At 41.7% G+C, this 72,089-nt stretch overlaps 4 protein-coding genes across 5 annotated transcripts in view; 3 read left to right on the forward strand and 1 right to left on the reverse strand.

Moving 5' to 3' along the window:
- The window catches only part of LOC127757404 (uncharacterized), a 3,713-nt gene extending 1,909 nt beyond the window's left edge, over window positions 1-1,804 (forward strand). The window contains exon 4 of the mRNA XM_052282903.1: window positions 1-1,804. This exon is cut by the window's left edge and continues 126 nt beyond it. The gene's annotated coding sequence lies outside the window, so the exon portion shown is untranslated.
- Window positions 1,805-4,737: 2,933 nt separating this feature from the next.
- On the forward strand, window positions 4,738-8,264 carry LOC127756864 (receptor like protein 23-like). The gene has a single exon (XM_052282248.1). It carries the CDS (start codon window positions 4,977-4,979, stop codon window positions 8,031-8,033), a length of 3,057 nt encoding a protein of 1,018 aa, XP_052138208.1. The 5' UTR covers window positions 4,738-4,976; the 3' UTR covers window positions 8,034-8,264.
- A 6,975-nt stretch (window positions 8,265-15,239) lies between these two features.
- Window positions 15,240-17,391, forward strand: LOC127756513 (uncharacterized). The gene is made up of 3 exons (XM_052281855.1): window positions 15,240-15,583; window positions 15,743-15,809; window positions 16,829-17,391. Exons 1-3 carry the CDS (start codon window positions 15,482-15,484, stop codon window positions 17,110-17,112), a joined length of 453 nt encoding a protein of 150 aa, XP_052137815.1. The 5' UTR covers window positions 15,240-15,481; the 3' UTR covers window positions 17,113-17,391.
- Window positions 17,392-70,144: 52,753 nt separating this feature from the next.
- The window catches only part of LOC127757626 (diacylglycerol kinase 2), a 4,716-nt gene continuing 2,771 nt past the window's right edge, over window positions 70,145-72,089 (reverse strand). For both annotated transcript variants that reach the window (XM_052283186.1, XM_052283187.1), the window contains exons 4-8: window positions 72,019-72,089; window positions 71,696-71,815; window positions 71,439-71,603; window positions 71,142-71,279; window positions 70,145-70,750 (exon numbers count right to left, since the gene is read on the reverse strand). The exon at window positions 72,019-72,089 is cut by the window's right edge and continues 6 nt beyond it. In XM_052283186.1, the coding sequence (XP_052139146.1) occupies window positions 70,598-70,750; window positions 71,142-71,279; window positions 71,439-71,603; window positions 71,696-71,815; window positions 72,019-72,089 (647 nt within the window). In that variant the 3' untranslated portion in view covers window positions 70,145-70,597. The remainder of the gene's footprint in view (window positions 70,751-71,141; window positions 71,280-71,438; window positions 71,604-71,695; window positions 71,816-72,018) is intronic.

Here is a 72,089-nt window from a genome sequence, read left to right on the forward strand (position 1 = left end):
GATCTCATAGTACCTTCCCATTTTTTTTCGTGTCAGCTGTAGTGTGTACATCTGTTGTTTATGCTCGCACCATCATCTCCTCTCACGCATCTAGAGGGTTGGCATGCCAAAAATAATTCAAACTGCTTGAGTTCATATAATTCAGTGCGCCTTCTAAAATTGAAGAATAACCTTTAGATTTAGCTTTTGAGATAGCCAACTAGCTAGGTAGCACCTAGGTCTGCGGGTGGTTTGAAATACATTCCCAAAGAAAAAGCATTTTTAGCACTACAATTTAGCTGCCTTCATGAAAAAGGTCTCATCTGATAGGTACAATTTACAGGCCTAGACTTTTAGAAAGCATTAATGATTTACAATTACTGCTGTCACACATGACAATCCATTGTTTCTACCTTCAGTTTTGCGTATTTTTATCTATGTGAGGTTCAGCAGCATGTAAGGAGCCTTGGCACTGCTATTACTGGTGTGTTGAGTCGGATTGTATTATATCTGAATCTCACAAAAAAACATTGCAGACCATCATATTTTAAGACATATTAGAATGTATGCAAGTATATATCATCCTATGCTCCTATGAAATATGTATCTATAAAATGTGGGACACTATACTTTTTGTTGCAGGGGCGGATCCAGGAACAAAAAAAAATTGGGGGGCCTCAATTACAGTTTCTTCAACCCCTAGCCATCTAGAAACCTTTAGTTTATCATTTATGGTGAAAAAAATCGAAGGGGGTGCTCCGGGGGTATCCATGAGTCTTGTGGGTGTAGGGGGGACTCGAGTCCCCCCTGCATCCACGTTGGATCCGCCCCTGTTTTGTTGGATATAGGATAGTTTACTTACCAAATGGAAGTCAACTATATTCTAATTTAAAATTCACTGTTAATTTCATTTTTTATGAATATCACGTGGTGCCGCGTATATGTATTGGTTCCCAATGTGTAATAATTATATTGGCAAAAGGTGATATCTGTAGAATTGTAGATATACAAAAAGTTAAGCTTAGTTAGGTGATTTCATTGTTTCAATAGATAGCTTTTCTTTCCATTTTCTGAATTGAGGTCATGAGGGACATGAATCTATAGATGTCTTGCCAACAGTTTACTCTTGCTGTTATCAGGGCATTCAGTCCTACTATGAGTTCTTCTTTTATCGGACTGCTGGCTACAAGCCATAACATTTGGGTTTAGCATGTCCATTACCTTATAAGCTATAACAGGATGGATATATCATATATGTAGTGTATCATATACATATATATAGGCAACAGCTTGCCCAAATTGTTGTCTAGCATGGTAAAGGTACATTCTTAGAAATGTGCAAATGCCTGATAATATTTGGTCATATATGTTTTCTACTGAAGGTGATAATCCACATCCTTTTTATATATGTATATGTCAGTAAAATAAATAGTAATACTCATACCACACCTAATGTATCTATTATTTCTTATTTTGCAACTATCTGCCTTTAGCCTTTGCAATTTGTAGATGGACGAGCTCATGAACACAAATGCAAGTATGAACAGTTGGGGAGCCTCATATGTGAGATAAACGACTAATCCGGATATGTTTTTTTTTCTTAGTTTTTATTCTTAATGTCCACATTTTGTAAGAGTTCTCCACTAACATGCTCTGTTGTATGATTCTCAGTTCTATAGTGCGGTCACAACACTAGCTGTCAACTACCCACTGCTCTCTTGGCTCCCATATTAGGACCAACACTATTTGTTGACACTTTAACATTTGGTGAAATTTATCATGTGCACTGAATGATTTGTGAAATTTGCAAGACAGTTCTATTTCATCAATTACTGTTTCTCCTTGCTCATTTCTAATATGCAAATGATCCAAATACGTGCTATATAAAAAAATATACTGTTAAATTTATTTCTCTTCTGATATTGGACGGGCGCAGCGAAGCGCGCAGTTATTTCTAGTCCTTTTCAAGTCAAAGTCAAACACTGATATAATACAAAGACCCTATTTAGCACAGCTTCAAATCCAGGATATATATCTTAAAATTTGATACTCCTAGCTTTCACAAATAATATTTAATTGCATCGTTTTGCTTTTATTTTAAATGAGATATAAAATTTCAAGCAATCAATGACAATTGATACCGATGACCGACTGAGACCGTAAGACACGGCTCGTACGTATGTCCCACAATATCCTATGAATCCCCTAAAGTTAAGATAGGGTAGACAAATATATGTACATTTCGATCTCCAAGCTGCCACCATTAATTTTTAAGAATTACATTAACAAGCCCAATTAAATTACGATATTTTACAAGTTTATTGTCAACACAAATATACATATTTTCATTAGGCTCCAAAACTTTGATATAGAGTTTATCTCCCACAAAAGTCGTTTCAAAATTTTTAAAAATTTTGCATGTAAACTTCTAACACATATTTGGGAATGTAAATGGTTCCAAATAAAAAATGTTATCAACCAAAATCCCATCAAGATATATAATTTTGATATAGAGCTAGTTTTAGGTCATTTGGAAAGTTCAAAATATTTAAATATCATAGAACTTCTGTCGCATATTCGGACAGCATACGATATAAAATGAAACCGTTGTCAACTAAGATATCATATATATCGTCAAGATCGTTAACTTTGATATATAGCTTGTTTTTCATCCGATGTACGCTAAGGGATGTACAGTATGCTAATTAAGCTGAGCTCTGCAACTTTAATATAGGACCTACTTTGTATTTATGATGTTAGAGTTTGTGTCGAATATGTGTATAAAGTCGATTATAGTTTAGGATTTAGAGTTGTACTAGGTACAAGAATAGAGTAAGAGTCAGATTCTATCTAAGGATCTCTCTTAAACAGAGGGGCGGAACTGTTGTAACCGTGCATGGCGACTTAGCATAGCGAGGGAGAGCGGCTGCAGCAGCGTCCGACCAAGGATTGTTGTAACTCTGATACACTCTAATATGCTGGATCGGGGAGGAACGCCCATAATCAATACCCCGGGATTTAGGTTTCGGTTGAACCTCATTAACTAATATCATGCCTCAATATCGTCATCGTGTTTGGTTCTCGTATGGCATTTCTTTCGCGTTTGGTTTCCGTTATGATTTCGATGCCTGTTTTATAACATATGACCTTTTTATTTCAAATTATTTGAAGTGCAAAATAAACATTAGAATTTTTCGTAAAGGTGAAATAAAATGAATAACATCTCCAATTTAGAAAACAAGAGCTTCATTGGTGATATGTTAAGTAAGAAAAGGGTTATGGGTGGTCTCTTATGGGACTATGAAAATTGATTTTCACAAACGGTTGTCTAATCACCTAAAAATTTCCAAAATGTTGACCTATTATTTTAGAAAAATAACAAGTGATATCTCTTGATTGATTTAGGAAGCCCAATTTAAGGGGTTTTTATTTTCGGGAAATATTCCTTGCGTACTCGCTCCGTATCTGTATTCGGAATATTCGATTTCATTTTTTATCTAGTTTTTTTATTCCGATACCTATTAAAAAAAAATACTTCCTGGCCGCCTCAACCTATTTCCCAGTCAGTCAGTCTTCCTCTGTTGCCTGCACCTTCAATGGGCCGGACATTAATTCATTTGATTGCACTAACTATAGGCAAAACCATCTTACGTATGCTAAGGGATGTACAGTAAAAACTAGGATGGCCAATTTGGCCTGAAGTTCAAGATGTAAAATGTACTTTCTCCCGTATCTTATAAACATAATGCGCGGCTAGGATGCCCTATGATTGTCTTAAGAATAATTCCCGCAAAACCAAGGAAAAGAGAAATCCAGGCATTTCCGCGTAACATCCTTTCAGAAAGGAATAGTCTGCAGTCACGGCCCACATGGATACCAGATACGGGTAGGCACTCTACCACTCAAATTGTTCTTTGTACCCTTTTCAAGTCAAGTCAAACACTGATATAATATAAAACCCTGTTTAACCCAGCTTCGAATCCAAAATTTTAAAAAATTGATATTCCTAGCTCCACAAATAATGTTTGCATGCATCATTTTACTTCTACTTTAAATAAAATATAAAATTTCAAGTAACAATAATTTAACCGAGCCCAATCAACAACTATTGATACCGACGACCGACTGAGACAGTAAGACACAGCTCATGCCATATATATCTCCCACAGTATCCTATGCATCCCCTAAAGTTAAGATAGGGTAGACAAATAGATGGACATTTCGATCTCCAAGCTGCCACCACTAATTTTTAAGAATTACATTAACAAGAGCCCAATAAAAATACGATATTTTACAAGTTCATTGTCAACACAAATATAGACATATTTTCGTATTTGTTTCAAGTCTTTCAAAAAAGAAAAAGGTCCAATTTACTCTCCGAACTATTTCATTATATCACTTAACCCCTAAACTATTTTTTTCTCATATTACCCTCTAGAGTATTTAAAATGGTTGTAATGTTACTTACATTTCTCTTTGTTGTTTCTCTTTATGCGAGTCATATTTTAAGCTTAAATTTTGTAGACCCATAGATGATACTATTATCAAAGTTCTAAAACATTTTCAAAAAATTTCATGGCCATTTGCTTGAAATTTTAAACCTCTCTGTTTAAATTTGTCTAACAACTGCTTCCAACCTATGTAAAGAGTTATTAAAAAATACCAAAAAAAAATGTTGAGAGATAAGTTATAATGCATATATCAGTCCCACCAAATTTCATTGCAAAATGTAACCTATATATAGAGAGAAACGTAAAAGACAAACACCGTTAAGGATTAAGGTGAATCATTTTCAATAATTCGGGATGTAAAATGAGCCGAGAAACTGTTCAGCGGTTAAGTGCTCCGGCAAAAAAGTTTGAAGGGCGTAAAATGGACTTATTTTTCTTAAAATAATGTTGAGGTTTCAAAAGTTAGACTAAAGCGGATGTATTCGAAACAACTATATTTTAAACTAGACATAGTAAATAAAAACATGAGAGATACCTGTGTTTTGTATGCACGTAATCGAAAACAAACCCAGCAAATCTCCAGCCATGAGAGCTGCTTACCGTCTCACGGCTATGCTAGCCATGCTACCCATCCTCCTCCTGGATACCCAGCCCATGGCGGCGGCGGTTCCGTGCCTTCCAGGCCAGGCCTCGGCGCTGCTCCAGCTGCAGCGATCCTTTGACGCCACGGTCGGTGACTACTCCGCCGCGTTCCGGTCATGGGCGGCGGCCGGCACAGACTGTTGCAGCTGGGAGGGCGTCCGCTGCGGCGGCGGCGGCGACGGCCGTGTCACCTCCCTCGACTTGCGCGGCCGGGAGCTGCAAGCCGCGAGCCTCGACGCCGCGCTGTTCGGCCTCACCTCGCTGGAGTACCTTGACATCTCCAGGAACAACTTCAGCATGTCCATGCTCCCATCCACCGGGTTTGAGAAGCTCACCGAGCTCACCCACCTTGACCTCTCCGACACCAACTTCGCCGGCCGGGTACCCGCCGGCATCGGCCGCCTCACCAGACTCTCCTACCTTGACCTGTCGACGGCATTCGGTGAAGACGAGATGGACGAAGACGAAGAGAACGGTGTCATGTACTATTCCTCGGACGAAATTTCACAACTCTGGGTGCCAAGCTTGGAGACCTTGCTCACCAATCTCACCCGGCTAGAAGTGCTTCGGCTGGGCATGGTGAACTTGTCCAGCAATGGCGAACGGTGGTGCGACGCCATGGCCAGGTTCTCTCCAAATCTTCAGGTCATTAGCATGCCATACTGCTCACTGTCCGGTCCCATTTGCCGGTCACTCTCGTCCTTGCGATCACTTTCAGTGATAGAACTCCACTTCAATCAGTTGTCTGGTCCAGTTCCTGAGTTCTTGGCTGTACTCTCTAACCTTACTGTTCTTCAGCTTTCAAATAACATGTTTGAAGGGGTGTTCCCTCCAATCATCTTGCAGCATGAGAAACTAACAACTATTAACCTCACCAAAAATCTTGGGATCTCCGGAAATTTGCCTAATTTCTCTGCTGACAGTAACTTACAGAGTTTGTCTGTCAGCAAAACCAACTTCTCAGGCACAATTCCAAGTTCTATCAGCAACCTCAAATCTCTGAAGGAGCTGGATATTGGAGTTAGTGGTCTCTCTGGAGTGCTTCCATCCTCCATTGGTAAGCTGAAATCCTTATCTTTACTAGAGGTTTCTGGGTTAGAGCTAGTAGGATCCATGCCGTCATGGATCTCAAACCTGACTTCTCTTACTGTTCTCAAGTTCTTCAGTTGTGGCTTGTCCGGACCCATACCAGCTTCCATAGGGAACTTAACAAAACTGACAAAATTGGCACTGTACAATTGCCACTTTTCAGGGGAGATACCTCCACAGATCTTAACTTTGACTCATTTGCAATCCCTCCTGCTCCATTCAAACAATTTTGTCGGCACAGTGGAACTAGCCTCATACTCGAAAATGCAAAATCTTTCTGTGCTGAATCTCTCAAATAATAAACTAGTTGTGATGGATGGTGAAAATAGTTCTTCAGTAGTGTCCTACCCCAGTATTAGCTTTTTACGACTAGCATCATGCAGTATATCTAGCTTCCCTAACATCTTGCGGCATCTCCATGAGATTGCTTTTCTTGATCTTTCATATAACCAAATCCAAGGAGCAATACCTCAGTGGGCATGGAAGACCTCGACCCAAGGCTTTGCCTTGTTCAACCTATCACATAATAAGTTTACGAGTATTGGATCTCACCCTTTACTTCCTGTTTACATTGAATTCTTCGATCTCAGTTTCAACAATATTGAAGGGGCAATACCTATACCAAAAGAAGGAAGTGTCACCCTTGATTACTCCAACAACCGGTTCTCATCTCTGCCTCTCAATTTCTCTACTTACCTAACAAAAACTGTCTTTTTCAAGGCCTCCAATAATAGCATATCTGGAAACATTCCACCATCGATCTGTGACGGGATTAAGAGTTTACAACTCATTGATCTCTCTAACAACAATTTGACTGGCTTAATACCATCGTGTCTGATGGAGGATGCAGACGCACTGCAGGTGCTAAGTCTAAAGGAAAATCATCTTACCGGCGAGTTACCTGATAATATCAAGGAAGGTTGTGCATTAAGCGCATTAGATTTCAGCGGCAATTCGATTCAAGGACAGCTACCAAGATCTTTGGTTGCTTGCAGGAATCTGGAGATCCTTGACATTGGAAACAATAAAATTAGTGACTCTTTCCCATGTTGGATGAGTAAACTTCCTCAACTCCAAGTCCTGGTCCTCAAGTCTAACAGGTTCATTGGGCAGATATTGGATCCTTCTTATAGTGGTGATACTAACAACTGTCAATTTACAAAGTTGAGGATTGCAGATATAGCATCAAACAACTTCAGTGGCATGTTGCCAGAAGAGTGGTTTAAGATGCTGAAGTCCATGATGAACAGTTCTGATAACGGAACTTCGGTCATGGAAAATCAGTATTACCATGGACAGACATACCAGTTTACTGCTGCAGTCACGTACAAAGGCAATAACATGACAATTTCCAAGATCTTAACATCACTTGTGCTCATTGATGTCTCAAATAATGAATTCCAAGGTAGCATCCCTTCAAACATTGGGGAACTTACATTGCTTCACGGACTCAACATGTCTCATAACATGCTTACAGGGCCAATTCCAACTCAGTTTGGCAACTTGAACAACCTTGAGTCGTTGGACCTCTCCTCAAATAAGCTTTCTGGTGAGATCCCACAGGAGCTACCATCATTGAACTTCCTAGCAACGTTGAATTTGTCCTATAATATGTTGGCTGGAAGAATACCACAATCGTCACACTTCTCGACATTTTCCAATGCCTCTTTTGAGGGAAATATTGGGCTCTGCGGACCTCCATTGTCTAAACAATGTAGTTATCCAACTGAACCAAACATCATGACACATGCTTCCGAGAAGGAACCCATAGATGTTCTACTTTTTCTCTTCGCTGGGTTGGGATTTGGTGTCTGCTTTGGAATTACAATTTTAGTCATATGGGGAAGCAACAACAGCAAGCAGCAAACTTGAGAGGGAACCATGTTATAGAATGGCAGAATATTTTGTTAGTGACTCTTTGAGTCTTGATCACTCCAGTAACACTCAGAAGGACAAATATTAATAGTGATGCATGTATGAATGAAATAAAGAAGGACTACGATATCAGGGAATATAGTATGAGGGCTGTGGGCATTGTAATTTAGGCAACAAAGCAGACAACACCATATGCATGAAAAGATATATTTATGTTTGAGAGCTATCTGGTCTTGTTGTCTTACTGTTACATGTGCTGAAAATTTCTGCCACGTATTTTTATAAGGAATATAGTTTTCCCCAACTTGTATCAAAATAAAGCATGCAAGTGAAGTTATTAATTCATTTCCTTGTTTGCATAGTTTCTCAACTAGCCGCTCTCCTGCATTTATCAGAAACATCAGCATGACCATCCTCTTTCCCGTTTCGAAGGTATTAAGTATGGATGACATGGTCATTTTAAGTTTTTAAATCTTTTTTCTTAGTTCCATGTTCTCCTTAGTCGTTGTGACCTCCCAAAACTAATATGCCCCACATTTTTTTAATGAAGAGAGTACTACAACGAATAAAACATTTAATAGGCCAAGTAAAAAGATTTGATAAACCTTAAATCATATCCATTTGAGTTTCAAAACTAAGCATGTAAATACGTAATGTTTGTTCAAAAAACTATGCGATACTGGCATGGAAGTTAAGTGACATGTGCCCTTTATATTCTCACCTGTTTAGTTGATTATTGTTGAGAAATTTGATTTAGTGACATCCAAAGATAGTAACTTGAAATATACCAGCCAACATCTCAAGTATAGTTTAGCATAATTCAAAGAATTCAACGTCTAGTATCAACTATGTCTGTCAAGTAGAGGGCCAGATGCTATCTTACACCAGTCTACACCTGTGTCGACTGACTATACTGCATCTCGCTCCCAGGCAATTTCCCCCCGCACACACGCAGTGAATGCTAGCTTCCACCACTGCAGGCTATTCCCACTGTCTGTCCTGATTCACAATGATTTATGTGGCTAGCTAGCGCCCCATGCCTCCCTGATCCCCTGAAACTGTCATGCAGCATGTCCCACACCTGATTTATCTGTTGCAGAAGAATCGATCTGTAACAGAACATGCTGCAGTGTTCTCTGCTTTGTAAGCTCGAAGCAGAGAACATCAACAAGCTGTAAGTGCCGAGGTCCCTTATTTTGCTTTGCTGTTGCAATTTTAGATTTACATGTATATAAGTGATGCCTAAAATGTTACTTTTCTGCTAGCTTCTGGGTGTTGTAAGATGAAAAGTTGAAAAAAGAAAGGGGAAAAGATTTACAGTTCTGGAGAGGGATGTCGTAGCAGCAGAACAACTTGGATAAAAACATGAACAAGCATCTTGGCGAACTTTCATGGCATCCTCTGTGCACGTCATCTGGTGGTGTGTGGAAGAGGTGACAGACATGCGCATTGCGTCTTGAGAGGATGTGCACCACAACAAGGGCAAATCCAATTTTACCCATCAACCGCTTTTTCCAGTAAAGTGAAAAAGAAAAACCATGAAAACTAGAAGCAGGAGGAGATTGGAATTGTAAATTTCTGAATGTTAGAATTTTAGATGGTATTTTTTTGTAAACATGGGATATTTGGATATCAGTAAACAAAATTTTCCTTTATTATTCTAAAAGATCAAATACTACAGTGATATTCTACCGGGATTTGTAAAAAATACCAGCCAAGACCTCTATAAGCTCATTTTCTACAGTGAAGCTTATGAACGTCTACAAAATTATGTTGTACCCCATCCAAACAATCCATATGCGGTGTGGTGTCAATATCCGATATCATTTTGGTGGAAGATCTAGGCTCAGATATTGGGTATGTGCTCAAATGTTTGATGCAGAAGGCTCGATCCATTTCCTTGCCATACAGGCTACTGTCTCAGTTCATAGTACACCAAACCCATCAGATCACACCGCGACGCAATCATCATATTGATCTTCTGAGGTAACGAACCAACTATACATTCATCTACAGTGTTACAAATGTATGACAATTCCAGCCTTTCGGCTTAGCCATTTCGTCGAACAGTTGGTGGGCGAGATGAATCAGCACCACAAACTAGCTTTACGCTCGCTTAACTGGTCACAGGATCTGGATTTTGGATGAATTAGAGTTGAGTACTTACTGGAAGCTAACTGATTCGCATACGAAGAAGATGAAAAAGAAAAAAAAAATCTCACGGCAGCAAGCAAAGGATGGAAGGAACAGGACAATGAATTGATTATTACCTGGATGAACACAAGGTGGCCGGGTTAGTGATGGCGCACGGGAGGCGATTCGTCGACGAGGAGAAGAGGAAATAGGCGAGCCTCCGGCCACCGCGGCGGGGCGGCGGCGGCCGCATCTCGCCACAGCCTATTTTTAGATCCGACGGCTCACGTTTGCATTAGATGGGTTACTAGCGATGAGAATGGTATTTTTGGGGTTACGAGTAGAGTAAATTATATCGTTAGTTCCGTGTCACTCAGGTTCTCGAACTCTGAATTTATCAAAATTTATCATTTCAATTTTAAATTTTCGAAACCTCTCCGAAATCCTACGTGACACTCATGTGCTATACTACATGAACATTGAATTACTTCTTTTTTTTTTCTCTCCTCCTCCTTATCTTCTTCCTTTCCGTTCGTGTGGAAAAAACAAGAGAAGGGAAACATTTAAGGGAAGGACAAAAGAAAAATAAATTTTTAGGACCGCAATATCCATGTAGCATGCCTTATAAGTACCACGTATGATTCTAAAGGATTGTGGCAACTTAGAACCGGAATGACACATCATTTTAACAAGTTTGAGGATTAGATCAACCGGAAATGCACTTTACTCTTAAAATTATGTTTGCTACTTCCGCTGTATTCCAAAATATAATATAAAGGCTTCTAGCATTTAAATCTTATACTAAAATACAAATATTTTTAACACTGTTCATAATATTATTTATCACATCCATCATCTCCCATTTAAAATTTTTTACATCTTACCCGCATCTACCTTTTACTCCATCCATCATTTATTTATTGAAGGATACTAGACTCTTTTCTATTCGCAATCCTATTCCCTATTTTTAAAAATAAACCAAGAAAGAGTGAAGGGAATTTTGAGCCGGGCATTTCTAGCTTGCGGCCAAACCTCGTTGTCTTACATCGTTAATACGTATCTGTTTCAAAATATAATAACTTTTAGCCTTTAGAATTTATCTAAAAAATAACAATTTTTACATCCATATTTTTTCCAACTAATCACAACCCTCCACCATTCAACTCTCTTATCTTTTTCTTAACTAGGGCTGGGAAGCCCCCATTTCCATTATCAGAAATGAAGAAGTTACATTCAATTTTCTTATCTACCTCCACTTCTCATCTAATCATAACCTTCTTCCATTTAATTGTAGCTACTTCCTTAATAAACATATCTAACTCAAAAAATTCTTATATTCTATAACATAGATAATATATGCCTTAATTATTAGATCATATTTTAATTTAATGTATAAAGAAGAAATTGACAGATTTAATATAAATATTTTCATATAGTTATATTTTATATTTTTGATAGTTGAATAAAATATGTTACAGAATGTTGGTGGGGAAAGTTGAAACCAAGCGGAGAAAACCAGTGTGAGATGCAAATGTACGATGCTTTGGATAATATCACGATGTCTAAAATATATTTTTAACTATGTGTTTTATATTATAATATATATAATATAATAAATATATATATTTGTACTTTATTATAACTAGGAAGATAGCCCGCGTATTCACGCGGGCATGCATCGTGAGCAGCGTTTGAGAATGGATCATATTAATCGAATAGCCTATGCAATGTTTTGAGAGTATGTTTTCTTGACAAATATTCATCGTCTGATAATTTCTCTAACCTATATTATATATAATATTTAATTTAACTGTATAAGCAATTATATATAATCTTCATCATCATTTAAGACTTAGTTTGTTTATAAAACATGTTAAATAAATTAAGTATAAATTCAAAGAAAGTCATTTTTTTCTTTTGTTAGTTGAATGTTTTGAGTCCATTGGTGAAAACGTAAGACCTAGCTAAACTCGTTGTTTACGGGTTTTCTTTAAGGAATTGGATTTTCTTTGGACTATTCATATTTTATAGTTAGTTCTATTTTCTTAGATAGTGTATATCTAATTTAGCTACACGTGTTTGCAAAAACAACATATGATGATGCAACCTGTGTTGTTAGATCATTTCAAAATTCTTTTATGGCAATTCAAATGACATGTAAAAGGGCAGGGGTATTCCACCTCAATAATAAAATGTACGACAGTTCACTTGTAATTTTTATTTGGATACTATTGGTTTAATTTAGCTATGCATGTTTACGGAATGATGTAAAATGACATAATATATGCAGTCAATTTGTTTGAGGTATTTCGATTATATTTGGATGGTATGCAAAGCGCATGGGTTGAATGTGGCTAAATGCGATATTTTGTATATAGGAAATAAGATGTGTAACTTAAAAGTTATGGTTGTTTTAATATCTAAAATTATTGATTATTTCTCTTATATTTTAATAGCTAAATATAGGAAGGGGACATGCAATGATGTGCGCATGTGATTGGGGTGAAGAGGTGGATGGGATTTATTTTTCTAACCTTTTCTAAATAATGTAACTTAAAACCAATAATGATAGGTTTCATTATTTTCCTCATAATTTCTAAGATTATTTATGATTTTTAGGACATAATACGTGGCAGCGTAAGATTTTTTTAAAATTAGATCTAATAGTTAAAAATAATTGGTCATCGATTTAATTGAAATATTTTATAATTTTAAGACGTGACATATGGTGACTTAAGTGTGATCTAAAGGCTGTTTAATTGGTTTTATTATGTAGAATGATTTAATATGACATAATACATATTTTGATCTTTTAAATTATAATGTTCCATTGTCATTTAGTTTCCATGCAGAGTATTTTAATTTTTGTATAGTAAAATACAGCTATAATGGATCTTTAATTATTTAATTAATTGTAAATAAAAAATAGTTCAAACAAATTAAAAATCAAATATAATTTTAGATACTATAAATCGTTTAGGTACGTTGTTTTATGTTATGTTGTTAGTTAAAAAAATAGAAGAGGAGAGGAGGGGAGTAAGAAGGGAGAGAACCATAGGTAAAGCGGGAATAGGGCTAGAGATTTTTTTTCTGTAAGAGATATTCCAACAGGTCTCAATTTTGAGTTATCTATTTCTTATTTTTTAGTGATAAATATAATTTTAGATCTCTGAGAAAATATGTCAGGTGTTGTATTTTCTAATATAAGCTAAATCATGCTAATCACATGGTTTAAAAATCTATGTGAGTTTTTCTAAAAATGTATGGAGTGACCAATAGCTAGTCTCTTGCCATATAGGATCCAAAGTAATACATTTATTGTACTTGTTAAATATAGTTAATTTGGAAATTGAATTCTAAACTTTTTATTGTAAATAATCCCATGACATGCACGAATAAAAAAAATCAGCTCTATGATTTAGACAATACAGTTGTTTTAAAACTTTTATCAGAAAATATGTTTTCTATATATATAATAATTGCTTGAAAACAGGAGGGGAGGTCTCCCTCTGCATCACGTGAGGCCAGGGTGTGGTATATGGTACGTAACTACATACGTATACATAATGAGCCTTTTCTTTTGATGGCTGGAGGTGGGGTGTGGGCCTTTTCTTCTTTCCTCTTTAGATCAATCTGATTGTATATTAGTGAAAATCAACTATTAGATGTTTTGCTTTTTTCTCTAATTTGCTAGAGTAACACGTGACAAGTTAAGAGCGTTTCTAGAATGACACATGGCGGCTTGAGAGCTACTGGCCTTGAGCCAACAAATCCGACATGACGATGCAACAAATCGCCCCACGCGTGGCGGGGGAGTTTTTTTTCACGTACGGATAGGATGAAAGACACCCCGATCGAATGATGAGGAGAAAAACGGCTGAAAATGCAAAAAAAATTCAGCTGTTTGCCACGTAGATAATCCCTTAATATTATGGATCTACCGATTTAAATGGACATTAATGATTAACTTTTTTTCTAAATTTAAATTATTAGCTAGAAAAAATAGGAAGATGCACGGAGTAAGTGTACGTACGTGCCTTTGTGCGTGCATGGGTGTTAGGAGGGATTAGTCAGCGTACGTTTGTTGTGCACGGGGTGTTCGGAGGGATTAGTCATCTTTTCATCTAATCTAAATAGGAAAGAGAAAAAAAAATGGATGTGCAACTGGGAGTACGTACGTGCGTACGTTTGTTTTTTTGGCAGGAATACCTATCCACATAATTTATGTGAAGTTTTTAAATAGATCTAATGGTTGAAAATAGTGGGTCCACCAGATTAAATGAAAATCGATGGTTAGATGTTTTATTTTTCTTAGAATTTTTACAATTTATTAGAGTGCCACATGGCGGTATAAGAGTGTTTTTAGGGGTGCACGTGGCGGTTTAGGAGCGTTTGTAGGAAGTTTAATGGACTTTTAATATATAATAGATAATAGATATATACTATATTATATATATATATATATATTATTCTATTATCTTTTGACTAAATATTTTTATTAATAAAGTTATTGCTAGTTTGACATAACGATTTTGCTATATATTTGTCGACAAATTTTTCCTCAAAAATTTGACAGATGTAATTACAGTACAATCGTAGTGTAATTACACTGTAACTTGCATGTAATTACACTATAACTATAGTATAACTTGTATGTAACTTTCAAAAATCTCTCCGTAACATGTTATTTCGGTAAAATTGAGGTCATGGGAACAAATTCTTTCACATATGTGTGTGCTATGATTTGTTTTTTCCTCACCAAAACAAATCTTGTAATAGATCTAACGATTTAAAATTATGTGAAACTTACATATAAGTTACAGTGTAGTTACATGCAAGTTACAGTATAATTACACTATAATTATACTATAATTACATCTGTCAAATTTTTAAGAAAAAATTTATCGACAAATGTATAGGTAGTCCTTGACATAAATCTATCCAAAACGAAAACTAGAGGAAGTAGCGCTGAAAGCGTAATTGGACTTTCAGGCCCATGTTGGAGGCTCAATACGGGCCCGGCCCATTTGTTCGACGGCCGGACGTGTCGTCGTCTCCGACCACCACCACCACCAACCAGCGACCAACCACACCACCACACACCTGACCTGAGCTTCAGCTGCAGCAGCGGCTCTCTTGGCGTGCTCCTGCTCAGCTGAGCTCGGGTGAGCTCTTTCTACCTCCAAGATTTCCTCCTCCTACCTCCACTCCATTCGCCTCATCTCAGCTCAGCTCAGCGTCGTCTTCTTCCTTCCGCAACAACTCACGCTGAACCGGGGAGCGGGAGGAGTGAGTGAGTGGTGGTGGAGGCCATGGCGGAGGATGAGGCGGCCAGCGGCAAGAAGCTCATCTCCGCCTCCGATGTCGTAGGGCACGCGTCCAGGAAGGATTGCTGGGTCGTCATCCATGGCAAGGTCGGGCAGGGGGGCAAGAATCGAGTCGATTCGATCTCTGCTTCTTCTTTTTTTTTTTCTAGATGGAGATCTGATTTGGCTTGATTTCTTGATGAGTGGTGTATACTGGTTCTTGATTATTGAGTCTGAATTTGTAAATATTTTTTGCTTTTGTTTCAGGTGTATGATGTGACCAAGTTCTTGGAAGACCACCCTGGTGGAGAGGATGTTCTCCTGCATGCATCTGGTCAGATGAGATTCAGATTCCTCCATTCCTATCAACTGTAATGATAATGTTTGATGCTAAAACTGTGATGCTATTGAAACTATTTACGACCTTATCTGCTCATCAATTTAATTGTGATGATAAATGCTCGGATTCGTTGCTGTCAGTTAATTTTCTTCATTTTTGGTGGTCAGTTCAAGCCTGCAGTAGTAGAATTAGATTGGTTCATGTTGTTTAGTTAAGAGAAACCAATTGTATCATGCTGCTCTGATCTGAATAGATGGTTGTGTTCAACACCTAGTCAACTACCATTAGCAATTTATCATAAATCAGCCCATACAGTATTTGCTTTTGTAATGCAGCCAGTGGGCATCGATGCTGATTCATGATTTGTACCACCAGCTTCTGTTAACCTTGTATTGTGCCACGTGGAAGCCTCATAACCATAGGCATATTCAACTCCTGTTGTTCTAATTGTCTAAGAGAATTAACAAAATTAAAATAATGATAGAGCCGCTTGTTGCTTAATTCTTGCAAATATCTTGCCTTCTAAGTCATGGAATAACATGCATTTTACATCATGAAAAATCTCAGTTATTCATTACCAAACCAATATAATGATGGCTTGCTACTGTTTTCTTGGGAGACAAAACAATGCCAGGGTAATTTTAGTTTCAATATTTCTAAATACCGTACGGTCTGATTAATTTATGATAAATATGTTGTCCCAGCAGAGACCAATGCATAGAAGTTAACGCTTTTTTTACTTTTCGAATGCTGCTTTCCTCTGGACTAAATTTCTGAGCCTCACTAATCACACTAAATTTGCTATTGCAAATGTTCCCCTTGTATTGTACTGATTCCATTGTACTTGTTCCGTTTAATTGCACATACTATGTTGATATATTACTTTAACTAGATGACAAAAATAAAATGTTAACATATGGTGCGGTTCTGAAAGAAAGACATTTGGAATAGATGCAAGGTTTATTGACAAGTTTCTATTTTCTGTTGCCTCTGTATTTAATCAATTCTTGAAGCCTCTGGGGATGCCACGGAGGCATTTGAAGATGTGGGGCACAGCACATCAGCCATCAGCATGATGAACAACTACTTGATTGGAAGCATCAAGGACTATGTGCCTCCTAGCGCATCAGAGGCTACAACCGTTGGCGGCAATGATGTGCCGCCAAACTTCAGAAGGATGCCACAGAAGAAAGGACCTCCTGCTCCCAACACCTTTCTGGACTTCCTGCTCCCTCTGTTTGTGCTCGGTCTTGCCTTTGCCGCTTGGTACTACCTGACCTTCATAGCCAAGGCCTAGTAAATTTGGTGAAGGTTTGAAGTATTGAACATTTTACTGTGCCACGTCTGCTGCAGCGACACATGGAGATATATTCTGGTCAGTTCTAAGTTTTATTATGAGGTTTCTGGCTGTGAATTAGAAATGTCATCGTATTATTATTTGTTACCAAATTGTTGGCTTTGCTTCGAAGTTGGTACCACTCTTACATGTAAATTGCAATGGCTGCATCAGTAAAATGTATGGATGGGGCATTTTCCCTTACTTTCGCTATCAATGTCTCTACGTATTTGCAATGCTGTTCTCAAAGTCCCCAGTGATCCAGTTACTTTTGCCTGTACACTGAAATCACAAATTCTCAAGGATGTACTGACTACTGAGTGGCTATCTGGATAATCATGTCTAACATGGAAAGAAGCACTAATGCAAGTGAAAATAAGCAACTTTTGATGAATTTTGTGCTGTAGGATGGTATTACTGTTTTTCTATATTTCAATGCATGGATGGTTATTTGAACATATTATATATCCAAAATTTTTTGCTAGACAATATGTGAAAGAGCATCTAGCAATCTATAATACTTGATTTAAATTTTACAAAGTCTTGTAAGGGAGATTTGAAAAGAAGGTGAGACTCATTTCTCTTTCACCTATAACCAGATTGGCCATAGCTATATCAAACCAAGACATGGATTCTTCCTTAGTACACAACCATCAAAAAATTCATAATTTAAGTAGATATTAAGTTTTTTTTAACCTATCTATCATGTTTTCCTTTGTTAGTTGGAACAGTAGTAACTGCATTCAGAAACAAAGAAACTTATTATAAAATTCCCCTTGCCATTTTATTTCATAGTGACCGGCTGATGACTGATTGTTACTTGATGTACCAACGTTAGAGAACAAAACGTTAGTCTCCTGAACAAACTAAATGTCCAAACTCCAAACTAACAAACCAATCATCTCATTTCAACACAAAATCGCAATGCAATGAAATTTTCCCCAGCTGACCTTGACACGGTCATGTAAGCTTCTTTTGGTTTATAGTACATCAAGTGGCAGGGTTAGCTCAAAATATAACACCAATGCTTCCATTGCCTATTTTCTGTTCTTTTCCTAAGTAGCTGGATCCTGAACGACAGGAAAATCATATTTTATAAGTGAACCAGATTCTCCATGAATTTCATAATACCATAAGCAATCTATTATAATTCCTTCCATATCATTATCTATTATAATTCCTTCCATATCATTCAGGTCAACAGTATAAATTAGGGAGAAACATAACATATAAGAGATAGACATCTTATAGAACATTTGTTGTTCTTTTCATTAATTGCAAACTTTCAATGAAAGTATTTTCAGTACCTTATTAAATAACCTGCACATAATTAAACAACAAACTTTACATGGGGATGACACTATTAAACAAAATCTTCTTTTACATAATGATTACAAAATCATGTAGTATATATGTTTCAAATAATTTGCTTGCTTAATCTTCTAAACTGGGCATTAGCCAATGATACCTTCATGTACCACACAATGTATACCTGAAGTCCTTAACCACACCCAAAATTTCAAGAAACCACATTGATATCAAAAATGGATGGGCTCATCCCCTTGATCTACAAGGTGCTCAAGAAGAAGAAGGGCATGAGGTACTACCGCTCCCTCTCCTCCTCCTCCTCCTCCTTCTCCGGCACCGGCGGCCCACCGCGCATCGACGATGTCGTCGCCGCCGCCACGATGGCGCCACGCGATCAGAAGCTTAAGGTGGTGACCAAGGCTGGCGTCGGCGTGCAGCGCGTTGCAGCCATGGAGACGCTGCCGCGGGAGACGTTCTCGCCGCGCTTCCGTTGCGGCGGCGGCGGCGCCGTGGCGCCGGCCATTGTTGGTAGAAGCTACCTTGGTGGTAAATGAGCTGTTGGCCATTGCATCAATGCTAGCTAGACTAATTGTTAAATTCATGGCGATAGATGTTTGTGCAGTTCTAAGCAGGTAATCTTGGCTATGTGATATGCATGGTTTTTGTCTGTGAACCTTCAGGGTAATTGCATTTTTCCTTTGTAACATCAGATAATATTCTGAGTTCTGAAGGATTCCAATTAGAAGATTTATTAATTATCTGCTCGATGCTTCCATTGCTCATTTGCTTCTGCATACCTCCAAAACCTGATTAAAAACAATGTCGCTTTACGCCATATGTTTGAAACACATACACGATTATTTTCTTCAAAATGATGGGATAGTTCATACTTTAACTGCTCCAACTGGATCCTTAAATAGTTATATTAGTAAAATTACTTTGACACCAGCGGACCAGAATTATTTTAACAGAGTTTATGCTGCTATGCTTAGAGCAAGTACTATAAAAGCTCATGTGCTGCCCCTAAAAGAACCATATAGGATTAGATGATAAGGTGGAAAAGATAAGTGAGCAGAGAGAATATGAGCACCTCTTATGCAAGAGATAACCTCTTCACAATCTTAAAAAAAAAGGTGAAAAGAGAAAGTGAAATAGTGTGAGAGTGAGTCAATTAAAGAAGATTTTAGAGTTTGTGTGCTAGAGGTAACATATTGTACTCTAAAGAGCATCGGGTTACTACGCCGTAGAACACAAGATCATCGAAAGAAGTTCAGATCAAGCCACAGGAGAGAGAGAGGAAGAAGCTAGATCTAGACTAGTACATATTGTGATTTTTTTTATCTTTCAACCCATTTTTTTTGTTTCTTTGTATTAGATCAAAATGCTTTAGTAGAGATTCATGTGGTGTCTCGTATTTTTGACTTCGATTCCTAGGGATATGTTGATGTTTCAAAAGTTGAAACTCGATGTATGGATGAGTGTGATGTTTCAGTCATTATTCAACCATGTTTCACCACCTTAATCGTTTGTAATATTTTTGGTCTAGTGGTGAAACCTAGTAGCGATAACACAGTGGGGAAAAATCGGGCATCAAATTTGTAGTCTTGCGTGAATATGTGCTAGATTGGCCGGCTACATCGTGAGAGTTTCTAGTGTGAACTACTAATATACACATTTTTCCTTCGAACTTCTCATATCCGTAATTCGGCATTCGGATTCGAATTCCGAATTGCACTAGACTGCTACTGCCTCAGTAGACAAAGCAGCTGCAAAATTAATTAGTTGCAAAATTTCCTAATTTATATGGCTACTAGCACGGGAAGATCCATTTTTGGTAAAATTGGTTTTATAGCGTTGAAAGTTTCTGTTTTTGGAATCATAGCACTGAAAGTTCACCAATAGCACCTAAAATCAATCACCGTTCCTGTCCAAAGCAATTCCGTCGATCCTCTCCAGTTCCCGTTTTGTTTGACCACGATTGACCAAATTGCGCACATGAAGTGACGCTCCTGTGGTCCTGCCCTTTTTTAATAATAGATTTAAACCGGCCTCTACACCCAAAAAGGATGTACACAGCCCTAGCGAAACTTACAAGAGTACATAGACTCACACCCTTACAAAAGGTTTAACACCATCTCAAGCAACTAGACCCGAGCAGAGCAACCTCGTGTGGATTAATTGATTGATTCCCGGCCCGTTCACCCCTCATCTGACCGAGAAGAGCAACGAGATATAAGGCAAGATGAGAAATGAACCTAAACACCTGTCACGAACCCACTCCATTCCACCCCAAATCAGCAACAAACACACAAGAGATAACCAGCAATTCTCAGCAGTAACTCAGTTACTCAAGATACAATGTAGCAGAATAGGGGCAGGGATTGAGAAGAAGCAATCTAGACTTGGATTTGAGAGAAGAAAGGTTGAGAAATTAGAGAATAGAATCAGGGGTAGGGGAAGAGAGCTCGGGGAGGAGGAAGATGTAAAATCAAAGGTGTTTTTGATTATTATTCTGTGATGAATAATTGGGCATTGGAGATTATTGGTTTTGTTATTTGGAATTTATTCACGAAGTGGTTTTGGAGATGATTGGATTTACAGGTGAATATACAGGTACTGCTGTGATTTTATGTGGACCGGTCAGACCGGGCTCTGGTAGCCGGTCAGACCGGCGTGTAATGCGCGGTCAGACCGGCGCAGCCTGCGGTCTGACCGGCCAACACTGTGTCGGTTTCGGTTTCGGGTTGTTTATTTGGATATCCGAGTTTATTCCATGATTATGACTTCTAGATGGATACTATACGTATGTAATACTATTGTTTGCTGCTAATGAGTCAAGTTGGAGATAGCTTGGTCTCGGAATATGGTTTCTTTGTTTGTTCCATGTGTAGGTGACTCGATGTCTTGGGAGAGTATTTGCGGTGATGGACCGGGAGTCGGCTTGGGGATAAGACGATGTCCGTGGTGGTCAGAGATCATGCGGGATACTAAGACTAGAGTTGATGCACGTGGTTGATGGAGTTTCCATATGGCATACGACGGAGTTATTGTGTGCGTATGGGATGCGGAGTCGAATTTGGAAGGAGTCCAAATTTGGTACGTTTGGTTATGTAAAGTTTCTTTCTTGTACTAGAGGGTTTCCTAAGGTGTTTAGGACTCCTAGTATGAGTTTGGTTCGTGGCTTTAGGCTGCCTACCTCATGTTTAAATAGAGGGGGAGCGTGAGGCTTCCCGGTATTGTTTTAGAGAGCAATTGAGTTGAGTTTTGAGTTAGGGTTTTGAGTTTAGTCGAAATTTTTGTAAGGAGTGCTGTTGGTGCACTTTGTAAACACAGAGAGAAGTAATAAAGTCGTCATCCATTTTAAGAGTTCTTCGATTTGTGTTTACCGGGTTTCGGCGGTCTAACCGGCGATCTACCGGCGGTCAGACTGGCGACAAAGCGGCGGTCAGACCGGCGGCGTACGGGCGATCAGACCGGCGGCATCTACTCGGTCAGACCGGCAGATCAATCTCGGTCAGACCGACTTCCGTCGATTTCGAGGGTAACTTTTATTTCCGCTAAAAGTTTTCGGTTTTTGGGTATACTAACCATTCACCCCCCTCTGGTTGGCTTAGTTCTTGTGATTCGATCCTACAAGTGGTATCAGAGCCTCGTTTTCTTCTTTGGATTTTTATCGATCTAAAGTTTTTGCCATGGCTACTCCTGCTAGGTTTTCAACTAAGCCTCATATTTTCGATGGAACTGATTTTCCTCATTGGTGTAGTAAGATACAATCTTACATTATGGCTGAAAATTATGATATTTGGAGGAAAGTTTCTCATCCTTATGTGATTCCTAAAGTTATTAATACTGATGCTTTAAAAACTGAATTTGAAAATAATTGCAAAGCTCGTAATATTCTTTTGAGTGGGATTTCTCGTTCTGACTATGATCGTGTTGCACATCTTGAAACTGCTCATGAGATTTGGAATACTTTGAAGAATTTTCATTAAGGAACAAATAACATTAAAGAGCTTCATCGAGATCTTTTTAAAAATGAGTACATAAAATTTGAGATGAAATCTGGAGAGGCTTTGGATGACTATCTTTCTAGATTTAATAAAATTTTGAGTGATCTTAGATATGTTGATTCTTCTTATGATGCTAATTATCCACAATCTAAGATTTCTCGTCACTTTTTGAATGGTCTCGACATGTCTATTTGGGAGATGAAAGTTACATCTATTCAGGAGTCTGTTAACATGTCTACTTTGACTTTGGATTCACTTTATACTAAATTGAAAACACATGAGATGAATATTCTTTCTCGGAAAGTTGATTCTAAATCGAGTGCTTTGGTTTCTTCTTCTTCCTCTTTGGTTGTTGATGCTTCTTCATCTATGCCTTCTTTTCTTGCTGCTTTTAATGCCACATCCGATGATCAACTCGAACAAATTGAGGAGGAGGATTTGGCTTTGGTTGCTAACAGAATTGCTCGAGCTATGAATAATGCCAGGAACAGGAAAAGAGGTGGTCCAAATCGTTGCTTTGAATGTAGTTCAATTGATCATCTTCGTTCGCACTGTCCTAAGCTTGGGAGAGGCAAAAGAGAAGACAAAGATGGTGAGAAGACCAACAACAACAAGCCCAACAACTACAAGTCGAAGGGTTCTAACCAAGGGAGGAAGATGGAGAATCTTAGGAAGGCTTTTCAACAAGTTTGCGCCCCTTTCGAGCCACTAAGTGATGTAGATGGTGAAAGTGGAGATGATGACAAGGGAAAGAACGTCTCCGATGTTTGCTTCATGGCACGTGGTGAATCTGATACAGAGTATGAAGGTAATGAGGTGAGTGCTTTTGAAGAAGCTATTAATATTTTAAGTGCAAAAAATAAAAAGTGTGAGAAGATGTATAAAAAAACAGGAATTTATCATTGAATCTCTTAAATCTGAAATTGATAGGTTAAAATCTCTTATTCCTAATGATGATGATTGTGAAAATTGTGAGGTTTTAATGAATGAGACTTCAAAAATTAGAGATGTTAATGCTGCACATGATTTAAAAAATAGATCTTCTCTTGCTTGTTGTTTTGCTTTGCACACACGCACTTTGGATGAGTTGTTTTTAACTAAAAAGTTGTTGCAAAAATATCAAATTGCGTTTCATGCTAGTTTGATGTTTAACATGATTTCTGCTAAAAAGTTAAAACAACCTCATGATGTTTTGGATTGCTCAACATGTAATTTGAATAAGATGAAACTAAAAGATGCTTTAGGTCGTGTTGAGTACATGGAAGATGTTGTGAAAAACAATGAAGTGCTTTCTTGCCCCAAATGTCGTAAAAGCAAAGGTGTCATGGTAGATTGTGAAAATTATGCTAATTTGGAAAAAGAGGTTTCTTATTTGAAAAATTCTTTGCTAAGATTTTCTGATGGTAAAAAGAACCTCAATATGATTTTGGATCAATCAAAGGTTAGCACAAATAAGCGTAGTTTAGGTTTTGATCCTTATGCTCATAATTCTAGACATCCTCCTGTTGTGTTACGTGTTGGTGCTAGAAGTGGTGAGATTTTGATTAAACATGATAGTAATAAAACTGTGTTTAAATTTGCTGGTATCATGTCTACCATGAATGCATCTTCTTCAAAATCCAATGTTGTGCATGCAAAACCTCCTGTTTCTGCTTGTGTTACTAAATCTTCTTGCTCTAACAATGTGTCTAAACAACGTGAAAAATATACTTGTTCTTTTTGTGGAAAAGATGGACATATTGTTGATTTTTGTTTCAGATTAGCTCATAAACAGAAAAAGGAGAGAGAGATTGCTTTTGCAAAATCAAAGTGGTAAAAGTCGGGTTTTCCCTCGAGGAAACCGGTCAGACCGCAGTGGGTCCCGCGGTCAGACCGGCGACCGGTCAGACCGGCTGCAGAGCCTTGGTCAGACCGGACACCGGTCAGACCGGCGGTACAGAGGCGGTCAGACCGGCCCCCGGTCAGACCGGCCACTGTACCTCGGTCAGACCAGCCTCGGAGGAATTTTTCTGAAAATTCTAAAATTGATTTTGCACGTGGATATATGCCTATTGGATCTCCTGGTCGTGTGTCTCAGTACTGGATTCCTAAAGTTTTATTATCTAACCCCAGTACTGAGGCTTCGACTTCTGCTTGTGTATAGGCTTTGGTGGCAAGGAAGGAGAACGTGTGGATCGTGGATTCCGGTTGTTCGCGGTACATGACCGGTGATAAAAATTGGTTCTCCTCCCTCAAAAAGGCATCCAAGACTGAATCAATTGTCTTTGCTGATGCTTCTACTAGTGCCGTTGTCGCTACAGGTATGGTTAAGGTAAATGAAAATTTTGAATTGAAGAATGTAGCTTTGGTTAAGGATTTAAAGTACAATTTGCTTTCGGTTTCACAAATTGTTGATGAAGAGTTTGAAGTTCACTTTAAGAAAACTGGAAGTAAAGTTTTTGATTCTCGTGTTGATTCTGTGTTGAATATTTCTCGCTATGGAAGAGTGTTTAAAGCTGATTTTGAAAATTCTGTTTCACCTGTGATAACATGTTTGGTTGCTAAGTTTGATAAAGATGTGATGTTTTGGCATCGTAGACTTGGACATGTTGGTTTTGATCATCTCACTAGGTTAAGTGGTTTGGATCTTGTTCGTGGTTTGCCTAAACTTAAGAAAGATCTTGATTTGGTTTGTGCACCGTGTCGTCATGCTAAGATGGTTTCTACTTCACATGCTCCTATTGTTTCTATGATGACGAATGCACCGGGACAGTTGTTACATATGGACACTGTTGGTCTAGCTAGAGTGCAATCTGTTGGAGGAAAGTGGTATGTGTTGGTTATTGCTGACAATTTTTCTCGATATTCTTGGGTTTTCTTTATGGCAACTAAGGACGAAGCTTTTCAACACTTTCGTGGTTTGTTTCTTCGATTGGAGCTTGAATTTTCTGGTTCTTTGAAAAGAATTCGAAGTGATAATGGTGAAGAGTTTAAAAATGCTTCATTTGAACAATTTTGCAACGAAAGAGGTCTTGAACATGAATTTTCTTCTCCTCGTGTTCCTCAACAAAATGGTGTTGTAGAAAGGAAAAATCGTGTTTTGGCTGAGATGGCTAGAACGATGTTGGATGAATACAAAACTCCTAGAAAATTTTGGGCTGAGGCTATTAACACTGCTTGCTATATTTCAAATTGAGTTTTCTTGCGATCTAAACTTGGAAAAACTTCTTATGAACTTCGATTTGGTCATCAACCCAAAGTTTCACATTTGCGTGTTTTTGGTTGCAAGTGCTTTGTCTTGTAATCTGGAAATTTGGATAAGTTTGAGGCACGCTCTACCGATGGATTGTTTCTTGGTTACCCCTCACACACTCGTGGCTATCGTGTACTTATTTTAGGGACTAACAAAATTGTTGAGACTTGCGTAGTTTCTTTTGATGAGGCTAGTCCTGGTACTAGACCTGATATTGCAGGTACACTGTCACAGGTTCAGGGGGAGGATGGTCGTATTTTTGAAGATGAGAGCGACTATGACGACGACGACGAGGTCGGCTCGGCCGGTCAGACCGGGCGCCAGGCCGGTCAGACCGCCGGCACACCTCCGGTCAGACCGACTCATGAGTAGCGGTCAGACCGACCAGGTTCGTCGGGTTCGGGTACTGTTGATGCTGATCGAGATGGTCCTCCAGAGAATTCAACTTCGACCAGTACTGAAACAGAACATGGATCAACTTCAGAAGTCGCTGCTCCTTTGCACATTCAACGACGACATCCGCCGGAACAAATTATTGGTAATATAGGTGAGCGGACTACAAAGTCTAAGGTAACGACTCATGATGTTTGTGCAAATTCTGCATTTGTTGCTTCTTTTGAACCCAAAGATGTGTCACATGCATTAACTGATGAATCGTGGATTAACGCCATGCATGAAGAACTTGAAAATTTTGAGAGAAACAAAGTTTGGACTTTAGTTGAACCACCTTCTGGACATAATGTTATTGGAACCAAGTGGGTTTTCAAAAATTAACAAAATGAGGATGGTTTGATTGTGAGAAATAAAGCTAGACTTGTTGCTCAAGGTTTTACTCAAGTTGAGGGTTTGGATTTTGATGAAACTTTTGCTCCTGTTGCTAGAATTGAGGCAATTAGACTTTTGTTGGCTTTTGCTGCTTCAAAAGGTTTTAAATTGTATCAAATGGATGTGAAAAGTGCTTTTCTAAATGGTTTTATACATGAGGAAGTTTATGTCAAACAACCACCAGGTTTTGAAAATCCTGATTTTCCCAACCATGTTTTTAAATTGTCTAAAGCTTTGTATGGTTTGAAACAAGCTCCTAGGGCATGGTATGATAGGCTTAAGAACTTTTTGCTTGCGAAAGGTTTTACAATGGGAAAGGTTGACAAAACGCTTTTTGTTCTTAAGCATGGTGATAATCAACTTTTCGTTCAGATTTATGTGGATGATATCATCTTTGGTTGTTCGACTCACGCTGTGGTTGTAGATTTTGCTGAGACTATGCGCAGGGAATTTGAGATGAGCATGATGGATGAGTTATCGTACTTTTTGGGATTGCAAATTAAGCAAACACCTCAAGGTACTTTTGTGCATCAAATGAAGTATACCAAGGATCTTTTGAGACGGTTCAAGATGGAGAATTGCAAGCCAATTTCAACACCAATTGGTTCTACAGCTGTGCTGGATCCTGATGAAGATGGTGAAGCTGTTGATCAAAAGGAGTATAGAAGTATGATTGGGTCTTTGTTGTATCTAACTGCTTCTAGGCCAGACATACAGTTTGCTGTGTGTTTGTGTGCACGCTTTCAAGCTTCTCCTCGTGCTTCACATCGTCAAGCGGTCAAGCGAATAATGAGGTATTTGAATCATACACTTGAGTTTGGAATTTGGTATTCTACTTCATCTTCTATATGCTTAAGTGGATATTCAGATGCTGATTTTGGAGGTTGTAGAATTGATAGGAAAAGTACTAGTGGGACATGTCATTTTCTTGGTACATCATTGATTGCATGGTCTTCTAGGAAACAATCTAGTGTTGCTCAATCAACTGCTGAATCTGAATATGTTGCTGCTACTAGTTGTTGTTCACAGATTCTTTGGCTTTTATCTACTTTGAAAGATTATGGTCTTACTTTTGAGAAAGTACCTCTCTTTTGTGATAATACTAGTGCTATCAATATTGCTAAGAATCCTGTTCAACACTCACGCACAAAGCACATTGATATTCGTTTTCACTTTTTGAGGGATCATGTTGAGAAAGGAGATGTTGAGTTGCAGTTTTTGGACACAAAGTTATAAATTGCTGATATTTTCACTAAGCCTTTGGATTCTAATCGCTTTGCTTTTCTTCGTGGTGAATTGAGCGTAATTCATCCTTTTGGCATGCTTTGAGGGGGAGTTTGTACCTCATGGTTTTATCAAGCAATAATATGACAATGAGAAAAATTGATAAAAGAGATCTTTGTTTATGCATATGGTATTTTCTTGTGCATGCTAGCAATACTTTGAAGGTTTATTTGTCTCTAGCATAGCTTGTATGTATTCTAGTCTTTTCATGAAATTTAGATTTTGCTTTTAAGGGAGATGATGCATGACACTTAAATTCTATACTTAAATTTAAAAAATATGCAATGTTGATGCTAGCATATGGTTTGATCTCTAAATGCTCTATATATATGCTTTATTGACTTGTTATTCCTCAAATAGCTTTAATTGCTCATTGTGAAAAAGAGAATAAAAAAATATAAAAAAATGAATACCGAATCCTTGGAAACAGTCTTGACGACAAGTACGTATTCGATGTGAGCAAAATAATGGGTGCCAAATCCCTAGAAACAGTCTTGACGACAGGGACGTACCCGGAATAAAAAGAGAAAAATATGAGCAAAAAGGCTCAAGAAAAGAAAAAGTTAAAAAATTCTCTTGGTTATCTTGTGCTAAAGGTTATTTGAGAAAGAGTGATAAATGCAATAGGTATATGTGTTTAGTGTTTATTCTTCAACCTATGTGCTTGTTAAGATGTTGCATTATAAATCGTATGAAATCATGAATTTTGATTGTTGATTCAAGCTTAATTGTAAAATCTTTGGTTCATGGTTATACTATAATGCATACTTGTTTTGTTATAGATGGGTTTATCTTCTTTTTATTGCAACACATGACTTGATATGCTATATGTATGCTAAGCTCTTGAACATTAATGAACATAATTCCTATGCTTGATGAAACATTGTCAAAAGGGGGAGAAGTAATGTGGTTTTTTGAGAAGCAAGGTGAATTTTTGGAGAGTTGTTGAGAAGAGCATGTTTTTGGTTCAATTGGGAATTTCTTTCTTTTCAAAAGGGGGCGAAGTTTTCTTTTGGATTTTTGAACACGATGTGTACTTTTGTACGAAATGTGCTTTTTACCACCAAATACCAAAACATTTTTGTGAGTTTGCCAATGTGTTCACTAAGGGGGAGATTGTAAAATCAAAGGTGTTTTTGATTATTATTCTGTGATGAACAATTGGGCATTGGAGATTATTGGTTTTGTTATTTGGAATTTATTCACGAAGTAGTTTTGGAGATGATTGGATTTACAGGTGAATATACAGGTACTGCTGTGATTTTATGTGGACCGGTCAGACCGGGCTCTGGTAGCCGGTCAGACCGGCGTGTAATGCGCGGTCAGACCGGCGCAGCCTGCGGTCTGACCGGCCGACACTGTGTCGGTTTCGGTTTCGGGTTGTTTATTTGGATATCCGAGTTTATTCCATAATTATGACTTCTAGATGGATACTATACGTATGTAATGCTATTGTTTGCTGCTAATGAGTCAAGTTGGAGATAGCTTGGTTTCGGAATATGGTTTCTTTGTTTGTTCCATATGTAGGTGACTCGATGTCTCGGGAGAGTATTTGCGGTGATGGACCGGGAGTCGGCTTGGGGATAAGACGACGTCCGTGGTGGTCAGAGATCATGCGGGATACTAAGACTAGAGTTGATGCCTTCGCGGAGGGAGGATCCTACCCGTTCAAGTGGTGCGGCCCTGTCCCCGCCCCCAGGCGGAGGGAGGCCGCGACACGTCGGGGCACGTCGCCGTCTCGACTACGAAGACGGAGGTTCGCCCCAAGGCGCGCTTCAGGCGGTGGGCGCCCTTCTGCGGCATCCCCCGGTGAACCCGGAGCCGGGAGACCCCGTATGGCGCTGGCTGGACGACGTGGCCAACTTGGTCACCGCTGCCCAACGGTAGTTGGCCACGGGTGGCCGATCCACCGCCACAGGTACATCGAGTGCCCTGGCTACCCTTTCCTCGTCGGCGAGGAGAAGGGCCCGTCGATCGGCCACGATCTCGAGGCGATCCACGGCTCCAACGTCATCAGAGGTCTCGGGAAGGCGGAGGCGTCACGATGACCTCTACGGGACGCAGGACGCTCGGGTCAACATCGAGCGACGCCGGGACGAGCGCCGGGCTACTCGCATGGGGGAAGGCGCCTCCTCATCTGGAGTGCCACGCTCCTCTTCGCGAGGCGGCCCTCCCCCCACGCTCACCCCTAGGGGGGCAGGTTGTAGGGCTTTCGTTGCGAGTCTCCGGAATGTCCGGTGACCCCCGAAGTTTCGCCCCAACCTCACGGAGAAGTATGATGGCAGCATCAACCCCTCCGAGTTCCTCCAGATCTACACCACGATCATCGTGGCGGCAGGGGACGACGACTGGGTTATGGCAAATTACTTTCCCATGGCCCTTAAAGGCCAGGCGCGTGGCTGGTTGATGACCCAGCCCCCCGACTCCATTCACTCCTAGGAGGATCTGTGCTAGCAGTTCGTCACGAACTTCTAGGGCACATATCCCCGCCCCGGGGAAGAGGCGGACGTGCATGCTGTGCGGCGAAAGGACGACGAGTCCCTCCGTTCGTACATACAGCGCTTCTGCCAGGTCCGCAACACCATTCCGTGCATTCCAGCCCACGCGGTAGTGTATGCATTCCGGAACGGCGTGCGGCATAACCGCATGCTGGAGAAGATAACCACCAAGGAGCCCAAGACCACCGCCGAGCTCTTCGAGCTGGCGGACAAGGTGGCCCGGTGTCACGTCCTGATAAATTCATCCCGAATTAAAAATCATTCTCTAAAAGGAATAATAGAATTTATTTAAAATTCGAAAAGAAATTGGCAAACACTAAAATACGTACAAGAAAAATTCGAATGTGGCCCAGAGAATTTTTGTTAAATTCTCCTTGGTCTAAAAGGAGCCCTCAAATTTTACTTGAATTTTCAGAGCACCGGAAATAATTATTAAGCAACAAAAACAATTAACAAAGTTTACTAAAAAGAAAAACTAAAAATAATCCCCCTCCTCCCTTTGGGCCAAGTCTGGCCCAAAGTCCTCCCTCTCTCTCTCTCGGCCCAGCCCAAAGTCTCCCTCTCCTCCCTCTCTTTCCCTCCTCTCCCGGGCCTCTCCTCCCCCCTCCCGGCCCAGCTACCTCCCCTCCCCTCCCCTCTCTCTCCCGGGCCTCCCCTCCCTCCTCTCCTCCTGGGCCGCCCGCCCGGCCCAAGCCGCGCCCCCTGCCCGAGCCAGCCGCGTGCGCACGCGCGCTGACGCCGCGCGCCCGACCGGTGGGTCCCACCCACCCGGTCGTCTCCTTCCTCCCGCCCGGCCTCCTTTCTCTCTCCCGTGAACCCTAGCTCGCTCCCTCCTCCAAATTCGCTTGATTCAATTGGCCAATTCCAAAATTGATTAGGGGGAATTAATCCCCTTTCCTTCCCTTTAATCGTGCACTATTTTGACCGGAACGGCTGCGCCATTCATGGCTGCCTTCCATGGCCGCCGGGCGCCTTTTCCGCCACCGTTCCCCGCTCCTCCCGTGGCCGGCTCGTTCCCTTCCGCTATAAAATGGAACCCCCTCTTTGCGTTCTATCGTTTTAGCCCCTTCCCGAGCTCCCCCGCGACCACACCACCTCTCTCCGCCTCCTCCTTCTCTTTCCTCGGTGCCGGCCACCCTCCAGCCGCCCCTACCGCCTCACCCACGCGCCGTCCGGCCGTGCCGTCGCCTTCCCCGGTGTCGCAGCCACCTCCTCTCCCCCGGCCTGCCCTCCGTTTCGCGCGGTGACTGCCGGAGGTGCGTTCCCGCCGTCGTCCAGTGGCGTTGCCGCCACTGTACTGCCTCCAGCTGCCCCTGCCGCGCCGCTCAGGTGCGGGCCGGCCGCGCCGTCTCCTCCCTCGGCGTCGCCGCGTCGACCTCCACCCCGGCCTGCCCTCTGATTCATCCGGAGACTGCCGTCGCCCGTGCCGGCCTCTCCATCCTTGTCGTCGCCGGCGTCCCTTCGGCCGCCCCTTCCTCCTCCCCGGCTCGTCGGCTCGCTGCGCCACCACCACCTCTGGCATCGTAGCGGCAAGGTCGCCCTCGGCCTCGCCTCCCCTCCACCCGAACACCGTGGGTGTTCGTCGTCGTCGTCATCATTCATCCTCGCCGGCTCGTCGTCTCGCGGCGCCGCCTCCGTCGTCGGATTCGCAGCGGCGCGTTCCACATCGTCCCCGTCTCCGTGCAGCTGCCGCCGGCTGCCCTCGTCGTCTCCTCGCCGGCCCCGGTCGTCGTCGTTGTCGTCCTCTCGTCGTTCCCGGTCGTCGTGGTGTTCCGTCCCTCCGTCAAGCCGTTCCCGTCCGTCGTCCGCGTCCGTCAAGTGTGCCGCTGCAGCCCCGTCGTCGTCTTCGTCCTCGCCTCCGCGTCGTCAAGCCTTGTGCCGGCCGCGTCTCGCCTTCGTCCAAGGATCGCCGCCGAAGTCGTTCCCTCGCCGTTCGCCTCCGTCGTCCCCGAGCTGTCTCCACCGCGCCCGTTCGTCGTTGTCGTTCCCACGCCTCGTCGCGTGGTGGTAAGGATCCCTCTCCCTCGCTGCCCCGTCTTCGTCCTTTCGGTGTCGCCTGTGCTCGTTGTGCGGTTGTCGGCCCCGGTACCCGTGTACCGGTGTCGGTAGTCGTTCGCTTGTGCGTGTGGTGACCGTGTTAGTGTGCCCGCTCGGTAGCCGCGTGGTTTCCACGTGTGCAGCCCGTGTGGTGTCTAGTGGAGTCCGTTTGTCGGCTACTCGCCTCAGTTGACACACGGGGTCCGCTTCCGTCGACCCGTGGACCGTCTCTGTGTACTCGGTCTACCGCGGTCCTTTAGGTTGACATGAGGGGTCCGCATGTCAACAGCGCAGCCTTCCTGTCTTTTTCAGGCTAGCGCTTCCACATGTTTTATAGTTGCAAAGCCTAATTACAATAATCCGTAAATCTCCATGTAACAGCATTAAACTTCGGATGATCATATCTTGGTCATACGAACTCGGAATCGACCCGTTCAAGTCTCCTAATGTTTGTTATAACCTAAAGAACCGTGTGCTTTCTTTTTATGTATTGTTATTGCTTCTTTATAGGCTTGTAGCTTTGCTTGTGTGCTTCGCGTAGCTTCTGTCGTTCCGGAGGTTCCCGAAGCGTGGTTCGCGGTCGTCGCCGAAGGTTCGGAAGGCCGTTCTCTCTGAGCAAGGCAAGTCACATCATCCTTGAGCATATTGAATCCCAGTTTATAAAATTATTTTGATTTAAATTAATGCATTATCGCTTTATTTAAATTCCTGCGTTATCACTGTTTTATTTAGCCATGCCTATTTACCTTTGTTATGACCTTATTATTATTGCTATTGTTATTATTACCTTGTTCACCCTAGAATAAACAAAACCCCAGCTAGTGGGTACTCTATTCATGGTTCCACTAGTATGAATTTAGGTAGATGCTTCGCTGATTAACTAGGCAACATTAGGTGGTTTTATAACTCTAGACTTTGGGAATATTCTTATCACTTGGACACTATGGAATGGTTGGATTATTGTGGAATTGGATGCACACCTCCCCCTCTATTCAAAACCCTCAAAATGGTTTTAGGCTGGGCTCGGGGTGCATGGTTTTGTTAGTAGCACCTCGGCCACATAAGGACCGGTCTTCGGGCCTCTGTTGCAAAGCACTACCGTACTTCCACATGTCTAGTGGGTAAGGCTTAGTTTGTGGCTCAGTCTGGTTATAAACAAAAGTACACGGATGGAGATGGACGAAGTCGGGGGTCGATGGACATCTCTAGGACAAATGAAGGCTACACGAGCTGCGGCCCGGTAGTCGAGATGTCATGGCACAGGGCTGGTGTCCTGCTGCTAGGGGCTCAATTCTGCCTGCCTGTCCGGGGGTTCCGGCCGTAGGTGGGTTGGGTCGGTACTCTTGTCTATGGCTAGGATGGGTTGGAAACTATGTCATGTCTTCCGTCCATATGCCGTGGTGGTATGTGGCACGTGGTTGCACGTGAGGAAGACGTGTCTTGTGGGTAAAGATGTACACCTCTGATCAGAGTATAATCTATTCGAATAGCCGCGCCCTCGGTTATGGGCAAGCCTAGCAATGTACCCAAGTTAGTGTTTTAATTCTTAAAACCTGCTTAACAACTAAAATGTGGAATGGTTGGCCTGGGTTGGCTTGGGACAAGCTGGGACCCAGGGTCGGGTTGCTAGTTCGGTCTGAATCATCGTAGGCCTTGGGTTAAGGCAGGTTCGTGTGGGTCCACGGCCTTGATTAATAATATTGTATAGCTCTAGGATCGTGTTTACAAAATAGCTTTGGGCAACTAAGTGACTTTTAAATGCTGTTTACTGCAAAACTTAACCCCTATTATTATCCCCTTGTACCCCCTTGCATTAATCATGCATCTGCCGGTGTGGCTTGCTGAGTACTGTGGTTGTACTCATTCTTGCTCAATCTTTCCCCCCTTCAGTAAGAGAAGCTTTGAAGAAGAAGTCTTAGGTGGAGTCCTGGCTTATACCCCAGTTGAGCGTCTGTGAAGATGGAGCCGTAGGCCCGCTAGTCCGCTGCTGTTTATTTTTGTTTGTCAGGCCTGAAGTGCCTTTGTAATAATGTAAATATTATCGATATAATAAAGATGTGTCTTTTATATCATGTTTGTGTGGTGTACCCCGGCTTTTCCTGGGACGGGGATTAATACACCAGCGTTCGGGAAAAGGCAATTTTCTCGGTCGCGACACCCAGAAGGAGGAGGCGTGGGCCTGGAATTCTCCTGGCACCGGTGCGGCAGCTGCGGCTACCCCCGAGTCTGCCCCCCGCTCTAAGCGGCGAGATAGGAGAGGCAAGAGGAAGCCGGCCCGTTCCGATGACGAGGGCCATGTCCTTGCGGCAGACGGGCCCACATGGGCCCCGCGCAAAGGAAATATTACCAGCGATAAGCCGAGCTCCACCGCCCCTTCCGGCGAAGGCCGGTCGGCGGACAAATGGTGTTCGGTGCACAACACTTACCGCCACAGTCTCGCCGACTGCCGCTCGGTCAAGAACTTGGCCGAGCAGTTCCGAAAGGCCGATGAGGAGAAGCGGCAGGGTCGACGGGAGGGCAAAGCTCCCGTGACCTCAACCAGTGACCAGCGAGAGGAGGCCAAGAACAAGGCCCCCGCTGACGATGGCGGAGGTGGTGAGGATCTGGACTTCCAGATACCCCAGGGGACCGTCGCCACATTTGATGGGGGGGGCTTGCGCTCACACTTCTCGTCGAGGGTTCAAGGCCATGAGGCGGGAACTTCTGGCCGCTGTTCCCACTCACGAGGAGATCCGGAAGGCGCGCTGGTCAGAGGTAAAGCTCACCTTCGACCAGAGCGACCATCCGACGGTGCTCGCTCGGGGAAGGAAGTTGGCCCTGGTGGTCTCCCCGACTATCCACAACGTCAAGATGAAGCGTGTGCTGGTGGACGGCGGGGCCAGTCTGAGCATCATCTCCCCGGCTGCCTTTGACGCGCTCAAGGCCCCGGGGATGAAGCTCCAACCGTCGCTGCCAATCATTGGCGTTACTCCGGGACACACGTGGCCGCTTGGCCACGTCGAGCTCCCAGTAACCTTCGGCGACTCCACCAATTTCCGCACCGAGCGACTCCACCAACCTGGCGGTGGCCACGGAGCCGCAGGCCCCAGAGGCCCCCGCGTGCCGCGCCCCCAAGAAGCGCCTCACCTTGGCTGACGAGGTGCCCGTCAAGGAGATTCCCCTTGGCGACGATCCGTCCAAAACCGCTAAGATTGGCGGAACCTTGGACGCCAAATAGGAAGGCGCGCTCGTCTCCTTCCTGCGGGCGAATTCTGACATCTTCGCATGGAAGCCGTCGGATATGCCCGGGATCCCCAGGGAGGTGATTGAGCACCGCCTTGCCGTGCGACCGGATGCGCAACCTGTCCGGCAAAAAGTGCGGCGTCAAGCCCCGGAGCGACAAGCCTTCATCAGGGAGGAGGTGGCGCGGCTCCTAGAGGCAGATTTCATCCGCGAGGTGATTCATCCGGAGTGGCTGGCGAACCCGGTGGTCGTCCCGAAGGCCAACGGCAAGCCGCGGATGTGCATCGCCTACACAGACCTCAATAAGGCATGCCCTAAAGATCCCTTTCCCTCTACCACGTATAGATCAGATAGTCGACTCCACTGCGGGGTGCGACCTTTTGTGTTTTCTAGATGCATACTCTGGGTACCATCAGATTCGCATGGCTAGGGAAGATGAAGAAAAAACTGCCTTCATTACTCCTGTGGGCACCTTTTGTTATACAACTATGCCTTTTGGGTTGAAAAATGCCGGTCCTACCTTTCAGCGCATGACTCGTATTACTTTAAGTAATCAAATAGGGCGCAATGTAGAGGCGTATTGTCACGCCCGGAATTTCTATCCAAAATTCCAAACGCTTACATGTGCGCGAACCCTCGTCCAGGAATCAGCCGAGGCACACAATAACAAATTGGTAATAGAGTACAATTATTACTCTAATTAATAAGCGAATAAAATGTCATTACAGAGGTAGATAGTTCCTCTCAATCAATAAAGATCTAAGCAGCGGAAAATAAGATAAACGGCGCAGACGATTCCACTCCACAGGCAGCTTGACCAGGGCTACACCTAATCCTCCACACCATCAGCATCACTGTAGAACTCCTCCTCTGATGAATGATTGCAAGGTGAGTATATGACATACTCAGCAAGCCACGCAGCAAAAATGCAAGTGCACAGGATAACAAAGGATGGCATAGTAGGGTTTCATTTGCATAAACAGCATTTAATAAACATTTCAGAATTTAGTAAAACAGTTGAGTAATAATTAAACAATATTAATCCAACGCTATACAACATATCCTGTTGCATAGGCCCAACCATTCTGAACAACCAATCCCGGCTGCACAGTTCTATCTCCAAACCAGGAATATTCCATTCCAAACCAGGAGCTAATCAAATTATTACCAGTCATAGTATCTTTTATTATGATGAGAGGTGTGAGACTAATCACGAAAGACATTGTTAGACCCGCCCATAACCGCGGGCACGGCTATTCGAATAGTTTTACTCTGACCAGAGGTGTACCACTGTACCCACAAGACACAGCCCCACGACATGTCACCATGCGCCTTGATACCACCACGGTACCTCAGAAAGGAGCTGTGACAGTACCCCTCGCACAACACAATCCACCACAGCGCACCGTTCCTGGATCATAATCACCCCCTTATAAACAAGGCATGGACTCCCCAGCGACCCCCGTGGGCTTATCTCTGCCACTTCTCAGTCTGGTGCCCCGCCATGAACCATGCTATACAAAAGGTAAAGCCGTTGCGCACGCTGGCTTGTGGTTGGCACGGTTAATGTTTCACAACCGAAACTCGTGAACCGGTCCTTAATTGTCATGAGCACGACCATCAAAACCATGTGCTCACAACCCACCATTATCAGGTTTTAGTTGGCAAATTAATTAATTTACCAATCATGATTAATCATCATGAGTCATCATTAAGCCATCATTAAATAATAGTGAGTCATAAGTTATCCCAATAGTGTGCTAAAGTTTCTAAGCATGGCTAAGCAATCACATCTAATATCTAGCTGAACCAATATAAAGCTCAACTAGTCAATTTATAAGAACCCAAGGTATCAAGGAATAAAGTAATCAAGAACAAAAGGGCTATAACAAACAATAGGTTAATTCCACCCAATGACATTCGAAAATAAATGCAATAGTTGAATAGAAACAATAGCTTTAAAGGGGATCAACATGCTCAAAGGGGTTGTTTGGGATCTGTGTGACTTGCCTTGCTGACCTTGGAACTCTTCAAATTCTTCTCCTGCGAAAACGGACTCTCCGGAAACGTCGGAATCTAAACAAAAAAGAGCAAAACACCAAAACAGCACATAAACAAGCATGAACAGTACATGTGGATATTTTTAACATGTAGATCTCAATTTTAGAAAAATTTAGAGACTTGAACCAACTAAATCCGAGCTAAGATGAATTAGTTATGAATTTTTAAAGATTAAATCGGATTAAAACACTTATATGGATTTTAATTGAATTATGACGCAATAATGAATTATTTTTGAAATGGAAAAGAGGATTTATTGCGTCAGCGGCTAGGGTTTGCGGTGGACCGGGTGCACGGCGACGGTCCACGAGAACGGACGGCCGAGATCGATCCATCCAAAACGAACGGCCGGGATCGATCGGTCCACAGCCAGACCACAGCGGTCGGCACCGATGGCGTCAGCGGTGACGTCACCTCCGGCGGCGACCGAACCGCGCGAGCTCGCCGGCGAACGACGGCGCGGCGGCGTGAACGGAGAGCACCTACAGGTAGCGGACGGCATGGCGAACTCACCGGTGACCAAAGAAACGGCGGAAGAACAACGGTCGGCGACAGCGGCGAAGAAGAAGCGGCGGCGACCTCCGGCTTGACGATGGCGACGATGTTCCGGCGGTCGACAGCGACGGCGGAGGGGCGGACGAGGACGGCGACGCGACGGCGACCACGACGGCGGCCTTCCCGAGCGACGGCGACGACTGGAGCGACGGCGGCGCACGGCTGGAGCGGCGGCGGCGACGGCGGCGCTAAGCTACACGGTGCTAGAGCTCTACCGGCGACGAGAGGCGAAGGCGAGGGTGGCGACGGGTAGCGGAGACACCGGGGATCCTTTTAAAGGGGCAAGGAGGCGGCGGCGAAGGCCCACGGCGACCGGCGACGCGAAGGAAAGGTTAGGGTTCGGGAGAGAGAGACGAATCCGATTCGAGATCGAATCCACGAATTTCCAAAGCGATTTAGATAAAGTTCCAAAAGGGAAAAGGTAGAGGAGGTCCCGAAGATCATTTCCCCTCTATTGATTTTATCGGAAACGGAAAGGATCGGCCGGATTTGGAAGGAGACGACGGCGGCGCGACGCTAGGGTTTCGGGCGGCGGCGGCGCGAGGAAGACGACGACCCTGACAGGCGGGCCCCACCTGTCAGCGGGCGGACGCGCGCGAACGGCGGCTGCGGACTGGGCCGACTTGGGCCGAGGAGGAGAGAGAGAGGGTTTTGGGCCGACTTTCGGCCCAAAGCCAAAAGAGACTTTTTGAAACTTTTTCCAATTTAAATTATTCATGAAATGCAATTCCATTTATTAAAAATACTTCCTTAGCTCAAATAAATCCCAGAAAAATCTAGGAATTATAGAATTAAGCAAAGTATTTAATAAAATTTTATTTGGCCCCATTTTATATTGGAATTTATTATTTAAAAAATAGATCTTCTCTTCTAGGCTTTTAAAATCAATTCTAATAATTCCAATTAAACAACAATTTATATATTTGAAATTTTTAGGATGTGACAAACCTACCCCCCTTAAACAGAATCTCGTCCTCGAGATTCGGAAGAACTGGCGAACAGATGCGGATGAGCTGACTTCAATTCATCTTCTCGTTCCCAAGTTGATTCTTCTTCCGAGTGATTACTCCATTGAACTTTACAAAAACGGATCACTCGATTCCTGGTTCTTCTCTCATCTGTTTCCAAGATACGGATCGGTTTCTCAATATAAGTCAGATCCTCTTGGACTTCTATCTGTTCAAGATTAGCTTCTTCGGTTGGTACCCTTAAACACTTTTTCAATTGCGACACATGGAACACATTATGGACTCCTGTTAGAGATTGAGGTAACTCCAACTGATAAGCGACCTCTCCTCTTCTACTGACAATCTTGTAAGGTCCCACGAAACGCGGTGCCAATTTTCCTTTAGTGTGGAAACGATGAACTCCTCGAAGAGGCGTGACACGAAGGTACACATAATCTCCTTCATCAAAACTTAGATCTCTACGACGACTGTCGGCATAACTCTTATGACGGGACTGGGCCACACGCAATCTTTCTTGAATGATTTTTACCTTTTCTTCTGCTTCCCTTAGGATATCAGTCCCAAAAACCTGACGTTCTCCCGTTTGATCCCACAAAAGCGGAGTGCGGCACTTCCGACCATACAGCGCTTCGTGAGGAGCCATCTTAATACTAGCTTGATAACTGTTATTGTACGAGAATTCTGCATAAGGTAAATTCTTATCCCAACTTCCACCGAAGTCTAAAGCACAAGCTCTCAACATGTCTTCTAAAATCTGGTTTACCCTTTCGGTTTGTCCGTCTGTCTGAGGATGATAAGCAGTACTAAAGTTCAACTTAGAACCCATCTCTTCTTGAAGTTTCTTCCAAAATTTTGAAGTGAATTGACTTCCCCGATCAGACACTATTTTCTTAGGGACGCCATGCAAACACACAATCCTTGCCATATACAATTCTGCCAACCGACTTCCGGAATATGTTGTCTTTACTGCAATGAAATGAGCCACTTTGGTAAGTCTGTCGACTATCACCCAAATAGAGTCGTGGCCTGATGATGTTCTGGGTAGACCAGTGATGAAATCCATACCGATTTCCTCCCACTTCCATTCTGGTATCTTCAAAGGCTGCAACAAACCTGCGGGTTTCTGATGTTCTGCCTTGACTCGCTGACAAACATCACATACTGCTACGTATTCTGCGATTTCACGCTTCATACTTGCCCACCAAAATCTTTCCTTGAGATCCTGGTACATCTTGGTACTACCAGGGTGAATGGAGTACAAAGTATCATGAGCTTCCTTCAGGATTGCATCTTTTAAACCTTTGTTGTCTGGGACGCAGATTCTCTCGCCCAACCATACAGTTCCTTGCTCATCTTCCAAGAAACCGATAGCTTTTCCTCTTCTCATATTCTTCTTAATTTCTTGAATATCGGGGTCATTAATTTGGGCTTCTCTAACCTGATCGATTAGCGTGGGCTTTGCTTCTAAGGCTGCAACAAAACCTCTACTAACAATTCCCAAATTTAATCTTTCAAAATCCTTACATAACTCCAATGGCAACTGTCGTCCTTCTGTAACATTGCAATAGCCTTTCCTGCTAAGAGCATCTGCTACAACATTAGCCTTTCCCGGGTGATAATGAATTCCCATGTCATAATCCTTAATTAATTCCAACCATCTCCGTTGTCTCATGTTCAGATCTGGCTGAGTAAAGATATACTTTAAACTCTTGTGATCGGTGTACACCTCTGTATGAGTACCGAAAAGATAATGACGCCAAATTTTCAACGCATGAACCACTGCAGCCAACTCAAGATCATGAGTAGGGTAGTTCTTCTCATGCGGGCGTAACTGACGAGATGCATAGGCAACCACCTTCCCATCTTGCATCAGAACACAACCTAAGCCAAGCTTAGATGCATCGCAATACACTTGGAAACCCTTCTTTGGATCAGGTAAAATTAAAATAGGAGCTGATGTTAAGCGATTCTTCAACTCTTGAAAACTCTGCTCACATTCTTCTGACCACTTGTACTTTACATCGTTCTGAAGCAGTCGTGTCATGGGCTTAGCAATCTTGGAGAAATTCTCTATGAACCTCCGGTAATAACCTGCAAGACCCAGGAAACTGCGAATCTCTGAAACTGTCTTCGGTTGTTTCCAGTTGGTTACGGATTCCACATTACTAGGATCAACGGCAACTCCTCCGGCTGAGATGACGTGACCAAGGAACTTCACTTCAGACAACCAAAATTCACATTTGCTAAACTTGGCATACAACTGATGTTCTCGCAGCTTCTCTAGTGCAAGGCGAAGATGTTCTTCATGCTCTTCTTTTGTTTGGGAGTAGATAAGAATGTCATCAATAAAGACCACCACGAACTTGTCTAGGTATTCCATAAACACCTTATTCATTAAGTTCATGAAGAAAGCGGGGGCATTGGTAAGTCCAAAAGACATAACAGTACATTCAAACAATCCATACCTAGTGGTAAAAGCCGTCTTAGGTATATCCTCTTCTTTAATCCTCAACTGGTGATACCCTGATCGAAGATCTATCTTGGAGAAAACGGTGGCACCTTTAAGCTGATCAAACAAATCATCAATTCTGGGCAGCGGGTACTTATTCTTGATAGTCACATCATTTAATGCACGATAGTCCACACACATCCTCTGGGTATGATCTTTCTTCTCCACAAAAATAACTGGAGCTCCCCATGGAGATGAACTCGGTCTGATGTATCCCTTTTGAAGCAAATCGTCGACTTGCCTTTTGACTTCTGCCAACTCATTGGCTGCCATTCTGTAAGGTCTCTTATGGATCGGAGTTGTTCCGGGTATCAGATCTATTCTGAATTCAATATCTCTCTTAGGCGGCATACCAGGTAAATCGTCCGGGAACACGTCCGGGTATTCCTGTACTACGGGAATCTCTTCCAAAGCCATTTGGTTCAGACTTGACCTTAAAGACTCAGAGGACAGTGCATGAACTGTTACAACTCGACCATCATTGCTGGTGAGAGTTACTTTTCTGTTGGCACAGTCTATCACACCTTTATACCTGACTAACCAGTCCATCCTTAGGATGACATCAAGATCTTTGGATTCTAACAAGATAAGATTGGCCAGGAATGGCACTTCTTGAATTTCTATTCTGACAGAGGGGCTACGTTGCAAAGAGAGTGCTTGATTACTCGGGGTACTAACCATCAAAGGATGTCTAAGATCTTCTACTTCCATCCCATGATTTTCCGCAAAACTCATAGATAAAAATGAATGTGTAGCACCAGAATCAAAAAGCACTGTTGCAGGAACTGAGTTAACAAGGAACGTACCCAAAATTACATCTGGAGCACCTTGAGCTTCTGCAGCAGCAACATGATTGACACGAGCCTTTGGCGTAGGTGCGGTAAAGTTACTCTGGGTAGGGACAATCTTCGCGCGTCGGGGCTTCGGACACTTGTCAGAGTAATGTCCTGATTCACCACAGTTGAAGCATACTCCGGGCTTGCTGCCTTGCTCCTTCTTGGCAGGCTGTTGTTGTGTTGGAGCTGCCACAGGACGTGGAGCTTGATTTCGGATGTTGTTGCCAGCATTGTTGCTGAAGAACTGACGCTGCGGACGAACAACAGACGAAGAACCTCCTTGTGGCATGGACTGGGTCCTAAAGTAAGACGCGGCCTCTGACTATTCCCCTGTTGTGCCTTGAAGTGAGCAATCCGACGTTTCTTCTGCTCCATGCGGTTGTACTTGTCCTCCTGTCGAATAGCCTTATCCACTAACTTCTGGAAATCATGGTAATCCCCAGTCATGAGTGGGTAAGAAAGCTCATCATTAAGTCCTTCCAAGAACCTCTCCTGGCGCTCTTCATCAGTGCGCACATCTTCCGGAGCATAACGAGCCAGACGATTGAACTCGTGCAGATACTCGGTGACCGTGCGAGATCCTTGGGTGAGCGACCTAAATTCTTTCTTCTTGAGAGACACCACTCCCGATGGTATATGCGTCTTCCGGAAAGCAGCGGTGAATTCAAGCCAAGAGATAGGTTCAGCAGTAGTCCTGTTAAGGCGGAAGTGATCCCACCACTCAGAGGCAGGGCCATGCAGTTGGTGTGATGCAAATGAGACCTTCTCCTGATCGGTGCACTGAAGCAAATCCAACTTCTTCTCTATGGCGTGCAGCCAATCACCAGCTTCCACAGGATTAGTGGTGCTAGAGAAAGTGGGCGGCCTCACACGAAGAAATTCTGCTAACTTGTTCTGGGGAGGTGCGTGGTTATTTCCCTGATTCTGCTGGTTCTGGAGTTGCTGCATCATCATGTTCATAAGCTGTGCCTGTTGAGCCAGGACTTGAGCAAGTGTGGGATTCTCTCCATTGTTGTTGTTGTTGTTGTTGGGGCCATTCCCGTTGCTGCGAGTGAGCACCATCTGGCACAGGCAAGAGCACAAGAAGAGAAACCGGGAAAAACTACTTAGGACAGAGAATTTATTTTTCCACTAACTTAACTTTTATTGATCTTAACTGAGTTTCATTATTACAAAACTGAAGACTCTCTCACACCACTAAACTCACCAACTACCTAACACTCGAAAGCAAACAAACGCATGCACTTACATCCCACCACTGATGTAAACCACATGCAGGACCCACACACACAACCAAACTTAAAACAAGCAAACTAACACAACGATCTAGGACAACAGCTTGACAAGGAACTCTAGGTCTTCCGGGCATCGGAGTTGATTGAAGGCTCGTTCGGCTCGTCTTCATCATCTTGAGTGGCTCCCCACTCGACCTTTGAATGGGTGCGCTTCGATTCTTCTCCTTCATCATCACTTATATTGACGACCGGAGGATCTGCTAGGGCTGGGGTAACTTCTTTCTCCACCACACGGACCTTTGGCGCCAATTGGTAGCGAGGGACGAATAGAGCTCTCTTCCTTGCGGTAAGACGAACCCTGGCCTTCTGCGGCGGTGCTTCTCCCTTCAATGCGGCTAGTTCCTTCTCCAAACGATCCACCTTGTCTTCTAGCTTGCAAATCTTTCCACGATTCCGGTCTTCACGATCTTGAGCTGCTAGTACAACCTCCGCGCGGGTCTCATCCATAGCCCACAGCATCTCAACCAGATGCCTTGTGGTAGCATCATTCTCAATCCCCTCAGTCTCAAGGTAGCTGCCACGGTCACTTCCCTGGGGTTGGCGAGGATGGTAGCGATACTCAGTGTCGGCCAACTGATCACTGTAGCGATCGCGGAGCTCTCCTATGGCGATCCTTGCCACCTCCTGACATGCATGAATATAATTTCCCCCTCCAGCTTCGAACATCACTGATGGGATATCTTCACTATTACTGTTTAAGGTGACTTTGACTCGACACTTCTCTTCATCCCGATCATGAGGAATCTGGGCATACATAGGGGCAGTCCCAAACCCTATGGCAAAGGACATCGTACGCAACTCCTGGACAAATCCCTCAACACCAAACAAGTACTCAGGCTTGTAGTGCGGCATCTAAAGACAAGTGAAAGGAGGGAGTTAAGACGTTTGTCCAATTAATAGCACAAGTTTTTGGATTAATTTGAATAAATTTAGAAAATCAAAGTAAAAGATAAGTAAATAAAGTAAACCAAGCTTGCAAGATAAGTTGAAACAGTTGGAAACAGGATCACAAATTTTGCACTTTTGAACAACAGGTTTCAAAATAAAAGAAAAGTTATCAACCTGCTAAATTTATTTCATTGTAACAAGATAAAACAATATTGTAAAACTTTTGCTGGTAAATGAGTCATTAGTACAGTAATAGATGCACGGTACTAATAACACAGGATTAATAATAAATAAATTTTTAAATGAGAACAATTAAAGGAATTATAAACTGCATGTGCCATTTGTTTGGTTTAATTAAAAGAGAAAGAGAGGAGAATAGTTCTATTTTTCCAATATTTTTAGAGGGCTTCTATGGGTAACCATTTGGCATAACCTAGGGTCAAGGAGGCTCTGATACCAACTTGTCACGCCCGGAATTTCTATCCAAAATTCCAAACGCTTACATGTGCGCGAACCCTCGTCCAGGAATCAGCCGAGGCACACAATAACAAATTGGTAATAGAGTACAATTATTACTCTAATTAATAAGCGAATAAAATGTCATTACAGAGGTAGATAGTTCCTCTCAAAGAATTAATAGAATTAATAGAATTAATAGAATTAATAAAATGTCATTACAGGTGTAACATCCTGGCCTAGGGCTTAATAGGATTAATAGAATACTCATATCAACAAGTTGCAACTTCTTTTCCGAAAGCCAATCTCCAAAGAACTCCAAGGTTAAGCGTGCTTGGCCTGGAGCAATTTGGGATGGGTGACCGACCGGAAAATTCTTCCCGGGTGCACACGAGTGAGGACAAAGTGTGCAGAAAAGACATGTGTTGGTCTGTGAGGGCAGTCTATGACCTATGAAAGCGGGCCCGGCCTGGGAGAGGCGGACCGTTACAAAATGGTATCAGAGCCGACTCTCGCGGTTTCACGGGCGCGACACAGCTATCAGATGTAAGCGGGCCCGGCCTGGGAGAGGCGGACCGTTACAAAATGGTATCAGAGCCGACTCTCGCGGTTTCACGGGCGCGTGTGTCGCAGTTGCGCAGGCATGGTGCGCATGGCTGGTGTAGACCGGGAGTGGTTACACAGCATGGCACATGCGCTGGCACTGGACACATGGACGTGGCCAAGAGAGGACGTTCCTGGCCTGGGGTTGATCGACGGGGGCGTCGATCTCTCTTAAGGGGGTGAGGGTGTAACATCCTGGCCTAGGGCTTAATAGGATTAATAGAATACTCATATCAACAAGTTGCAACTTCTTTTCCGAAAGCCAATCTCCAAAGAACTCCAAGGTTAAGCGTGCTTGGCCTGGAGCAATTTGGGATGGGTGACCGACCGGGAAATTCTTCCCGGGTGCACACGAGTGAGGACAACGTGTGCAGAAAAGACATATGTTGGTCTGTGAGGGCAGTCTATGACCTATGAAAGCTATCAGATGTAAGCGGGCCCGGCCTGGGAGAGGCGGACCGTTACACGTATGTAGATGACCTGGTGGTAAAAACGCGCCACCAGGACACGTTGCTGCAGGACCTGGCCGAGACTTTCGATAGTCTTAGGTCCACGCGTGTAAAGCTGAACCCCGATAAGTGTGTGTTCGGTATGCCGGCGGGCAAGCTTCTCGGTTTTCTAGTCTCTTCCCGAGGCATAGAAGCAAATCCCGAGAAAATACGCGCGGTAGAGAGGGTGCGCCCCCCCAGCAAGCTCAGGGATGTGCAATGTGTCGCCGGATGCATGGCCGCCCTGAGTCGATTTATATCAAGACTGGGCGAGAGAGCGCTGCCCCTATTCAAGCTCCTCAAGCGCTCCGGGCCGTTTGTATGGATGGAGGAAGCTGAGCAAGCTCTCGATCAGCTGAAAGCTTACCTCACTTCTCCCCCCATCCTGGTTGCCCCGGGGCCGGAGGAGCCATTACTACTCTACTTGGCCGCGACCCCCCATGTGGTAAGTGCCGCCCTGGTAGTTGAACGCGAGGAGACCGAGCGGGAGGTCCCTCCGGCTCGCGATAGCCCCTCGTCCCCCAAAGCCCCCAGCCCTCAGGAGGGCCCCGAGGCCCCCGGGGGAGAAGGGGAGTCTTTGGCAGGCGGCCCCGAGCCCTATGATCCCAAGATAATCCGGAATCCCCTGGGGACCCCCGAGCAGGCGCGCCCCGGATCATCCGCCCCTGACAACACGAACTGGCCCCGCCGAACGGTGCAGCAGCCCGTCTACTTTGTGAGCGAGGCGCTTTGGGATGCGAAAACCCGGTACCCGCAGGCCCAGAAAATACTTTATGCCGTCTTGATGGCCTCGAGGAAGTTGCACCATTACTTCCAAGCACATTGGGTTTCTGTGGTAACATCGTACCCTCTCGGCCAAATTTTGCACAACCGAGAGGGCACCGGACGGGTGGTAAAATGGGCCATCGAGCTGGCTGAGTTCGACCTGCACTTTGAACCGCGGCACGCGATCAAAAGTCAAGTCCTGGCTGACTTCATCGCGGAATGGGCCCCAGTGGATGACCCTGTTCCGTCCCAACCCCCTCCCTCCCTCGAAGAGAAAGAGGACCCAAACGCCGACATTTGTGGCGGGCACTGGATTATGCATTTCGACGGCTCGCCAAGCGGAGACGTCCTCAAATACGTCGTTCGGCTCGACTTCCGAGCCATGAACAACATGGCAGAATATGAAGGGCTCCTCGCAGGATTGAGGGCGGCAGCCGGAATGGGCATCCGCCGTCTCCTAGTCCTAGGTGACTCCCAGCTGATCGTAAATCAAGTATCCAAAGAGTACCAATGCACCGACCCTCAAATGGATGCATATGTCCGTGAAGTACGGCGCATGGAACGCCACCTCGACGGACTCGAGCTCCGGCACGTGCCCCGACGCGACAACACGCTCGCTGATGAGCTGTCGCGTGTTGCGTCGGCACGAGCCCCACTTCCCCCGGGGACCTTTGAAGAAAGACTCGTCCAACCATCAGCGCGACCGAACCCCTCGAGGGGCTCCAACGACATGCCCTCCGCCCCGACTCCTGCCGACCCGCGCCCCTCGGAGCCCTAGGGGTCGACCCCGACCCCCCTCTGCGCCCCCCGGGGCCCGAGGGGGTCGGCCAAGTCGCATGGATGACCGGTATCCGGGCGTATCTCGACGGCAATACTCTTCCTGAGGACCGCGCAGAAGCTGAAAAGCTTGCACGCATCTCCAAGCGGTGCGCCATCATAGAAGGGACCCTCAACCGGCCTGCCGCCAACGGGATACTCTTGAAATGTGTTTCTCGAGAGCAGGGCATCGAGCTCATAGACGACACCCATCAGGGCGAGTGCGGGGCCCATTCAGCCTCACGAACTTTAGTCGGGAAAGCCTTCCGGCAAGGCTTTTATTGGCCGACTGCATTACAAGATGCCCAAGAACGGGTCCGGCGGTGTAAAGCGTGCCAGTTCCACGCCAAGCAGAACCACCAGCTGGCCCAAGCCTTGCAGGTCATCCCCCTCTCTTGGCCTTTTGCGGTCTGGGGGCTAGGCATCCTTGGACCTTTCAAAGCGGCTCGAGGCGGGTATCAACACTTGTACGTCACCATCGACAAGTTCACCAAGTGGCCCGAGGCTTACCCTGTCGTCAAAATCGACAAGCATTCTGCCCTCAAGTTCATCAAGGGTATCACCTCTCGGTTCGGAGTGCCCAACCGCATTATCACAGACAACGGCACCCAGTTCACCAATGAGCTGTTCGGCGATTACTGTGACGACATGGGCATCAAATTGTGCTTCGCCTCACCCGCCCACCCTAAGAGCAACGGCCAAGTCGAGCGAGCTAATGCCGAAATCCTCAAAGGCCTAAAAACCAAGACATACAATGTCCTGAAGAGGCACGGGGATTCATGGCTCGAGGAGTTGCCCGCCGTGTTGTGGGCAAATCGGACCACCCCAAGCCGCGCCACCGGGGAAACGCCGTTTTTTCTGGGCACATTGCCGGTCACAGCCGATTGGACGGGCGGTCGTGCCCCCACGTCGCCTCCGTCTCCGCGGAGTGGCGGTAGGTGTGCCCCGTCACATCCGGACGCCGCTCGAAGCAGGGCTACTGCAAGTCCTCACTCGTTTATGAGAGAATGACAGGGATGTCCCCCGTGTTATGCGGGAGACGGCGCTGAGCCCCACTCAAGGACCGGTCGATGCTTAGCTTCCAGCAAAAGGCACGGGTTGAAACCCGGTCGCAGTAGTGGGGAGGGCCCCCCCTTCCGATGGAGGAGGAGGGTAGAGACGGTGCATGTGGTATCCCCTTAAGCTATAAAAGGAGGACCTTGCCCACAAAAGAAAGAGGGAGGGAAAAAGAAAGAAAGGGAAGGAGAGAGAAAAAAAAACCCGAACTCTAGGAGAACGCTTTCCGGAGCAAGGGGAGCCTTGTAAAGCTCACTGATAATCCCAAACACAGGAGTAGGGTATTACGCTCCAGAGCGGCCTGAACCTGTATAATCCAACTGTGTGCTAGCTAACTGGGGATCTGAGGGGCGAACACGCGACTTCCGAGAGACGAGCCTCTGCCCCCGGCCGAACTCACGAAAGGGGGGTCACACGACTCCCTGCGATCGGAGGTCTTCCCTCGACAAGTTTGGTTCGTGGCTTTAGGCTGCCTACCTCATGTATAAATAGAGGGGGAGCGTGAGGCTTCCCGGTATTGTTTTAGAGAGCAATTGAGTTGAGTTTTGAGTTAGGGTTTCGAGTTTAGTCGAAATTTTTGTAAGGAGTGCTGTTGGTGCACTTTGTAAACATAGAGAGAAGTAATAAAGTCGTCATCCACTTTAAGAGTTCTTCGATTTGTGTTTACCGGGTTTCGGCGGTCTAACCGGCGATCTACCGGCGGTCAGACCGGCGACAAAACGGCGGTCAGACCGGCAGCGTACGGGCGGTCAGACCGGCGGCATCTACTCGGTCAGACCGGCAGATCAATCTCGGTCAGACCGACTTCCGTCGATTTCGAGGGTAACTTTTATTTCCGCTAAAAGTTTTCAGTTTTTGGGTATACCAACCATTCACCCCCCCTGGTTGGCTTAGTCCCCCTCTGGTTAGCCTTCTGTTTGTTCAATTCTTCGATGCCCTGTTCTGTGGCTGAAGGGAAGTATTTGTACTCCTGCTCATTGACTTGCTCCCTTGTTAGGTAACTTGGGCTAAGCCCACTTTTAGCTGCAGCCCACTATATGGCCCATCGTGTATCCGACCATTGGGTACATGACAACACCGAGCCAGATTCCTTTGTTGTCTCTGTTCCTAGCCGGCGGCGGACCCCTTTCCAGGAGGCCTGGGCCCTGCCGCCGCCACCACCAACCCTGCCGTTCGTCGCCATCCGCAGCTCCTTGTCCATCTAGCCGGCTACTGGCGCTGGCTCGTTCATCGGTGGTGGCTGTGTAGCAGTCTCGGCTATGCAGCAGCTCAGTACATTGATGCAACTGCTTCGGTGAATTGATGAATTCATGTTTTAGTACATCGATTCAAGTGAATTTTTGCTTCAGTGAACTATCACCAAGTTTCTTCTCCAAGCGGATGATAAAATTTTGGATACTCGTGTCACGCTTTTTAAAATGTTAAACGGTGCGTTTTGTGAAAACTTTCTTATATGAAAGTTGCTCTAAATTATCAGATTAATCTATTTTTCAAGTTTGTAATAATTAAAACTCAATTAATCGCACGTTATTACCACCTCGTTTTACGTGAAACATTTAATTTTTATATTCATCTTTATCTTCAGGAATTCAAACACCACGTTAATTAATACACCATGTGGATTTATTTATCTTGTTCTGCAATCTGTGACATGAGACTTACTATGTGCATGATTTATTTATCTTTTGCGAGGACTCAATAAAAATCGTCAGACGTTTTCTGTACTGATCTCCAAGCCTGAGTACATGGCAAGAGCAGAGTACAAGTTCTCTGTACTGCACAAAGCTACATATGGCAGTTTTCTTGGTGGGAGTTTTCGTTGGTGCGAGCTAATGATGTGGTACCCTCCGTAGGACTTGCAGTGGTAGCACTTCATTTTAGAGAGAATCTGTTATATGCCAAAAAAAATTGATTTTATCCCTTATATGTCACTAAAAATTAGTTCTTTCCTATATATTATTGGTCTAAGTTTACGCACCCTCTCATACCACTCCCATCTATTGACCATGTGTTGACTGTTCAAAAAAAAATATCAAGTAAAAAAGACGGTTTTGCCCTTATGAAAATAGGACATGTCTAACAACTCAGAAGGGTAAATACATCTTTTTTACTTTAAAGTTAATGGTCAACACATGGTCAACAGACGGGAGTGGCATAAGAGGGTGTGTAAAATTGGACCAATGGCATATAGGGGAAGAGACCATTTTCAATGGCATAAAAGCGATCAGACTAATTTCAGGGCCTCATCGTTTGGCATATTCATATGCTTATCAGCTAAAATTTGAATTTTCAACGTTAAATTTGAAGCTAATTTTGAGGTTTTTTCATCGAAGTTTATTTTTTAACCTTTGCTTTTAGATCGCTAAGAACACATATATAAAAGTTTTATTCACAAATTGATTTTCGTTTGTAAATATGCCATTTGGCATATTTAGAAAATATGCCAAATAATGAGACTGTCAGTGATATATAAGGATTCTCTCTTGATTTTAATGGCAGCTCTCTAACTCTCTTCACCCTCCGGCGATGGGGATCGATCGGCTAAGGCGCTAGGGGCAGGCCAATCTGCTGCCAGCGATGGCGATGGGGGGGCGTGCAGAGGGAATGGTTCTCTTGTTGGTCTGGTTCTGCTTGATCAGATGAGAGAGATCGATTGATCGATTAATCCACATAAGGGCAGCAATGCCAATTCTTGTACCCAATCCAATCAACACGGTCAAAGATAACGGGAAACCAAGAGGGATCGACGGAATTGCTTTCAACAGGAACGAAATGATATTTTGGGTGCTGTTAAGGGTGACCGCGAACTTTGGATGCTATGAAATTAAAAAGAAAAACTTTCGATGCTACAGAATCGATTTCGCCTCCATTTCTTTATATGGTAAATAGCCAATTCAGTCCTTGATGTTTTGCTAGGGGTCGAATTAGTCCTTTACATTTTGCAGTGTCCAAACAAATCCTTAAAAAGATTATCGTGTGGCTCAATATAGTCCGTGGATCGACTTAAAACACCACATGGACATGCCACATCATTTATGCATGTACAGTCAACATTTAAATATCCATTTTACCCTTATATTTTCTACAGAAAAAAAAGGAAAAACATGAAGAATGCAAATAATCATAAAACAAAAGGAAAATGCCACATTATTTAGTTACTAATGCAACATCGTTTTTTCCAATGGTCAAATGCCTTTATTATTATTATTATTTATTTATTTCCTATGGAGAATATAAGGATATAATGGACATTTTAAATGTTGAATTTGCATGTGCAGGTGATGCGGCATGTACACATGGTATTTTTTTGGGTCCAAGAACTATATTAAATCACACAATAATGTTTAGAGACTTATTTAGACAATACGAAATGTGAAGAACTAAATTGATGCTTAAATGAAAGTTCAAGGATCATGTGGGTTATTCACCATTTTTTATATATTCTTGGATGAGACATTAATGTCTTAAAACCATTAAATGAACTATATCCAAATTCGGAAGATGGATCAATAAATCAAAATTTGTTTTCCTTATGTGGCAATTGAATATGATAGAATCCTTGTCATGACCCGAGGCCATGATGGGATAAACACTGCCGGGAAGATAGCCGGGCGGCCTCGGCCCCTGGAGAAGAGATGTAGATTTAGGCTAGGAAGAAGAACAATGTTGGGAGGGAGAGATTAGACTAATTGATATTCATTGCCTAATTGATAATAGATACAATCCCATCCTTATATAGATAGTACAATTTGACCCCTAAGTAAGAACTTAATCTTATCTTATCTCTAACTAACTAACTTTATCTTATCTTATCTCTAACTAACTAATAATCTTATCTCTAACTTAATTGGTATGGGCTGCCTATAGGCCTCTGCTTTCCGGCCCAATGCCCATGACATTGTACCAAGTTGTCATGACCTAAGGCCATGACGGGATAAACACCGTCGGGAAGATAGCCGGGCAGCATCAGCTCCTAGAGAAGGGATGTAAATTTAGACTACGAAGAAGAATATTGTTGGGAGGGAGAGATTAGACTAATTGATATTCATTGCCTAATTGATAATAGATATAATCACATCCTTATATAACTTGACCCCTAAGTAAGAACTTAATCTTATCTTATCTCTAACTAACTAACTAACTAACTAACTTAATCTTATCTTATCTCTTACTAACTAATAATCTTATCTCTAACTTAATTGGTATAGGCTGCCTATAAGCCTTAGCCTTCCGGCCCAATGCCCATGACATTGTACCAAATTGTGATGACCTGAGGCCATGACGGGATAAACACTGTCGGGAAAATAGTCGGGCGGCGTTGGCTCCTGGAGAAGGGATGTAGATTTAGGCTAGGAAGAAGAACATTGTTGGGAGGGAGAGATTAGACTAATTGATATTCATTGCCTAATTGATAATAGATACAATCCCTTCCTTATATGGATAGTACAACTTGACCCCTAAGTAAGAACTTAATCTTATCTTATCTCTAACTAACTAACTTAATCTTAGCTTATCTCTAACTTAATTGGTATAGGCCTCTGCCTTCCGGCCCAATACCCATGACAATCCTATAGAAGTATTTAATGCATATGGTTTATTTAGTATCTAAAAGGTTCATTGTCTACTTCTATATAACTAAGGACGAATGAAAATTGCTAACATATACTTACATGCATACGTACTGAAACATAAGACAAAATTAGAAACACAAGAAAAGGAATAAGGTCATAGATATATCACCCACGATATGGCGATTTTCAAGAAGGATCGTACTGCGGTTCTCTTCATCATGTCTCTTATGGTCACAGCTATGGTTCTCTCTTCCTACCAAGCAGGTAAGCTCTTCAATTCTTTAATTTTATATCTCGGTGATTGGGATGGGTTGGGAATACTATCCAATCGGTTCTAGTCTGAGCAATGGAAAGTTATTTTAATTTGAAATATATATGTATACTAGAAAAATTATCCGTGCGTTACAATGGGTGATGTCTTTTTTAATCTTATTATTGTTATATGGTTTAGTTAAGATGAAATTCAGTGTGGGAGTTCACTTGGATATATATATTTTTAGAAAATCATGAGCTGCAGTTAGAAGTCCAATCATCTCAAGTTAGCATGCGAGTTTTTTTAAACAGAATTCTTATATGATTACTTCTGTATTACCAAAAGTGAACGATCTTAAAAACTGACTTAAATACGGATATGTATTTCCAAAAGCAAACGAACATAGAAACAGACTCATACACGGATGACGTACCAAAATACCGGCAAAAATATCTTTAATTTTTATAATAGTAGAGAAGAGATATAGATTAAAACCAAAACATCAAATTAAAACCGATTAAAACACAGATGACGGACCGTGGAAACATCTTCAATTTCTATAATCGACTCAAATACGGATGACGGACCACGGAAACATCTTCAACATCTTCAACTTTTATAATAGTAGAGATATGTTTCTCACAAGCATAAATTAAATGGAAAAATTAATATCTGAAACGGAGGCATATACAAATTTGGTTTTGTGAAGATTTAAAGGGTGAATAGCTAATACGGTCCCTGAAGTTTCGCTTCGGACTCAGTTCAGTCCTTGAGGTTTCAAATCGTCCAAACAAGTCCTCTAAATTAATCATTTGGGTTAATATAGTCTTTGGACCCAAAAAAATGCATGTAAGCATGCCAAGTCATCCTCCCATGCTGTGGTATAAATAAAATGACCATTCTACCCTTGCTTACTATTGTTGCAGCCAAGCACTAATCGTGTAAATTCATTTGTTGGCCACCCATCCGCAACAATGTTGGGCTTGGGCTGGCCGGTTATTTTTTTTATGTTTGTCTTTTATTTCTTTTATATATGGTATACAAGGGTAGAATTGTCATTTCATTTCATACCATTGCATGCGAGGATGACTTGGCATGCTCACGTGGCTCCTTTTTGGGTCCAAAGACTATATTAACCCAAATAATTAATTTGGATGACTTGTTTGGACGATTTGAAACCTCGAGGACTAAATTGAGCCTGAAGCGAAACTTCATGGACCGTATTGGCTATTCACCCGGATTTAAATGAAGAAATTAACTAGCTAATTAATTAACTTATCAGTGGTGTTCAAGGATTTTTTTTTCCTACTTAATTTTCTAATTATAAGCATACTAATTAACCTGGCTGAATTATGCATGCCATATACAGCTTTCCATTACAACTTGAGCTGCGCCAACCTGCCAAAATGCACGGAACTTGCATGCGTAGCGGATTGCCACCGCAGAGGTTTCCTGGTTAGTGTGGGACTAGTACATTGCATATATGGACGGCCCAATCAATGTTGCTGCGTACATGGCGGCCTTCTTCATCCTAACGACAAGTTAACGCCCAATTAATTAGGCGATATAATGGATGGATTTCTGATATGAGCAATAATGTATTACTGTCAATGATTATATATATGTGCAATTGCTGCAATGAGCTGATCGATCTCTTCGATCTTTTTGCTCTTTCATGCATGCATGTGTCGATCGATCGACCTAGCTATATATTTGATGCCGACTCAATAAACAAAGTTTACATGGGAAGATTTGGGGCTCTCTACCCAGTAATTAATTGGCTTGATATATATTGACTTATAAACATTATTGTACATTTTCATACTGTTCATGTGGAGCTATAGCAGCATCTGAAAGTGAGTGAATTAATGGGTATGAAAAAAACAAGACAAGTGCAGATAAAAGATGACTATGTATACTTTCTCTCTAGTCAAGTTAACTATTGAATGTTGTATAGTTACTCTCTCCTGTTAATAAATACTCTTCATGGGAATAAATGGGTTGAATGGGCTAGATTAGGCTGGGCACATTATGAGAGTTTCTAGTGTGAACTACTATGATCTCAATTTTGCCTTCAAACTTTTCATACACAAGCAAGGGCACTCTGAGGACTAATATACTACTTCCCTCGGTGCCTCTGTGGGGGTTTTTTGCGGCCCGACTATGGATGAATTCCCACCTCCTTGGAGGAGTGAATGCAAGAGATGAGTACCTTTAAAAAGGTGTTTACACGTAAATTTGGCACCTATGATTGAAATAGGAAGAATTGCCAAAGTTTGGATTTATGCCGGTTTTCCTCCAGGAGGGCCGGTCTGACCACCGTATGTAGTCTAATCTGTATGTAGTCTAAATGGGTTGCATATGTGTACTAACAAATAGATACATAAGATATGAGGAGGGACATAGTATTCGCATTCATGTTCTTTTCACTGTATACAAACGCCTCTCCTCTCCTCCCTTTATATAGCCAATTCTCATATATGGAAAAGTAGGGTGAGGTCCATTAGTATATTGGGGTGGCCTTCATGGGCCAAAAGCCCAAGTTTCTCGACATATCTATTTTTTTATATTTTCTTTGATGAGACACTAATGTCTTAAAACCATTAAATGAACGACATCTAAATTCTGAAGATATAGTCCAATAAATGAAAATTTGTTTTCCTTATAGTACATGGCAATTAAATATCATAGAATCCTATAAAAGCATTTAATGCATATGTTTAATTTAATTATTATTTAGTATCTGAAAGGTTCATTGCCTATTTCTATATAAGTAAGGACGAATGAATATTGCTAACATATACTTACATGCATACTGAAACATAAGAGAGAATTAGAAACACAAGAAAAGAAATAAAGCCATAGGTATATCGCCCACGATATGGCGATTTTCAAGAAGGATGGTACTACGGTTCTCTTTGTCATGTCTGTTATGGTCACAGCTATGTTCCTCTCTTCCTGCCAAGCAGGTATATAAGCTCTTCAATTCTTGAATTGTATATTGCTATGTGTGTATCGGTGATTGGGATGGGTTGGGGACCGTCCAATCGGTTCTTAGTCTCAACAATGGAAAGTTATTTTAATTTGAAATATATATGTACATATGTTTCTCACAAGCAAAAATTAAATGGAGAAATTAATATATGAAACGGAGGCATATACAAATTATGTTTTGTGGACAAATAAAACATCTCTACTTGTCGACCAGGATATAAATGAACAAATTAACTAGCGAAGTAATTAACTTAATTATCAATGGTGTTCAAGGACTTTTTTCCTACTTAATTTTCTAATTATAAGCATATATACTAATTAACCTGGCTGAATTATGCATGCAAATATACAGCTTTCCATTACAAATTGAGCTGCGCCAACCTGCCAAAATGCACGGAACATGCATGCGTAGCGGATTGCAACCGCAGAGGTTTCCAGGTTGGTGTGGGACTAGTACATTGCATGGATGGACGCCCCGATCAATGTTGCTGCGTACATGGCGGCCTTCTTCATCCTGACGACAAGTTAACGACCAATTAATTAGGCGATGGATGGATTTCGGACATGAGCAATGTATTATTGTCAATGATTGTATGTGCAATTGCTTCAATGCAGCTGATCGATCTCTTCGATCTTTTTGCTCTTTCATGCATGCATGTGTCGATCGATCGACCTAGCTATATATTTGATGCCGACCAATAAACAAAGTTTATAGATGGGAAGATTTGGCTCTCTCTACCCAATAATTGGCTTGATATATAAACATCATTGTACACAGTGGATGAGTGGAGGATCGGAGCTAGAAAATTTATAAAGCCTGAACAAGCTTAACTAAAACGTTAAAATCACTACACTTATTTAATGTTTATATGCTCATTTTACTATCGAACAATTTTCTAAAAAAAAAACAGTTCAATATGGTTGTAAAATTTCACTATAGTTGAAGCAAGATGATTTTATTATAAAAATGGACGATTCATACGCCTGCTAGTTGAGTAGATCACGTCCTCCATTGCAAGACAGACAAATCAACAAAGGTGTTGAGGCATAGTAACTATCTACACAAAAAAAAAATTACACAGAGAGGTTTATACGTTAGAATATTCATATAAAAACTTTTTAAAATTAAATTTGAAAAGCAAAATGTTAAAAATGATAGTGGGCTGTGAAGCCCATGTGGCATAGGGAGGTGCCTCAACAAACGGCGTGTGTCATCTCATCTGATTGGTTACAAATCGACTCAAGATGCATGGCATTGCACGTATTTTCCAATAACGCGTCCTCGTGGCATGGGAGCATTTGTGTATCAGAGCAAGTTTAATAGTATAGCTCACTCTCTAATTCATCTATAGCTAATCTAATAGTCAATTCATACAATAGTTGCTTACTATACAATTAATACCTGACCATACCTGTCATACACACATTACGTCTTGGAGTCCGTGCTGTAGCCCGCTACTTTTCTCTCTCTTCTTTTATCTCTTTAAAATATGCTTATAGTCTGTTTATAGCCTGCTATTGTACCTGCTCTTAGAGCAAGTTCAATAGTATAGCCAACTACTAGCTCCAATTCATCTATAGCCAATCTAATAGCTCATTCATACAATAGTTACATGCTACACTATTAATACGTAGTCCCACCTGTCATAGACACACTGCGTCTTGGAGTACGTGCTACAGCTGGCTACAAATCTGTAGCCCGCTGCTCTTCTCTCTCCTGATTTATCTCCTTAAAATATGTTTGCAGTTGGCTTATAGCCTACTATTGTACCTGCTCTTAAGGGGAAAGGATATAGGCAGAAGCAAGGGAGGCATATCTGGCAGCAGACGTGTGTATAGCATGCGACAACGCGGCGCTTGGCAGCAGAGAAATTTCAGTCTTTGCCATCCAATTCATATCTAATTATCTAAAGCCAGCGGTTTTCGATCGGTCCATGTGGCGGAATAATTTGCGTGCAAATTTGATAATGCACTCCGTCGCTTGTTCAATATAAGAAAGGAAACCCCTCGACCAATCCGGGGAACACATATTAGGCAAGTGAAAAAAGAAGGATAAAACAGGCGCTCCGAATCTGTAAATGGGTCGCACAGCCCAGTCGTGGGCTTGCTCGCCTGGTGGCTGTCACGGTGTTCAACTACGGTCTGTATTACAGGATGAGTAAACAGAAATGCTAGGAGAGGAGCAAAAGTAGAGGAAGACATAATAGGAAAAAAACAGAAGTGAAAATAAAATTTATAAAACCCAACCATTTCATCCATCTATCTATCTATCTCTGTCTATCTGTTTACTCCTTCCGTCCCTAAATATAACAAATTTTGGACGGATGTGACACTTCTTAACACTACAAATCTGGACAGGGAACATGTCCAAATTCGTAGTATTAGAAAGCGTCCCATCCGTGCAAAATCCCTTATATTTTAGGACGGATGGAGTATCTATCCGGAAGTGCTAATCGGAGACCGATCGCTTGGGGACAGGGGTAGCGATCAATCCCCCTCCCTCCCCCTGGCCCCCTCCCTCACTCCACCTGGTTTCCTTTTTTGGCACCGCATTACTTTTCTATTTTAGTTAATTTATGCACCTAAAGTTTATACATCTCAAGTTTACACATCTAAAGTTTATACACCTCAAGTTTACACATCTAGAGTTTAGAGACCAAAAGTTTATATATCCGATTCAAATTTGAACTTGAATTCAAATATTTTTTTATATATAGTATTTCTATACATCTAAAGTTTATAAACCTAAAGTTTATAGACCCAAAGTTTATAAGTCAAAAGTTTACATACCCGATTCAAATTTGAATTTGAATTATATCGGGAGTCAAATTTGAATTTGAATTCAAATATTTTCTATATATAGTATTTTTATACATCTAAAGTTTATACACCTAAAGTTTATAAGTCAAAAGTTTACATACCCGATTCAAATTTGAATTTGAATTATATCCGATTCAAATTTGAATTTGAATTCAAATATTTTCTATGCATCTAAAGTTTATACATCTAAAGTTTATAGACCCAAAGTTTATAAGTCAAAAGTTTACATATCCGATTCAAATTTGAATTTGAATTCAAATATTAGTTTATAGACCCAAAGTTTATAGGTCAAAAGTTTACATACCCGTTTCAAATTTGAATTTGAATTTGAATTCAAATATTAATTTATAGACCCAAAGTTTATAAGTAAAAAGTTTACATACACATTTCAAATTTGAATTTTAATTCAAATTTGTATGGTGTAGTAGTAAGAGAAGAAGGAGAGGTAAAGTAGTAAGGGGGAGGGGCGGGTGATCGCTTGGGAGGGGAGGGAGCGATCACGCACCCATTAGGATTACCCGTATCTATCTATCTATCTACCTATCTATCTATCTCACAAAAAAAAAGTAAAAATAAAATTTATATATCTATCTTAAGATGGACAGTCTTTCGACAGTTGATTGGACCACATGAAGTGGTTAATGTTAAGATAAATCTTTAAAAATTACAGAGGATAAAAAATGCATAAATCCGGATAATAACTTTTCCATATCCTATAGAATACCAAACTCTGTGCCCCATTAATTAGAAAACTAACAATTCATATAGATTCTGGAGGTTTCGATATTTTTTAACCCTTGCAATTAATCAAACAAATGCTTAATTTCTTCAAATCAAAATAAAATGAAGACCAAAGCTGTAGAAAGAAGATGTATTTACTTCTTAGTCTAAAATTAAAAAAAAACTGGAAGGAATACAGATATTGAAGAATAGGGGCCTCCACTTCATCTTCTTCAATCGATTCAAACTGAAGAAGATAACAAGGATCAAAGTGTGAAAAGGATTAAAAAAGAAAGGAAATAAACAAAGAAAAACATTCCTCGAACTACCGATCACAACTTCTCGATGGCTACCACTCCCACAACCCATGTTGTTGATAATATAATAGTGTGCTCCCCTGTTAGATTTAAATTTTTATGTGCACTAAAAACAAGTCAAACGAGCAATAAACATAACAAGTGGGTTATAAAATTTAAATTGCCAGCGCACCTATTTTCTAGTGTATTTTAAAAACGGCCATCCAATTTGCAAGATTTTTAGGTTTTGCCACCCATATTGTGATCTTCTCGCTCCGTGCCACTCGGTGTATCTGACCAGGCCGTCCTATAGTGCGCCAGGATGGGCCAAACAAGCCGGATAATTGTGTTAATTAGCTTAGTTAATTAGGATGGATCAGCTAGGAGCTTGTGTCACAATATATTCATCCAAACTGGAGTATGTGGCTTCACTTATACACATCTTTATAACAATAACTATAGTTAGTGGAAGATGATTATGTCAGCGTGGGTTCGCGGTGTCAGGACTCCCATCACTGAAGACTGACGACGCAGAGATAGCCAACAATGCTGTGCCGGATATGCTACAGGGCAAGGGCCCAGAGTGGGACAGCGGTGACGAGCGCGCGATCGCCAGGAGGATGCGTGCGTGCGTGCGTGCGTGAGTGAGCTGGCTTGAACTCTGTACTACTCCATAAACGCTAGATCCAACCTCCTGGTCCCTGCGGAAAGAGAAAAGAATTTCACGTTCTTCCTTTCAGGAAGGGAGGATTAGGGAAGTCCTATTGATTGCTGCTTTCTCCAGACCGCCGGGAAAAGCATGAAAAAAAGGCTCGAATGGTACGATCCCTTCGTCACCCCAGAATGAAAGGGGTGATCTCGTAGTTCTTGGTCTGTGAAGATGCGTTGTTAGGTGCTCCATTTTTCCATTGAAGATAGATCGGTAGGTTGGTAGAACACGGCAGTGGCGATGGGCGATGGCGGCGGTGGCTAGCTTGATCCTGTTGGATCAAGAACTCTGTATCGTGTTCGTTCCATTTCCAATACAATATTCTCTCTCCCAAATCCCCTTTCATTCGCTACAGCGAGCTCACACACGCGGCCATGCATGCGTGATCACGACGCGTCGCATAGACGTGTTCGCTGCCACGCGCGTTGCCGGCCGGTGTGGTGCTGTGTGTTTACCAGCCGCGATTTCTACCAATCTGCATATGCCACCCGGCGACTGGTAGATTTTGTCGGGAACGGCGAGAGCGGAACGAGTATACAGAGAGGGTTTCATTTTCTGCAATTCATCCAAGGAGATTCAAAAGGATTCGAGAGGTTCTGTACCTTCTTCTACCTCCGCCTCCGATAGCTAGAGCGTACGTATTACACGCAACCCCTTTGCTACATATAGTAGTCCAAATAGGTTGCGTAAGTGTACTAATAGATGGAGACACAAGATATAAGAAATGACAGAGTATTCTCATTCATCTTCTTTTCACCATATACAAATGCCTCTACTCTCCTCCCTTTATATAGCTAATTCTCATATATGGAAAGTAGGCTGAGGCCCATTAGTGTGTTGGGCTGGTCTTCATGGGCCAAAAGCCCAAGTTTCTCAATAAATCCTTTTTTTATATATATATTCTTGGATGAGATACTAATGTCTTAAAACATTTAAATGAACGACATCCAAATTCTAAAGATGCAGTCCAATAAATGAAAATTTGTTTTCCTGTATACATGGCAATTGAATATCATAGAATCCTATAAAAGTATTTAATGCATATGTTTAATTATTATTTAGTATCTGAAAGGTTCATTGTCTACTTCTATATAAATAAGGACGAATGAAATTTGCCAACATACTTACAAGCATACTGAAACATAAGAGAAAATTAGAAACACAATAAAAGGGACAAAGCCATAGGCATATCGCCCACGATATGGTGATTTTCAAGAAGGATGGTACTGCTGTTCTCTTTGTCATGTCTCTTATGGTCATAGCTATGGTTCTCTCTTCCTGCCAAGCAGGTAAGCTCTTCCATTCTTTAATTTTATATTTGTTGTATATATATATACTAGGAATATACATGTGCATTGCAAATATCCATGCATGCATATGATGCAAAGGCCCATGTGATTGGGATGGGTTGGGAATACCATCCAATCGATTCTAGTCTCAGCAATGGAAAGTTATTTTAATTTGAAATATGGATGCGTCTATGTAGCGTGCAGTAGCACGTTAGTCTTAAATCAAGACATCTCACTTTTCCAATTTCATTTGTTACTTTTGTCGCATACCCCATCTACTTTCTACCATCTAAAATTCAAATAAAATTTTCTCTTAAATTATTTATTCGATCCACATTCAAATTACACTATTGTGTTTATTACAATTAAATCTTTATAACAAGATCTTACATTATTATATTTTGATAAAAAAATTATGTTATAAATTACTATGTAAATTACTTTTATCATATATATAAATTACTTTTAGATTTGATTAAATTACTTTCTAGATATACAGTGAACAGTTTACTTTATTGGTTAGTTTTATAATATGTTTATTAAATTTAATTTCTAGAGATAGACCTATGTTTTACCCCCCCCCCCTAAATAGATTTACTTTTAATGTCATAACAAGTTGCTTTCTTCTTTTTTAAGTTACTATATGTAAATTACTTTTAGCCTTTATTGAATTTATTTTTATATGTCTAAGAAGTAATTTAATGAAATCTAAAAGTAATTTAGATATATTATAAAAAATAATTTGAAATTTTTCATCTAAAATATAATTATATGAAATGTTGTTATAATGATTTAATTGTTAAGAATATAACGGTGTAATCGGATCATAAATCGAGTAAGTAATTTAGTAGAAAATTTTATTTGAAGTATAAGTGGTATGAATATATTTTCTACTTGCTTGATGGACTAGTACTTTAAGATTCTTTCACTCATCTGATGTCATCGCTGGTTACGACTAAAACGAGATGCTCCCGGTTTAGATTTTATGTTGAAATATATATATATATATATATATATATATATATATATATATATATATATATATATATATATATATATATATATATATGTTTCTCACAAGCAGAAATTAAATGGAGAAATTAATATAAGAAACGGAGGCATATACAAATTAGGTTTTGTGGACAAACATCTCTACTTGTGGAGGATAAATGAAGAAATTAACTAGCTAATTAACTTATCAGTGGTGTTCAGGGATTTAACTTTTTTCCTATTTAATTTTCTAATAAGCATATAAATATATTAATCTGGCTGAATTATACATGCAATATACAGCTATCCATTTCAACTTGCACTGCGCCGACCTGCCAAAATGCACTGAACATGAATGCATGGCGGATTAACACCGCAGAGGTTTCCAGGTTGGTGTGGGACTAGTGGATTGCATGGATGGACGGCCCGATCAATGTTGCTGCAGACATGGGCTTCTTCATCATCCTGACGACAAGTTAACGACCAATTAATTAAGCGATGGATTAATTTCTCACATGAGCAGTGTATTATTGTCAATGATTACATGTGCAATTAATTTCTGCAATGAGCTGATCGATCTCTTCGATCTTATTGCTAGCTCTTTTCATGTATGTGTCGATCGATCCACCTAGCTATTTGATGATATCTTTACTTATAAGCATCATTGTACATTTTCATACTGTTCATGTGGAGCTATAGCAGCATCTGAAATTGAGTGAATTAATGGGTATAGAAAAATAAGACAAGCAGCAGATAAAGACGATTATATATACTTGACTCCGGTCAAGTAGCTAGCACACAATTAACTATTGAACGTTGTATAGGTACTCTCTCATGTTAATACATAATTCCTCCGTCCAGGATTATAAGAGATTACTAGGTCATACCCCGTGTTTTGCTGCAGTATTTATGGATGAGTATATGTTAAATATTTTCGAAATGATGAAAGTTGAAATACTGAGAAAATAATGTGAGGAAGATGATTTGACACATACTTGTCAATCTCTATAATATAATATTGTTGATGATATGTGTCATGCTTGCATGAGATTTAAAATAGGCTAGAATAGTAATTGCTAGTGAGTGAAGATGTGGTATGCTTGCATGGGATTTTAAATAGACTAGAATAGTAATTGCTAGTGGGTGATGATGTGGTATGCTTGCATGTTGAGCTTTAGCTTCTAATAATTATTAGTGGGTACCAACTATATGGAAATTGTAGATTTCCATTTAGCAATAATTAAGGAAGTGTCACTCTGGTGCTGAATGATGAATTAGCAAATTAGATATGTAAAAGTACACACTGCTGCTGATGGGGTAATATTTTTCCCTATTGTTTTAGGCTGTGTTTAGTTACTGAAAAAACTTAAATTTTGGGGAAAGATGAAAGTTTGAAAAAAAAAAGCTGAAAGTTTATATGTGTAGTAAAGTTTTGAATGTGATGTGATGTGATGGAAAGTTAGAAGTTTAGGGTAGTTGACGGTGAATTAAACACGGTAGGGACGGTAGGAAGTAGTCCTAGCAGTACTTTTTCTCTATTTGTTTTTTAGAACCGGTGGGGTAAATGAAAAGTTGTTGCTGTTGATAGTGTCATTGTTGTCCTTGCTTGCCTCGGGACAACAAAAATACCATATATTCTTGAACAGAGGGTCATGATCCTTTATATTCACCGAAGGAGTACGTACCAATCTCATCTTAATGTCAATATATATATGCTGAATAAATAAGTTAAATGGGCTAAATTGGGTTGGGCAGGCCATGAGAGTTTCTAGAGTTTACCTTCAAACTTTTCGTATTCGTAATTCTGTATTTGGATTCAAATTCCGAACTGGACTACGCTTCTACTGCCCACCTTCTCCCCTTAGTTAAGCAAGGTCGAGACAAATTGTATTTCAAACTTTATACATATTAATTTTATATAATCATAAAAAAACTTTATATTTCAAATTTTCTACTACACGCAAACTATTATTTGAGCTATTCTCTCGTCGATCGAAAAAAATATATGTAGTAACTATCTACATAAAAAATTACACATAGAGGGTTTCTACGTAGAAATATTCGTATAAAAAACTTTTTAAATTAAATTTGAAAAACAAAAGGTTAAGGAAAGATGGTGGGCTGTGAGGCCCATGTGGGCATAGGGAGGTGACGGTGTGCCATCATCTGGTTGGTTCCAATCGAAAAGGTTAATTAACGGCTAGTCGCGCGGGGTGTGTGACTGGACACGTATCGCGCATGGAGGAGGGGGGGGCGGTGGACGGCGCGCGTGGAGGGAGTTTTCCCCCTTTTTTTATCTCTCTATTTTGGTTTTTTTGGGTTTTTTCTTGTTTTTTTCTAAGATGTACATTTGCAAAGTTTGTATTCGTATGTATAGCAAGTTTTGTATTCGTACGTATATAAACTTTGTATTTGCGTTTTTTTTCAGTTTCTCTTTCTTTTTTTCTGGTTTTTTTTAAGATGTACATCTACCAAGTTTGTATTCGTATGTATACCAAGTTTTTTATTCGTACGAATACAAAGTTTGTATTCGTGTTTTTTTCTCTCGGTTTTTATATGTACATATACAAAGTTTATATACGCGTATGTAAAGTTTGTATACGTGCATGCTAACTTTGTATATGCGTATGCAAAGTTTGTATACATGTATATTTTTTATACGTCATTTTTTTAGTACACATAAAAATTATATATACAATATGTGTATACATACGTAGAAACTTTGTACTGATAATACATATGTATTATACAAAGGTTTCTACGTATGTATACAAAGTATATACATACGTATATATACGCATAGTAGTACTGTTGTTGTAGTGTAGTAGTTGCACCAGCAGTTGTAGTAGTAGACTAGTAGTAGTACCAGTAGACCAGTAGTAGTAGGAGTCTAGGAGGAGCGGGCTCGTCACGTGCCCACGCCCCCGCGTGACCAGTTGCTTATTAGAGGCCCCCTCTAGTCGACTCGAGATGTATGGCATTGCACGTATCTTTCAATTCACGCATCCTAAAGGCACATGAGAGCATTCATATATTAGAGTTTATCTGTGTTTAAGGGGAAAAAATATAGGCCGAAGAAGGAGAGGCATATCTGCACTACATGCGTGTCAGCAAAGGTGTGTGGCATGCGACAACGCGGCGCTTGGCAGCAGAGAAATTTCACTCTTTGCCATCAATTTCATTATAGGATGGATGGATCAGCTGGCAACTTGTGTCACAATATATTCATACAAATGACGTGGCTTCACTTATACACATCTTCATAACAATAACCATACTGTAGAAGATGATTATGTAGAAGGTATAGAATTATAGGGTGTAGAGGAATTAACTAATGTTATAAAACTTTCTTTCAAAAAAAAACTAATGTTTAAAAACATAAGCCTATAGATGAATGACACTAAATTCTGAAGATATATTTTAGTAAATGAACTATTTTACATGATTAAATGATAAATTCACTACAAAACATTTAATGCAGATGACTATTAATTATGCATCCAAAGGTGCATTGATTGTCCTACCATATTTTTTAAGGAAAAAAAAAGATAGCCACAACCATAATTGATATGTTTTTTAACAGATGTAGATTTTACGTAGATTTCCGTTAGATGTTTTCAAACCATTAAAAGGTTCTTATATATAAATTGCTTGAAAATATCAAATAAATCTATTTTTTAAAAAAATTAAATAATTAAAACTGCTAATGGTTTTCTCGTTCTTTGTGCACACTTAATCTTCTATCCTAACCAAACTGGAGGGATGTAGTAGTATGATCTCTCAGCATTTGCCCATTGCTTTTTCGTCGAACTGGTGATCGCCCTTGTCACTCTCTTTAATGATGCTCAGCTTTCTCATCAATCTACCTTATGCTCTTTTTTTCACTGATTAACCAATTGAATAATTTCACCTTGCAAACCAAGCAAAGCGAGCACTTCATCATAAGCAAGCGAGAAACCTTCGAAACCTCCTGCGATTGGGCTGGGCCGGGTGAGATTTTCGTGGGCCTTTGGAAGTTGGAAATTTTGGGTTTCGGATCCAAATTCCGAATCGGACTTACATCAATCAACTTCAAAACAATCGCCTTCCCTCGCATCCTTTCCGTTGCGGTGTGAGCAAAAGCTCGAGCAGTTGAAGGCCATCACCCTCTCGTCGTCGTCGATCCTAGCTACAGATCGATCGGCATGGCGAGCGGCGGCGGCACGACTCCGGCCACCGAGGAGCGGACCACCTGCAGGCGGCGCCACCACCGTGGTAGTACTAGTACTAGTACTGCTGCCGCGACGCTGCTCCGGAGCGTCGCCGCCGCCGTCCTCCTGGTGCTCTTCACCGGCTCCCTCGTGTTCTACGCGCTGTGCGCCGCGGCCGCGCCGCCGGGAGCCTCGCCGGGCGGCGTGGTCACCAGCTGGAAGGCCGGGTCGTCGGCGTGGCTGCTGCTCTGTTTGGTGGTGGACGTGGTCGTCGTCTCCGGGCTCGTGGTCGAGCGATTTGGTGTTGGGAAGGCGGCGTCGTCTATGGTGGTGTCGAGGTCGAGATCGCCGGAGGACGCTGTGCCGGCGCCGATAGACATGTGCTAGTGCTATAGTTTGATATAGTTCGTTGGAGCTGTACGTACGTTTATAGAGTGATATATAATACTCCCTCCGTTTCATAATGTAAATTATTCTAGCATTTCCCATATTTATATTGATGTTAATAAATCTAGACATATATATATCTATCTAAATTCATTAATATTAATATGAATGTGGGAAATACTAGAATGACTTATATTGTGAAACGGAGGAAGTATATAACAATCCTATTTTTCGATAGACCACTCCATTAACTTTTAGTATGATGTTTGATTATTTATCTTACTAAATAATTATTATGTATTTTATTGTGACATGGTTTAGCATTTAAGAAATTTTAAGTATGCTTATATTTTAGCATATTTGTACTTAATTTATGAACGATCAAACGCCAAATATTAGAAAAACGAAGGTAATATATTGGTTTGGATATAGCTTCATTTGTAAACCTTTTGGACAACATGTGAAACTGACGTGTAAAACAAAAGGACATCCTGAAGTGTTGTACTACATTCACTTCATATTAAAAGTTGCTCTTTTTTTTTAACTTTTGCTCAAGTTTCTGGAAAAGTGCAGGAACATCTTCAACACAACACAAACATATCATCAAAATATGTTCAATATTACATTTAATGAAACTAGTTTGGTATTGCAGGTGTTGGTAGTATTTTCTACAAATTTGATCAAACGTAAAGAAGTTCGATTAGAAAAAAAGGTCAAAGCGACTTATAAAATGAAACAGAGGGAGCACCTACTAGCTACAGCAAAAATCAATATACCCAAATTAGGTGCCACATGTTTCTACTCCGTGTATAAGCTCTATTACTAGCGTACTATATCTATGTTATTATGTAATAGAGTTCAAACTTTTAAATTTAACTCCAAAAGCTAGGTTTAAAGTGGAGTTGTGGAGCAATATAAATCTAGCTTCACCTCACTATTTCATTTTGTAAAAGCACTTTAATCTGCTTCACGCCCTTTCTAGGTGAAGGTTAAACACTTTGGTTGGGCTCCATCTTTAGGAGAGGTGTAGTTACAGATCTACCAAATGAACCGTATATATGTATATAAATATTAGCAATATCATATATTGCAATCACAATTAGTAGAAAGATCAAACATTAGAATTACTCTCCATGAAAAGTCAATTACATATGTTTTGGGACGGAGGGAGTAGGATACTCACTACTAAGAAAATTTTCAAAGCATGTTTTCCTACTCTATAAAGTTATTATTCCCTCTGTTTCCAATTTATCATCGCATTATAAGAGTGTACTAAGATAAAAAAAGCTAATAGCTATCCCGTAATATATTTACTCCGTTAACTAATTCGATGCATGCACATTCCCATCCCCATTACTTCCTAGCACCAAACAGACCAAGACTTGTAAAAAGGTTGTGCGCACATATGTGTACATATATGTCCATTTATTTTCATACACAAATAACGAAAATACTAATATGATAATCATTTGGGAATAACTAATTTTTGGGAACCGAGGTTGATTAACTGTGATCTACTATAAAGTAGCCTTTATTTTAAGGAGATATGCAATCCTCTAGTTTGATGGTTTCGCTTCTGCCAGCCTCGAGCAACTTCCTTCAATTCGTCTGCTCCGACGTGGCAGGTTCAAGCAAATGAACCTGATTCGTCTCTGTTTCAGTTTTGCAATTGGCAAAATTGGTTCTGTAGCAATAAAAAAAACACCGATTTTATATTTATAGCATTGAAAGTAATTTGGTGCCAGTATACTGCCCTCGTGCACTTGTCTACGTTGGACTAAGCTAGAGTTTTTAATCTGCCGCGTCCTGAAACTGACGGCAAAGGGTAATTTACCTTCAAGCAGATGGTAAACTACGGCAACGGGGATCGCTAAAAAAACTTGGAGCATTGTCTTGGTAGGGAAAATGGCAAAGGAGGTAAAAGAGAATCATGGCTTCAGGTAAATCAACAATTTCCATCACCAGAGCCAGGTTGAGAATAACGTAAATCTTTTGAGACGAATACAAGATTTAGAAACAAACATCAATGAAGAAATAGAATCAGCAGGATCATCACAACTGATTTCTGTCACGACAGGCACCAAAAGAATCTTTAGTCACTCATCAGGAACAAAATCCACAATCTTTCTTCTGTCAAAAAACGAGGGATTAAACTTACATTCATACCTTTTGTATAGGCCACCGATACACCCTAGATACAGCTTACAATGCTCATTGAACCCTATATGCAGTAACAGTGTTTCTACGCGCTACAAAACTCTTCGTAAACTGGTGAATACTCACCTTGATGAGCCCACAGCCCAGTAAACAAAGAAGCAGATCACCTAGTGTGAAAAGGTAATCTATGTATGTATACGTCAAATCATGAAAACAGGAAATCTTCTATTTCCTCTGTGTAACATCCTACCGTATGCCTTTCTCATCTGTGCAAGGGGAACTTCTCAACACAAAAGGGAGTGGATTCGGTATCAGCATTAGTACAGCGAGTAAGAGATGGAGGGGACGGGCTGGACTGTCAGGAGGACAAACGTAGTGCGATCTCATGAAGGAGCAATCTCTTCTGAGCAGCATCAATCACACCATTGCACTCTGCATTCACGAGGACCTCGCTCATGATAGCAGCGGCATGCCCGGTGGGTTCTTCGGATGTCCTCCTCAACATGAACATCTGAGCACAATAGCAAGACATCGTCAGTTGGGCCATTGTAATAAGTTTTACATACATCTTCAATATGATTGTGTATGTGAATATCAGATGCAGAGTGCTGAAACAGGCATGAAGTTGGTTGTCAGTTCAATGAACTCCACTTTGTAGGTTGTATATCATGATTTGACTAACACAAAATAGGATGCTTTAAGATCACATAATATACAACAGAAATTTGGAAATACTAATTGAAGTCACAGCTACCTTATAGTTCTCAAGAAAACCACAGACTATTTCACAAAGAGCGAATAAAATCATTTTCCACCAGTACATAAAGAAGCATCTTCATGTGTAAAAAAGATAATATATAAACTCTCCATGCGTATCTAGTTCATCTAGAGAGATAAAGTACCTGCCCACGATGAGATATCTCAAGGCACCCGGGTGGCTGGATCCATGGCTCACCATCAACCTGAACAGGGAATGAACTGTGGAGATGCAACCTTATAACTTTCCCTTGGGCTAGCCTGTGTGCTCTAGAGAGTCCCACCTATCAAACAAAGAAAGAAGACTGAGTTGCTGCCTTCACATTATCATTACTAAAAGGGTAAAAGCTAAAACTACCAAGTGCAGCAGGAACAGAAGACTCCTAGAAAATGGAAAGATGGAGAATAGTCTAACAACATGCAAGCATACACATCAAGCTTACCTGCAGTTTTCCTAGATGCCACGTCCCAGATATACAGACAACCTCAAGCATTTTGTCATGCATGGATTGCAAACCAAAATCATCATCATGTTCATTGTCGTTTTGCCAAAGATCAACACCGCCCATGTAGCTAGGAATGTTCAGAACAATCACACCTTCTGCGTCCTGATGAGAAATAGCATATATATAAGAAGCTCATCCGATGATAAATCAGAGTGTGGACTGTGGAGGTACATAAAAGATGCGTAGCATGTTACCTCTGGAATTTCGACGTTCTTTCCATCAACTTCAAGACTAACATGCCATGGTAAATCAGAACATGACCTATCCATGATATCCTTAGCGCCTTCTCTAGCATATATCAGCTTGTTGACAAACTGCTCAGTAGAAAATTGAATTATTATTATTATTTTGACTAGTAAAAGTGATAGAAGAGGAGGTAGCATAAGATCAAATGCTAAGGGAGGTCAATATTTCAGGGGTTTCCATAAAAGGAGGTTCAATTTCTACAGGGATTTTGCTTGTTCCAAATGGAGAAACATCATTTTGCAGAAAAATATATGTAGAAATCAATCCCTACCTGGCTGCAAAATTTATCTGGTTTTTCCTCTCTCGTAGTGTGGAAGTCATATGCAACCTTGGCATCACATC

This window comes from Oryza glaberrima, chromosome 12 (genome assembly GCF_000147395.1).
Source record: "Oryza glaberrima chromosome 12, OglaRS2, whole genome shotgun sequence".
Lineage (NCBI taxonomy): Eukaryota > Viridiplantae > Streptophyta > Magnoliopsida > Poales > Poaceae > Oryza > Oryza glaberrima.

Excerpts from the sequence above, each read along its gene's own strand:
- LOC127756864 (XM_052282248.1), top strand. The coding sequence starts at position 4,977 with ATGCACGTAATCGAAAACAAACCCAGCAAATCTCCAGCCATGAGAGCT.
- LOC127756513 (XM_052281855.1), top strand. The coding sequence starts at position 15,482 with ATGGCGGAGGATGAGGCGGCCAGCGGCAAGAAGCTCATCTCCGCCTCC. Across the intron at positions 15,584-15,742 it reads GGGTCGTCATCCATGGCAAG|GTGTATGATGTGACCAAGTT; the intron begins GTCGGGCAGGGG and ends CTTTTGTTTCAG. Across the intron at positions 15,810-16,828 it reads TGTTCTCCTGCATGCATCTG|CCTCTGGGGATGCCACGGAG; the intron begins GTCAGATGAGAT and ends CAATTCTTGAAG.